The following is a 72,089-nucleotide window of genomic DNA, read 5'->3' as shown; positions in this document are numbered from 1 at the left end:
AAACCAGGCACAGAAAGCCAACCACTGCATGTTCTCATTCATAAATGTGAGCTAAGAAATGTGTACACACGGACATAGAGAGAGGGATGTTAGATGATGGAGACTTAGAAGGGTGATAGGTTGGGAGAGATGTGGATGATTACTTAATGAGATCTTTTCAGTAGCAGCTCTTCTTTGGTTTCTGACTTGAAGGCTTCTAAATACTAGTGAAATAATCCTTATCATTTGAGCAGCAACACTTAGCCCATTCATAGACTCTAAAGGAAAAACATTAGTTCTTGAAGAGTCACTATTCTTAGGAATTTCTATGTGTTTGTATACTTTTCAAAATTTCTAAAACCTGGTAATTATCACATAAGAATCCAGTATTAGATAATTCTTCTTTTTTTTTTTTTTTTTTGTTAGATGGAATCTTACTCTGTCACCCAGGCTGGAGTGCAGTTCCGTGATCTTGGCTCATTGTAACCTCTGCTTCCTGGGTTCAAGCAATTCTCCTGCCTCAGCCTCAGCCTTGCAAGTAGCTGGGATTACAGGCACATGCCACCATGCCCAGCTAAATTTTGTATTTTAGTAGAGACAGGGTTTCACCATGTGGCCAGGCTGGTCTCGAACTCCTGACCTCAAGTGATCCACCTGCCTCAGCCTCCCAAAGTGCTGGGATTACAGAGGTGAGCCACCGCACCTAACTCAGTATTAGATAATTTTAATTATCCAACTTATAACTGCCAACTAAATATAATTTCAACAAAGTCTGTCTCTGAAACACCCCATTGAGCTATCTAAATTGTCTCACTCACTAGCTCCTTTATTATTAATGGACCCTAGCCTGGCACTCATATTGTATATGACATTGTCCAATAACTTTCTGGCTGGCCAATATAAGCAAATACAATATTTTTTCTGTATGGTTAACTTGAAATATTGTGACTTATAAAAACAGAACCTCAACACTCCACCATCACCACAATGTGCATTCAATTATTGTGTTTTTCACTCTTGAATCAAAGAGTGAAACCAAATTCTTTTCTATAAATAGTAAAGTTTATTTTTTCTTCATCTGTTGAAATATCATTTGTCATCTGTACAGTTCTAGACTAGTGCATTGAAAATTACTTCTCACTTTAATTAATGTACACCATTCAGCCATAGTAAAGAAAAAAAATTATATCAGTTCTTATAAAACTTCATGGTGTATCAAAATCAGCTTGAGAAATTGATAAAAATGTTGGATCTTCTCTCACCCTTATCCCCAAAGATTTAAAATATCAAATGGTACATTCTGAATATGTATATTTTTATCAGGATTCCCACCTGATTCTTAAGCACATAAACCCATACAAATGTCAGAAAAACCTCAGCAATTTTAACAAATCTATGATGTGTAATATAGATTTCTTTGGATTTAATCTTATTTTAAAATGTCTTTGTAGAAATTAAAAATCTTATTAATTTGAATTCTTATAGTTCCTATTAATAATAGATACACAATTTGGTAAGAATTAAGCAATAATATAGTATTAAAAGATGGGAATAATATAGAAGTCATTGAGTTCATATTTTAACTAAAATATTTTTTCAAAAAATTCTGTATGTAGGTTTTATAAGTAAGTCTTAGGTATTTTCCTTCAATTAACAAGGGGTTGGTAGCTTGTTGTTGGGAACTGTTGTGCTTATTTTTTTTTCAATAAACAACTCTGCTACCATTAAATCAATATTCTGAATTTTATCAATAAAAATACACTGTATTCTGTTCTCTATACATGTCAGTCAGCATCAGGGGAATGGTACTGAATACAGAGAAAAACCAAAAACTACATATATACCCTTAGGGAAGTTAGACTCTTTAGTGAGAGAGAAAGCTTAGGTCCATGAATATACTGCTAACTACCAGATGTTACCATAATTGATACAAATGATATCAATTATGTGGCTCTAAAAGTTTTCATTTTCTTTCATTAAGAGATACAAATGAAATGCTAAACAGGATGATAAAAAATAGAAGTTATTTACCAGTGGAATATATTAGAAAGCAACTTCAGAAATAATAGTTTTATACTTCAGCTAGCACTGGATTGCTGGAAAATTTGACTGCAAGCGGTATGAGCTTCCATGACTGTATATTATGCTTCACATAACTAATGAATTAAATCTGTTTCTTTGCACAATTTGCGTTTTATCATCACCGTGATCTAATCTTAAACCTCATCCCATACAGCTTACATAAGCTCATATTTTTTTGTTAAAAAGTTTATTACAAATATAGTTGCATGGATTTACAAAGATATCTCAAAACATGATATTTTTCCAAATTCTATTTCTTGTTTTCTACAGTTTTACATACACTTTACCTTCATTAACTGTCCTATTTTATAGTATATTTCTACAGTTTTACATACTTTAACTTCATTAACTGTCATACTTTATAGTATATAGTTTAAAATGTTTTTTAGACTTTTTTCTCCAACAGTTCTAAAAAGTCTTTAATGATCATTTCTACATATCTCCTGCCAAAACACAATACTGATGGTCAAAACATGCACTTGATCTTTGGATTTCATTGTATTTTGTGGTGCAATTCACTTATTGTATTTATTTATTTATAAATTCACTCGAATACATTCAAAGACAACAAGTTCAATACAATAAGATTTTATAATTCTTAATGTTATAGTGGTTTTATCTTTATTGTTTTCATCTATTATAAAAACTTTTCATTCTATTTAAAAAATAAAAAACACTGAAAGCATTTTATTTGCTTATGTATTTAAATCTAAGTAATAGCAATGATATCAATAATATCAATTATGTGGCTCAAATAATTTTCATAAGTTATCTCTCATTGTACCCACCATGAACTTTTGATTTATTTCTCCCATAATTTCAATTCTTCCACAAAGATTTTAGTTTGGAGACTATTATTTCTACCTGCATTTTTGCCTGGTAACAAAACCCTATTTTTTTTTCTTGTATAGACACAGATCTTTTGATTTCATGAAATAAAAATCCAGTCCCTGGCAAAGGAAGAAGCTGTGACTCAGTGTTGGCCAATGAGAAATAAAGTGAAGTTTGTTAGAAATTTTTGGTAAAGATTTTTATTTCCTATTGACTCATCTGAGGGAGAAGTAACAAGATCTACCTTATAGTTTTTCCATAAGGATTAAATGCGAAAAAAAATTAATCTATTTTAAAAGAAAAGGTTGGCACAGAGTAAGTGCTAATTGCAGGTTGAGTGTAAAGGGTACTACAATACAAATTGAGGTAGTATAAGATGGTGACCTAGAGTTATGACAACACTTAACCATGAAACCTTTGCTAGCAAATTCTGTCCTCCAGACGTTTTATGAACTGAGAAGACTAAATCTCAATTATTACGGCATTATTAGTTTAGTGCTCACCTGTTAGTAAAAGCCCACTTAACATAGTACAATGGCCTGAAAATCTATATGCTGGAATCCTCAACCACAATATGATGTCGTTAGGAAATAACACCATTGAGAGGCGATTACATAATTGGTGAGGTTCCCTCATGAATGGGATTAGTACCTTTTTAAAGTAGCCCAAGGGACCTTGCCACCACGTGAGGCCAGAATTCAGACGGTGCCATCTATGAACCAGAAAGTAGGCCTTACCAGACATCAAATTCTCTGGCACCTTTTTCTTAAACTCCCCAGCCTCCAAAAGAGTGAGAAATGATTTATTTTTTTATTTATAATCTACCCAAATTTTATAGCATTTTGTTATAGCAGTCAGAATGGGCCAAAAGACATAGCAAACATCTTTGAGTTTTATAGCTATTCTACCTGTCCCTGCCTGTACTTTTTTTTCCGAGATCAGCTCCTGAAAAAGTGGTAACTCTTGGAAAGATGTTGGAACTCCAGCTCCCTCTCATACACCTAGTCGCCAGACAAAAAGTAGGTAAAGACAGTCCGAAGGTATAGCATGAAGAATAGCATGAGAACTCTTAGAAACCTTTTTCAGTATAGTGAATTTGATTGGCATGATTAATAAGTTTAAGCAAATCCAAAGGATATTTTTTGGGGAAGATTGAAATGCAAACACAACTCTAGAAAAACTTCTTCAATATAAGAGAAAGAAGATAACAAACAAAAAAACTAAATAAAACAAGTTTAGTCAAAACAATATATATAGAGAGACATATGCATTGTGCATATAAATATATGTGTATATATATGAATGTGTGTGCACATATACACACATTTATGTGGACACTCACACAATTGTATGTCAGTGTAATTTGCAAACCTAGACCAAATGAATATGCTCTTCTGGAAAAATTTAAAACGCCAAAGTTAGCATAGTAGACATATAAAGAAGCAGGACAATAACTGAAATGTTACTTAGAGACTTCTCATTGCCCACCACTGCGACACCCAATACCCATCCACACATGCTTTATGCCCATACAAGATTGTATTACAGAAATGTTCTACCAAATTATCAAGGGCAACTCTATTTTATACAACTTTCACAGGAAAAATAAAACATGAGAAAAAATCCCTCACTTATTTGTCAAAGTTAGAATATACTTGTATTAGAGTTCTTTAAAGGTACAGAATGAATTAGAAAGATAAATACATGTAGGGGAGTTTATTAGGAGAATTGACTCCAATAATCACAAAGTGAAGTCCCACTATAGGCCATCTGCAAGTTAAAGAACAAGGAAGCCAGTCCGAGTCCCAGAACTTCAATAGCTGGGAAGCCGACAGTGCAGCATTTAGTGTGGGGCCAAAGGCCTGAGAGCCCCTAGCAAATCACTGGTGTAAGTCCAGGAGTCCAAAAGCTGAAAAACTTGGAGTCTGATGTTTGAGAACAAGAAGTATCCAGCAAGGGAAAATGATTGAGGCCAGAAGACTCAGCCAGTCTAGTCTTTCCATGTTCTTCTGACTCCTTTTATTCTAGTGGCACTGGCAGCTGATTAGATTGTGCCCATCAAGGTTGAGGGTAGGTCTGCCTCTCCCAGTCTACTGACTCAAATGTTAATCCACTTTGGCTACACCCTCACAGACACACTTAGAACAAATACTTTGCATTCTCCAATTCAGTCAAGTTGATACTCAATATTAACCATCACAAGTCTACCCTTGTCAACTTGAACCCTTACACATCTCCTGAAATCATACATACACTTCAAATAAAGACAATGATGAAGTTATAATTATACCTAATATAATGCAGCTCTTCTTCATACAAGCAGAAACTCACCAATCCCCGACCCAAATGCTATTACATAAACTTAACAACACTTAAATGTTGATATGAAGTCAGTAAATCTTATGTCGTATAAGAGAAAAAGAAAGGAAATAAAATGAAGATATTCTCTTCCTACGAGTGTGTATATGCACAACCATGTTCTTAACAAAATAAGGAGGAAATACTAATGACAATTACAGCTCCCATTTCTACAACTGGTCATGTGGTCATAGTTGGTATTGATAACTACATTCTTATATTACACATTTTGTATTCCCTTTGCCTTCAGCAAGCACCTCCACAGGTTACGGTTTTTTACCTGGTTGAGTGACCTAAACCTTTATTCCTGAAGGGTCTGGGCTCTTTGTAGTCCTGCCTGGATTGGGTTGTATTTTTCCATCAACCTTAGTCACAGGGAATGGTAATATTAAGAGATACCCTAAGGGACACTCCTGTATTCCACACATACTCTACCTTACCTCTATTGTAGAGTAGTAGACTGATTTCATCTTGATAGTCTGGGTCAATTAACCCAGCCAACACTGTGACTCCCTTCTTAGCCTGTTGACTTAGAGGTACGAGGAGCCCAAAGTGTCCAGGTGGCAATCTTAACTTCCAGTTTAATGGAACCACTGCTGTGTTTCCTGGTGACAGCATTGTTCCATCTGGAACTAAAAACCTCTAGGCCAGCAGAACATAATGTTGCAGGAACAGGAAGCAAAACTTTTGCTAGTGGATCACTAGGGGTGATGGTGAGTGGTGCCACTTCCACTTCCACCCCTTGATTCCTGGACCTGACAATCCTGGCTATGGGAGAAACAGTATCATATATTGGATGCTGATTCAGAGCATACACAACCTTCTGGAGAAATTTGCCCCAGCCCTGCAAAGTGTTGTCACCTAGTTGGCATTGTGCTTGTGACTTCAAAAGGCCATTCCACCATTTTATCAATCTAGCTGCTTCAGGATGACAGGGAACATGGTAAGATGAGTGAGTTCAATGAGCATGAGTTCACTGCTGCACTTCTTTAGCCATAAAGTAAGTGCCTTGGTCAGAGGCAATGCTGTGTGGAGTACCATGATGGTGGATGGTGGATAAGGCATTCCATGAGTCCACGGATGGTAGTCTTTGCAGAAGCTTTGTGTGCAGGATAGGCAAATCCATGCCTGGAGTAAGTGTCTATTCCAGTGAGGGTAAACCACAGCCCTTTCTATAATAAAAGTGGTCCAATACAATCAACTTGCCACCAAGTAGCTGGCTGATCACCCCAAGCAATGGTGCCATATCAAGGGCTCAGTGTTTCTCTCTGCATGGTAAATTAGGCACTCAGCAGTGGCTGTAGCCAGGGCAGCCTTGGTGAGTGGAAGTCCAAGTTGCTGAGCCTATGCATAACATCCATCCCTGTCACCATGGCCACTTTATTCATGGGACCATTGGGTGATGACAGGGGTGCTGGGGAAAGAGCTTGAGTGGTGTCCACAGAATGAGTTATTCTATCCACTCGATTATGAAAATTCTCCTCTGTGGAGGTCACTCTTTGGTGAGCACTCACATGACATCCAAATATCTAAATATCTTCACAGGTTTTTTTTTTTTTTTTTTGAGATGGAGTCTCTCTGTGTCGCCCAGGCTGGAGTGCAGTGGTGTGATCTTGGCTCACCACAAGCTCCGCTTCCTGGCTTCACGCCATTCTCTTGCCTCAGCCTTCTGAGTAGCTGGGATTACAGGCACCCGCCACCACGCCCCGCTAATTTTTTGTATTTTTTAGTAGAGATGGGGTTTCACCACGTTAGCTAGGATGGTCTCAATCTCCTGACCTTGTGATCCGCCCGCCTTGGCCTCCCAAAGTGCTGAGATTACAGGTGTGAGCCACAGCGCCCGACCCTCTTCACAGTTTTTGACCACTCAGTTAGGTCCATCCACATATTTCTTCCCCAAATTTCTTTGTCACCAATTTTCTAATCATGCTTCTTCCAAGTCCCTGACTATCCAGACAAACCATTAGCTGCAGCCCATGAATCAGTATATAATCACACATCCAGCCATTTCTCCCTCCAAGCAGAGTGCACAATGAGGTACCCTGCTTGAAGTTCTGCCCACTGAGAAGATTTCCCTTCACCATTGTCCTTCAGGGATGTCCTAGAAAGGGGCTGTAGTGCTGCAGCTGTCCACGTTCAAGTGGTGCCTGAATATCATGCAGAGCTATCAGACTACTAGGCCCTTTCTTTCCTTTCTCTATCAACTGATTATAGAGAACTCCCCATGAGGCCATCGGTGTAGGCTGGGGAAGAGAAGGCAGGGTGGCAGGAGTGGAGACCACGGGCATTTGACCTACTTTCTCATGTAACTTTCTTGTCCCCTCAGAACCTGCTCTAGCCCGACCATGTATATACCACTGCCATTTGATGATGGAATGCTCCTGTGCATGCTCCAGTTTTTGGCTAGATGGGTCAGAAAGCACCCACTTCATGATAGGCAGTTCAGGTCACATGGTGACTTGACGACCCATGGTGAAATGTTTAGTTTCTACCAAAGCCCTGTAACAGGCCAAGAGCTGTCTCTCAAAAGGAGAGTAGTTATCTGCAGAAGATGACAGGGCCTTGCTCCGAAATCCTAGAGGTCTTCTACGTGATTCACCTATGCGGGTCTGCCAAAGGCTCCAGACAGCATCCCTATCTGCCACTGACACCTAAAGTACCATTGGATCTTCTGGGTCATATGACCCAAGTGGCAGAGCAGCTGGCACAACAACCTGGGCCAGTTGCATAGCCTTCTCCTGGACTCCACTCAAAACTGGCAGCATTTCAGGTCACTCGATAAATGCGTCAAAGTAACATATCCAAATGAGGAATGTGTTGCCTCCTAAGTCCAAATAGGCTCACTAGACTTTGTGCCTCTTTCTTGGTTGTGGGAGGGGTTAAATGCAGCAACTTATCCTTCACCTTAGAACGAATATCTTGACAGGCCCCACACCACTGGATCACTAGAAATTTTACTAAAGTAGAAAGTCTTTGAATTTTAGTAGGATTTATTTTTTATCATCTGATATGCAAATGTCTCACCAATTAGTCCAGTGTGTTTGCTACTTCTCACTCATTGGATTCAATCAGCTTATCTCATCAATGTAACGGACCAACGTGTTATCTTGTGGAAGGGAAAAGAGATCAAGATCTCTCCAAACAAGATTATGACACAAACCCAGAGAGTTGATATACGCCTGAGATAGGACAGTAAAGGTACATTTCTGGCTTTGCCAGCTGAAGGCAAATTGCTTCTGGAAGGGCTTATGGACTGGAATGGAGAAAAAGGCACTTGCCAAATTAATGACTGCATACCAGGTACCAGGAGATGTGTTAACTTGCTTAAGCAGTGAAACCACATCTGGTACCACAGCTGCCACTGGAGTCACCTGTTGGTTAAGCTTATGATAATCCACTGTCATTCTCCAAGATCCATCTGTCTTGCTCACAGGACAAATGAAAGAGTTGAATGGAGATGTGATAGGAACCACCACCCCTGCATCTTTCAAGTTCTTGATGGTGGCACTAATCTCTGCAATCCCTCCAGGGATGCGATATTGTTTTTGATTTACTATTTTTCTAGGTAGAGGCAGCTGTAATGGTTTCCATTTGGCCTTCCCCATCATAGTAGCCCCCACCCATAATACCTACCAATCAGGGAGTCAATGTGGGGGTTCTGCCAGCTGCTAAGTGTATCTATGTCAAATATGCATTCTGGCACTGGGGAAATGACCACAGGATAAGTAGGGGGAACCACTGGCCCCACTGTAAGTCAGACCTGAGCTAAAACTCTATTATTTGCCCTCCATAATCCCCTCTTTTAACTGGAGGACCACAAAGATATTTTGCATCCCCTGGAATCAACAACATCAGCTCAGAGCCAGGGTCCAGTGGTACCCTAAAGGTCTGATCATTTTCCTTTCCCCTGTTACCCTGGTAAAAGGCTGAAGGTCTCTTTGGGGAAAGATAGGAGAAAGATAAACAGCATAAATTGTCAGTAGTGTAGTGAGGTTCTGCCTCAAGGGGACCCAACTTCCCTTCATTAAAGGGGTTCTGGATCTATAAATGGGTCAAGTCTGGAAATTGATTGAGGGGCCAAGATTCTGTTTTTATAATCCAAATTAGGCTTTTGTCCACTCGATCTGGAAGTTTTCTGCTCATATAAATTAAGTAACAGTGCAGTAGGCTTCCTACCAATTTCACTTCTAGGAACACCATGATTAATTAGCCAATGTCAGAGTTCTTCATGACTCAGACTATCAGACTATTCTGATTGTTGCTTTGCCTCTGCTGTCCATTACAGTAACTACACCCACCTTGCCTTTGATGGTTGAGTGCCACCACTTAGCCTCTGCCACCTTGGGATCCAATTAGTCCCAGTGCATTTGAATTTTGTAGTTGAGTGACTGTGGCTCACCATGTAAGACATGACATACAGAGAAGCACAATCACAGCACTCTTCAAGGATGCAGGTGCTGCCCTCACAAATCCACTTCAGAAAATATTGGTGAAGGGTATGTCTTCTAGACCCTCCCAGCTGGGATGAGTAGGTCTAAAGTGACTAATCCACTCTAGCATCCCAATCTCCTTAAGCCTTTGGATCCCTTCATCTACATTAAACCAAGGGAGATTAAGCATTTCTAATGGGCTCACAGTGGGCCATCTTTTGATCTGTGTTTCAACTAACCAAGCCAATAAACCATTAGAACCTTTTTTAACTTCTCAAGCTCAAGCTGCAACGTTAAGTGCAGAATCCCTACTTAGTAGGCCCAAATCAATAAATTCAGCCTGATCCAACTTTATGTTCCTTCCACCATTATCCCACACCCTTAATATCCATTCCCATGCGTGTTCTCCACATTTCTGCTTATATAAATCAGAAAACTCAAGCAGTACTTTTGGAGTGTAGCGCACCTCTTCATGGTTCACACTCTGACCCTAACCTCTAGGGGCCTGCCAGGGCTTGAGTCTTGTTATAGGTCTAGAAGCAAACAGGGGTGTTGTGGGTTGGTCCTGAGGGAAGTCAACATTGTCTTGCCTGGCAACTGTCGCAGGGGAGGTCATTATTCTTGCCTCAGGCAGTGCAGGGTTATTCTCAGACAAAAGTGGAAAGGCTAACGGCAGGGAGGGTCAGGGTGGGAATTTTGCCACCACTGGGGTAGGGAAGCTGTTTCCTCTGGCAAACAAACAAACAAACAAAAACTCATCAGAGTTTACAAGCTCAGTGTCCTCAGCTTCATCAGCGTCCTTCCACACATCCCCCAGTCCAAGTTGCAGGGTCCCATTTTTTTTTCCAATCAATGCCCTCACTTTAACAATAGACACCTGGTGAGGCTGTGCATGCTCCTTTTGTTGCAGGTCAGCCACTTGCATTATAAGAGCTGGTGTCTGATTTTCCACAGTTTTAGCTCTTTCTTTACAGGAGATAAGACTTACACTCAGGGCAATCTTAGAAGATTTGAGGCTCAGTATGTGTTTCTGAAGCCGGGAGTTAGTATCCTTGAGTTCATTGTTTTCCTTCATCAATTTGTCCAACCAACTGAGGAGTAACCAACCAACTTCATTATATTCCTTGGTTCTCCACCTATCATCAAAGATATTATGTATAGAGTCACTAAACTCCTTGCCTGTCATGAGCAGTGGATCAGGAGCATCAAATGCATTTATTTTGCTTAACTCTCTAAACGGTTCATACCAAGGACTCTCAGTGTTCTGCATACTATTAGAAGTAGAGTCCTTAGCATTTTTGGGTCTAATCATATTAAGCAGCCAACTCCAGAAACCCCAAAATCAACTAAAGAAATCCATCCTTGAAATTCTGTTCCTCTAGAACCACTCCTGGTACCAAAATCTGTATTAGTCAAGGTTCTCTAAAGGGACAGAACTAATAGGACAGATAAATACCTGAAGGAGGGTTTATTAGGAGAATTGACTCACAGGGTCACATGGTGAAGTCCCCCACAGTAGGCTGTCTGCAAGCTGAGGAACCAGGAAGCCAGTCTGAGTCCCAAAACCTCAAAAGTAGGGAAGCTGATGGTGCAGCCTTCAGCCTGTGGCTGATGGACCGAGAGCCCCTGGAAAATCACTGGTGTAAGTCCAAGAGTCCGAAAGCTGAAGAACTTGAAGTCTGATGGTCGAGGGCAGGAAGCATTCAGGATGGAAGAAAGATGAAGGCCAGAAGACTTTGCCAGTCCAGTCCTTCCACATTCTTCTTCCTGCATTCATTCTAGCTGTCCTGGCAGCTGATTAGATTGTACTCATCCAGGTTGAGGGTGGGTCTGCCTTTCCCAGTCCAGTGACTCAAATGTTAATCTCCTTTGGCAACATCCTCACAGACACACCCAGGAACAATACTTTGCATCTTTCAATCCAATCAAGTTGACATGCAATAATAATCATCACAATAATTAATTTCAAAATTATTTAAGATGACATGAAAACAGAAAAGTCATTTCTCTTGTACTCATCCACACCACAATTCTAAATAACTGTATTATCTGAGTCTATCTTTATATTTTTACAGTGGATCATAATTATGAAAGGTTTTGCCCAGATATTTGAATGTTATCTTAGTAACAGGAATTTTGTCAATGTATTTTACCATTAATTAGTTAAGACATGAATTGTAAATTAATGTCCCAAATACATTTGATCAATTTCAACATCTAAAATATTTAATAATGCTCAGAATCAGTAATTTTGAGTAGGAATTCTCTTTATCTAATATAGCTACCAACATAATATAGAAACATCAGAGATAAGTATATATGTAATCCCTTTTTAAATCAGTAACAACGCTGGAATGTCTACTATTCAACATGAACAGAACATGATAACAAGATGATATACAATTGTTCAATATACTCTCAGAGGAAGAAAAATGAGAGAAGTAGAAGCATGATTCTAAGGGAAATAAAATGTCTCAGGAAAAGCAAGAGTATTAGTCTACAACAAATAAAGCATTTAACACACTCTCCAGATACAAACTCAACTAACAAAAATCAATAGTATTAATAGTACTATATATCACCAATAATTTCCTAGAAAACATAATAGAAAGCAGAATACTATCCATAATAACAATACACACTTTGAGGTATTATGAGTCTGTTTAAGAATATAAAGAAATGCTAGGATAAATGCCAAGTTAATAGAATGGACTACTTACTATTGTAAGGCTGCCACTTTTTCCCAACATAATTTAGAATTCACTGCTAGCCTAATTATATTCGTAGAAAGACTTTTAAGAAGTTTATTTTAATATAGGATTTACTTAAATTTCCAGAATTTATATGGGTTAGAAAAGTGAACATTTTTTCTTTCTCCTCCTAGAAATCACTCAAAAGTAGAAGAATGTGAAAGATAAAAAACCCAAGCTTATTTTTTATGAAACCATAATACATTAATGACTGTCAAAAGCAAGCATATTTATTCAAAATACACATGTACGGAATAGGAGAAAAACTGAGGATAGTTTCCTGTTGCTGAACTTAGCTAAAGTAGATGACAAAATATAACTTCTGAGGAGAGAATATGGCCTAAAGGCAAAAGAGTTGCAAGATGTAGAAAATATAAAGTGTGCAGGATGTTGGCAGGAGCTCTTGCAGCCCAGTTAATTTCAGATAAATAAAGCAGTAAGATTTACACAGACTAAGATTCACACAACAAGCCACATTTGCAGGAAGCAGTGTGTGTTTGTGGTTACTGAGAAAGAAAGGACTTTGGCATTGTGAAAATGAGCTATCTAGATATGTTTAACTTACCAGTTCATAATAATAAGAGAGACTTAGAAAATATCTGGACGAGAAAAAACAAATTCATTCAATGAAAAATTTTAAGGAAAGAAAGAACTAGCACCGGATCTATAAAAATATACTACAAAGAAAACAACAAAAACACTAGAAAAATGAATTACCTCACAAATAAAAATTACCAGAAAAATATTGCTATATCGTGTTATGTGTGTATGTAATTACAGACACAAAATTCAATGTATATGTAATGAACACACTGTAATGGGCTTCACAGAACCCCCTTTATAAAAATCTTACTGCCCTAGCTAGTGAGATTGCTTCCAGAAGATAACTTTCAATGTTCAATTCCTTTGCAAAGTACCTCAATTGAAAAACAATTGATTTGCCCAAAGCCATGTCTATTCCATGAGAAGCCTACATCCAGTGACTAATTAAGGTAGCAATATACAATAACAGCCTCTTTTCTCCAACTCAGAATAACTTTAAAAGGCTCTGGAAGATCCAGAGTTCCTCATCAGGTAATCTAAGCCCTTCATTTGAGCTGCGAGTAACACTTTTCCTCCTGTCCAAACCCGCTTCCTTCATCCCCATTCTATAGCTGTCAATTCGCCAATAAAATATTGCATATTTATTATCATCTACTTACTGGACACCATCATTTTGGCAAGTATTACCAAAAATGGAGTCATTAAAAAACAGCAGAAGCTAATATTGGATTTTGTGTCTGGATCATTTTCCATCCTGATGGCAATGAAGATTCAATCACCTGTAGTAGATGGACCGCAGGTAGCTTCTGGCATAAGACAGTGAAACAATTTTTATAACATTTGTCAATGTAATCTGAGATGGTATCAGTCTATAACAAACAAAGCATTCAACACACTCTCCAGATACAAACTCAACTAACAAAAATCGATAGTATTAATAGTATTATCATATATCAGCAATAATTTCCTAGAAAACATAGCAGAAAGCAGAATACGATCCATAATAACAGTACACACTTTGAGGTATTATGATTCTGTGTAAGAATATACAGAAATGCTAGGATAAATGCCCAGTTAATAGAATGGACTACTTACTATTGTAAGGCTGCCACTTTTTCTCAACATAATTTAAAATCCACTGCAAGCCTAATTATATTTGTAGAAAGTATATATACTCTTCAAGTATATATACTCTTTAAAGTACACTCTTGGAAAGGAATGTACTGGCTGGTGCATTTTAGACAAATGGAGGAAATATTAAGTAGACAACTATATTTTATAACAATGGCATGCCATCTGCAGCAGACAACTGCACAAGTTTTGAAAAGCAGTTACTGGTATGTTACTGGATACAGGTAGAGAAAGACCTCTTGACATGAAACACTAAGGAACAACATGGAAAGTAGTACTCATCATGAACTGGATTTTCTTAAACTCATGGAGTTATAAGATTGAGTAGGACAGCAATACTCCATCATCAGGTAAAAGAGTACATCCTGGAACAAACATTAACAAGACTGGAAAACATAAAACAAAAGCAAGCCACATGAGCCAGTAGCCTAAATATCCATGATATTCACCAATATCGCACAAGCTATTGCACCAATATAGCAATATGGCATCTTGGGGACATCATTTGTGACCAGATAACAGAGAGGGAAAATCTCCAACTGTGTTTTTGAGTAAGGCGGCTTAGTAAGTGGGCTGTAACTATACTAAATTCCCACTCAAAAGTGGCCTTTAAAGATAGTGGTGAAGCAAAAAATTCCCAGTAAGTAAAATTCACAGTAACCTGGTTACCCATTTTGAAGGGCAACTCAACTTGTGAATGTTAGCAAATTCATTAGCCAGCTAGTCAAAGGCCTGTAAGGAGGAAGAATTAAAGAACTGAAATGTGGAAGACCGGAATTGAGGCACCTACTGTGTTTCTGAACTGCTGCTACCAAATGTACAACTTGCCAACAGAAAGCAATGATGATCCCCAGTACTGTACTTCCATTAAGAATCTTTTGGTCAAATGTTAACATAGATTACATTGAAGCCCTCATTTACAAAGAAGAGAAGCAAATTACTTAGATAAATTCACATTTTTGTGCAATTGCACTTTTCTTTCATGCTTGTATGGCCTCAGCCAGCACCACTACCAAAGGTTTTATGAAAAATTTAATACATGCATACAGGATACTGCATAATATCACTACATAAGATCACTACAGTAGATCTACTTTATAGCTAAAGAAGACTAAGTGGTTTCATGACCATGAGATTGACTTGCCATATTACAGAGTATAGATGCCCAAACTTGCCAACAAGGTAAAATAATGATATAGCCTGTTGAATGTATATAGAAAGGTGTCTTAGGTGCTGACAATGCTGTGTATCTTGATAAGCTTGGGAGTAACATAGGTGTGTTAACTTTGCAAAAGTGTGTCTAGCTTCACTGTTGAGATTTGAGCACCTTCCTGTTGTATTTTATACCTAAATCTAAAAGTGTGCTAAATATTAGGCAAGAGATGTAATTTGAATACCAAACAGGTTAACAGAATTTCAGGCCAGGAAAAATTAAACAAAAAAAGTATAACACTTTTATAATACTGAAAATGCAACTCATAATTGTGAGGTAACAAAACTTACAAACATCAAATTGTACCAACAGTCAGGAAGCAATTTCTTTAAAAAATACAAAGAGAAATAGAAACCCGCTAGTAGTAAGATTTACTTTAACCCTCTCAGTTCATGATGAGTTAGATGGGATCCCCCCCTCAAAAAAGTATATGAAATATGTAAGGATATATATCACTTAATAGGGTTGGCCTAATTGTTACACGCATACCCACACGCACACACGTAAATAAATGGAGAGAAATAATATATTACATATTTATCTCATCTATTTATTAAATACTCCAAATTACCATATCCTAAGCCAAAATAAAAGTTCAGCCTTGCCACATTCCCTCTAGAAAGACCTCCATATAAGAAGTCTGTCCCTGCTAGAAAGAGAAATCACATAGAGAAAGGTTTAAAGCCATCTTTGATGTATTACTTGAACTGATTATACTATATTGATTTATTTTCTTGTAACTATTTTCTTCTATGTATATTTTTTAAAATTTTATTTTAAATTTCTAAAATACTTCACAAATCAAATAACAAAAAAATTTCAAAAAGCCACATAGTGAAGTGTTTCTCCAAGCTCTGTTCCTCATTAATGTTGTAAACCCAAAAGGAAACCATTGCAGTTAAATTGTCTTGATGATCACATAGATAGATAGATAGATAGATAGATAGATATAGAGATAGATAGATATAGAGATAGATATAGAAATAGGTAGATAATTCTTTAGGCAATACTTTCTGAAGGTGAATTTGTACATTTTTATTGTTTTACTTAAACATATATCTTAGAAATATTTCTTAAAAGTGTATTGCTGGGGAAACAGACTTGACTATTTAAAGAAAACAGCAGGGCATTGCACAAGAAACTGCATACAATTCATGCCATAGCAAGGTAGAAAGAAAAAAAAATTAAAATGAAAGTTGAAGACTGGAATTACAAAGACAGAAAAGAAAACACACACACATACAGACACACACACACACATCATAATTTTGACAGCAGGCATGCTGACTTCCAATAAGAATCTAGCTCTGACACACGGATAAATTTTAGGGCGAAGTTTACATGACAACAGCTGTCAGATGATTCCAGTTCTGCTAGAGGTGATGATGATCTTAATTTCTGGACAAACATTATTACTTCAGCTTTTTCATTCTCAAAATGCAGTATTTTGTGAAATTTAATACAGAAAAATAGAACCTTTGTAGTTCTATTTGTAGTTCTGGTATCTAGAAATACACATGAAAGTGAAATGCATTTTGGAACAAGAGCAGATATATAGGCATGTTGAAAAGAACACAGTTGTGAAATTAAAGTAGTGACATGAAAACTGGCTGGAGAAAATCTGTCATCCTTGTGTTAAGACCGGTCAGAGAGAATGTACTCAACTAACATGCAGATTCTTTAATGTGTATTGCCTTCAGATGTCTACAGGTAAGTTAGATATGTAAGTTCCTGTTATGTTCTTCAAAACCTGTGCCATAGAAAGTCCAGAATTCCTATTAATGCTTGCAAAATACCATCAGAGGAAGTTTTACCATGGAAATCTGACTTCCTGACCTCAGTGGCTGAATTTCTTTTATGATGCTAAAATCTTAATGAATAGTAACAGTAGAAACAGCTCCACAAATTGAATAAAAATCTAAAAGATGATTCTCTTTTTTCAAACCTAGTAGACAAAAAAGGTATTTGTCTTTTTTAAACTATTTAAGAACTCAGTTCCTTAGAATGATAGCTCTATCTTACTCTGAACCATATGAATAAATATATCCCCTTTGCTTTGAGTAACGTCAAAAAACAAAAATAACAACAACAAAAAATATTTCATTTGTGATTATGTAAATCAACGGTAGCTGAGATTAGTTTCCAGGCACAAATGGTGATTCTTACATACATGATACTTGAGTCTGGACTCTGAGAAGCTGACACCAGATAGCGTACAACTGATTTTCTGTGTATATGTGGACATTGCTCAGTGCAGAATCCAGTGAAGTATATTAAATGGAGATTACAGTAACCAAAAGACATGTGATCTCAGATTTGGGAGTCAACTTGGTCTTCTGCCCATAACACCAAATATTAAGATAAAATAAATCTAGAGGGAATAGTGCTTTCCCTGTAACCAGACACTGCACAGATAAGGAGATTCTGGAACAAATTAATAGTGTATATCACATCTGTTTTGAATGTAATGCCTGAGATGTATACCTGAATAAACAACCTGAATATTACATGAAAACTTTTAGCTTCCTAGCGAGTGGTATAAAAAGCTTTAAATTAAAATACAATTTTGGAGATGAAGAAAATTCATCTGGAATATAGAACTGGTTTTACGAATATCTGCTTTAAGTAGCTTGGTGCCATTAGCTTATAGAATTTTATATCGATGTGATCACCAAGTAAAAGTAAAAAGTACTACTTAGTAGGATGATACTTGTAGATATGGTGATGGATCTTAAAGTGTTGAGGGGGATTTTCCCAGCAGAAAAACAAAAATCTGAATTTATATACTGCTCAATTTAAACATGTTACAGTATTGAATTAGTTGTTGTTTTTGATTTGCTTCACTGCGCCAAATGGCACAAATTCGAAAGATTTGGGGTGCCGAACACTAAATTGCACATTTCTTTTGAAATGACAATAATGTACTATATGTTTTTGTATATAAAATTGCATATATATATATAATTTGAAACATTGATTTTTAAAATAACAGAGCTAAAATACATAGTTTGAACACCAGAATAAGGTTTTCATTTATTTTAGTGTTAGTAAATTTCAAGTAATAATATTTGCTCTGTTTCTAACGTTTAAACTTCAGCCAACTACATGTTATTTTTGTCCATACATAATAAACTTCAGGTAACAGCAATACTTCTAATATGTTCATTCAATGGACAAGGCAGATATAAATGGGAAATTCTACCAGAAGAAGCAGCCCTCAGAATAAACTATATTCAAGTAGACTTCTAAAAAGAGATATTCATTAAATATTTTATGAATCTAGAGCAATTGTCAATAAAACTTATGATAGAGAAACTCATCAGTGATTCTCAAACTTTGGCATGCATCAGAATCACCTAGAAATGCTCTGAAAATACAGATTACTGGGCCCAGTCCTCAAAATGTCTCATCCAGGAGGTCTTGGTTGGGGCCTGACCTCAGTGGCTGAGGTCAGGACACAACCTGACCTAGTGAGTTCCTGGGTGATAGTGACGCTGCTGGTCCCAAGACCACACTTTGAGAAAAGCTGTTTTAATAGACTATGGCTGGACACAGAAAAGATTCCGACATACTAAACAACTCTTAGAATTTATCAGAATCTGTTATATATACATATAAATATATATAAATATATATAAATATATATAAATGTATATAAATATATATATATTCATAAAATTAGTTACACTGGGTCTAAGTTCAGACACAGTCTTTCAAATAAGGCAATTCTAGTAGAGAAAATATTGGGTTGGTGATATCAATTTTCATGAACTTGGTGAGTTAAATCTGGAGATTCCTGAAAATCCTAAAGATCTTTATTTTTCTAGTCAAAAATATAACCAAGAATATTCTAGTCTATTTTTTCCTAGTGACGTGTGTCTTATTAAAATGAAAACTTATTTTATTTTATAGAAATCCTTACTGTTGATGGTAGTCCTCCTGTTTCCATTTCTTTTTCAGTTGTGGACATAATAAACATTTCATACCATCATATTAATTTCTTGTAATGAATAGTATATTATCTAAAACATTATGTAATACTTTCCACTATTTCTCATATGCCAAAATATTTAATATCTACATCTGCCTGTCTATGTAGGTATCCATCCACCTGTGATCTTTCCAGATTTCATACATTTTCCATCGTAAATGTTGGCATGTCAGTTATTGCTTTCTTACCTCTTAGCTCCAAATTCATTTTTCATGGCTTTTCTGAACTCTGTTGTTTCAATTAAAAACATTTTAAAAATATACATTTCTCCTATGCCAGCTGGCAAGACGCTTAAGGTTTGTCAGTAGATGGCGCTGGTGAGACACAAGAGTAGAAAAGGACTTGATTCCAGTGTGCTTGTTTCCTTTTTTCTCCTACTGTGTGTTAGCTGCATGCAGGAAAGGCAGCTAGTGCCATTTGCTCCCGCCAGTTCCAGTAGCTTCCCAGTCAGTTCCGCAGGAGCCTCACAGGACACCTCTGCTTGCTTGAGGCACCTTAGCAAACTCTGTCATCCAGAGGCAGAGTTGTGCTCTCTGCCATGAGGCCTGAATGGCCAGGCCACTGAAGGAAGGGAATCCTCCAGATTTATTGCTTCCTTGGGGGCTCTGCCTCCACCCTAGCAATAGTGACTGTTGTCTGTAATTCTCTATTCTTTAGAATAAATCCCTTCCTGCTTTTAAATAATTCTCATATTGCATTTTTGTTTATTCCAATTGCTGCATATTTTCCGTCCTGTGGTTGAACCCTAATACAGTTGGTTCTTGTATTCCTTCACCGTAGTGTTATTCTTTAACAATAAAGTGTGCATAGTGTGTGATTTTTCCATACATTATAGGGCAACATTTTAATGAGTATATTATACTTTAATATGGAATAAATACATATTTTACTTGTTAAATTTCTATATTTACAAACATTTTAAATACATACTTTAATTATATGATGTACAAATTTCAGAATCTATGATAATTTGAGTTAAATCCATGGCCTTTTCAGCGTGTGCAGTTTTAAAAAGTACACAATTTAGCCACAAATGGCAAATGCTCAACTATATTCTCTATTTTGATATTAAAAACTGAGATGACTGATATGTTCATTTGTTTCACTATAAAAACCATTTTAATATACGTGTATTTTATAACATTGCACTGTACACCTTAAATATACACAATAAAATGTATTTTTTAAAAAAGACAACAAAAATAAATACATAAATGCATTATCTAAAATGTTAAGGAAAGTAAAACAATATGATTATAAACATTCAAATTTTCCAATAACTCTTATGAATCGTACATTCTGAAAAAACAATCACTTTTACTCCCTCAGTTGTGTAATGGCTTAATTAAATAATTTGGACAGAGTAGGATGAAAATACAACTCTCCTTATCTTCCCTACTAATGACCATTTATGTCTTCTCTCTGGATCCCTCCTTTCCTGTTGCTGGATTAAATGTTGGAATGTTTCCATAATCTTTTCAATCTTTTTAAGCCTACAACTATAAAATGAATGAGTTCATGTCCTTTGCAGGGACATGGATGAAGCTGGAAACCATCATCCTCAGCAAACTAACACAGGAACAGAAAACCAGACACTGCATGTTCTCACTCATAAGTGGGAGTTAAACAATGAGAACACATGGACATGGGGAGGGGAACATCACATACTGGGGCCTCTTGGAGGGTGGGGGGAAAGAGGAGAGAGAGCATTAGGACAAATACCTAATGTATGCGGGTCTTAAAACCTAGATGATGGTTGATGGGTGCAGCAAACCAATGTGGCACATGTATACCTATGTAACAAACCTGCATGTTCAACACATGTATCCCAGAACTTAAAGTAAAATTTAAAATAAATAAATAAAAACAAATGAAAAAAATCTCTTAAGCCACATAACATTCATATTTAAGTGATCAATATAATCCACAATATTATCAAAACTTCCAGCTTTTTTCTTGTTTAAAGCTTTCCTTTCCACACAGCTTCAACATCTGCTTGAAAAATTATGGCAAGATTGCTAAGCTGACCCTTTCTCTTCTTATTGTACTTAATCCTTTGCTCATAGACTACTGTTTCTGACTCTTCCAATGTGTGGGTGAGGGATGGAGTTGGGGTTGGGGAGGGAATTTGAGGCAGAATCCAGTCTTGTGTTCATATGCGGTGGCTGTGCTCCATCTGGTGAGTCACTTGTGGAGATTTCTCTGCTATCTCCAGCTGAAAATGTCTGAATGTATCTGCTTTGGAGCAGATAAGGTCTTTTTGTCCTCTGCTGTAGACACTTAGGATTCTTTTCTTAACCTCTAGGGTTTCAGTCATCCACCCTTCCACTGGTAAACTTTTATGTATTCTCTTGAATGAGATCCTTCTAAGATGAGTCACTCTTGTCTCTGCCTTCTCTCTGCAGGGACTAGCCCCTAGAGACATGCACCTTGGTCCACGAATGGAAAGCCAACAAACAGGTACTTTTTTTTTTTCATTCTTCCTGCAGACAGAGGTAGATCTAACCATAGCTTCTGACTGTTTAAGTCTTCATACTTCAGTCAAACATGATACCTTTTGTTCTTCAAGGTCTAGGGTACACATGTCAAGCTTTGTGAGTACACGTATTTCCCCTGAAGCATCTTTCTGATGTGTTTCAAATTGAGGAGAAGGGTGGGCATTATTTCTTTGCTCATTGAGGGAGAGAAACTAGCACATTAACATTCTCTCTAAGGAGAACTCTACTAGAATATTCAACCGTTTTTATAAGCTAAAAGGGGTTATTAACTAATCTTAGTAGAACCAATTTTCTCCAGCTCCTTCATAAGTCCTTAAAGAATGAGATGGATCTCCATCTCATTTTATATTACGGAGTGCCTTGTAACCTATTACTTTGTTCTCCATGTTTGAAACTTCTCCCAACATTGAGAAAATAAGGAGAATAACATTTAATAAGCTGTTATATTTGCATAATAAGAATGACTTTATATTTCTGTGACTATCTTGTTGGATCTGCATATGAACAAAGATAAAAATTCTGCATATGAACAAAGATAAAAGAGTTATTTCAACTTCTTGGCACTACATATTTTCCTATAACTCAATCCATAAACTTTTTTCACTGACAACTTTGTAGCACATGACTTAATTATTAAGGAATATGTCTATAGTCTCTATGGGAAGGGCTGTAGTTTGGAAGTGGCAAAATTCTGTCATATTTCTGAACAGTAAAAATATATTGTTTGATGGTCACTGCTCAATGGGTGAAATTTACCACTATAAATAAGCCAAATTCTTAAATATGCAGTAGTCCCACAACACTTTCTTCAAGTTTTAGAGACAGTGTATTAACAACCAATGATACTAGAATCCAACACTCTCCTGTCTGTTTTGATTATCCCACTGTAAGATAAGGGTATTATTAAGGTCTGTATTTCTGTTCCTTGTGTTTACTCAAAAATATAAAATTGTAATGTAGCAAAAAACTTTGAAATATCTTGCTGTGAATACTTATGAACTTGCTTTTACTAGAGTTGAGAATATTTCTGAGATCCAAACTCATTAATTTCTTAGTAATTGAAAAATGAATTGTGGTTTATTTTATACAATGAAATATATGAATAGTATGAAATTTTAAATTAGCATTATTCACACTTAGTATGTGCAAGGTACAGTCATTCACTAGTAAACAGTCTACAAGGAATAATTAACATATAAATACATCAACAGCAAGTTAGATTATTAAATATTTTAACATAAGTACACAGGAAGAGCAACCAATAATAAGAAAAATTATCTCTGTCGTAGGGATTCAGGAAATCTTCATGAAGTGCATTTTGCTTTTGTGTGTTTCTTGAGCAATGAAACTGCTAGCTCCATGACAGCAGGGGTCAAGTCTGTTTTCTCCATCTTTTTACATACTGCATTTGGCATAGGCCATAAAACAATTAATTTTTATTGAGTTTTTTATTGTAATGATGTTTTACTATTTACGAGTGTTAAAACGGTATACTCTACAGAAGGTATCCTAGAGCAATACAACATAAAGCCTGGAAAATTATTAGGGTTGGAGGTATGGACATGAAAACCCAAAAATCATTTTTATAGAAAAGTGACTGTTTTAGTCCCCTAACTTATTCTGTAAGAGATAAGTTACTCGGCCTAAAATTATCCGACATATATTTTAGGACTATAGGGGGGCCCATAAATGACAAAACAGAGGACATAAAACAAGGCAGTGTATTTTTCTTCTCTATCAATCCTGGAAGCACTATTGCTAGAAGGCAGGTGAAATGTCTGGGGAGTACATTAGAGTGCCAAAAGTGCTGTAATATTCATAGAGCTATAGCAGACAGTTTTGAACGTGATGCCTTCTGGATTTGAAAGATAAACGAGGAGGCAATTATTTGGGGCCGTGAGTCTGTATGTTTCTGTATTTCTCTGTGCTTCTCTGTTAGAAATGTGCCTGTGATACAGAGCCCTGAACAGAGCCTGTCACAATTAAATCCCCCATAAATGTTTGTTGACTGAAGATTTACACTTCCAAAACCAAAACCTAGTAACCAAGATGTATTTCCTCATTTTCTCTCAATTTTTTGTCTCCATTCTTTGTTTCAACTATTTCCTATCACCAAATTTTAAAACAAGTTTTTGTTTTAATTCCTTCACTTTATACTTAGGTTTTTACTGTCATAAAATTGCTCTCTTTATGCTTACCAATTTGACAGATTTTTGGAACCAAATTTGACAAAGTTTTTGGAATATTTGTTCTATGCAAAGCATATTCTCATCAATAATGAAGTAGACTTTTTCTGAATCTTGCATATGTTTTCTCCTCTTTGGAGCATGTTGCATGACTGATCCTTTAAATTGAAGCATATGGATTCTTTGACCCTGCCAAAATTTCATGGTTTATTTTCTTTCCTGTCTCTCTCTTTCTTTTTATGTCCAATCTTTTCTTCTCCTCTATTCAGTGTAACTATTCCTTAAAAGCTGGAATATGTCCTGTTCTCCCCTCAATTGACCGTTTCCGTTGTCAACTCACATGTTGACAGCACAGATCTAATTTTACATTTGCACAGAATATTTTTAAATGACTCTTTAGTCTTTCCTTTGGACTCCATATATTTTTTCACTTTAAATACTGATAGATCACTTAGATACAATAATGATAATAATAATAATCATAATAATTACAAGCTGATATTTCCTTGACATTGTGCCAGTGCTGAAAACCTAGCACATACAAATAGAACATATCTTTGCTTTAACTCATCACATCCCATTAAACTCTTCTAAAGAATTGACATCTATTGGCTGGGCGCCGTGGCTCATGGCTATAATCCCAGCACTTTGGGAGGCCGAGGAGGGTGGATCACAAGGTCAGGAGATTGAGACCATCCTGGCTAACACGGTGAAACCCCGTCTTTACTAAAAATACAAAAAAATTAACCGGGTGTGGTGGTGGGTACCTGTAGTCCCAGCTACTCGGGAGGCTGAGGCAGGAGAATGGTGTGAACCCGTGAGGCAGAGCTTGCAGTGAGCTGAGATCATGCCACTGCACTCCAGCCTAGGTGACAGAGAGACTCTGTCTCAAAAAAAAAAAAAAAAAAAAAAAAAAAAAAAAAAAAAAGAATTGACATCTACTCTCCTAGGTATATTCTTTTATATCTTATCTGCTATTGCAAATTTTTTCAATTTTATTACTATTGGCATTTAGAGTACAAACTTTTTCAGGGTATGTGACTATTCCACACATTTAACATTCTTGATTTATTTCTCATTCTTGTGGTAAAGAAACACCTAGCATGAGATCCACCCACTTAACAACTGTTTTAAGTGCCCAGTTTTAACTGTAAGCACAATGCTGTACAGCAGAGCCCTACAGGGTTTTAATCTTGTTAGGCTGAAACTCTATACCTATTAAGTGACAAACCTTCATTTTCTCTCCCTTCCATGCCCTGATAATCACTGTTCTACTTTCTGCTTCTATAAATTTGACTGTTCAATATACCTCACAGGGGTGTAATCATGCCGCATTTGTCCTTGTGTGACTGGCTTATTTCACTTAGCATAATGCCCTCAAGATCCAGCAATGTTGTAACATAGGATAGAATTTTCCTCCTTTTTGATGGTTGAATTATATTCCATGGTATATATGTAAATACACAAAATTTAAATCTAATTATCTGCCAATGGACATTCAGGTTTTTTCTATCTCTTGGCTATTGTGAATAATGCTGCTGCTATGAGTTTGGGAGTATAAATATCTCTTTGAGGTCCTGATTTCAATTCTTTTGGATAGAGACCTAGAAATGGGCCTTCTGGATCATATAGTAGTGCTATTTTTAATTTTTGAGGGAAACTCCATACTGTTTTCCATAGTGGCTGCACCCCACAGCACAGACAACAAAAGCAAAAATACACAAGTAGTACTGTACCCAAAACTTCTGCACAGCAAAGAGTAATGAACAGAGTGGAAAAGCTACCTACTCGATGAGACATAATATTTGCAAATCATATATCTTGCAAGGGGTAAATATCCAAAATATATAAAGAGCTTCTACAACTCAATAACATAAAAAAAGCAAATAACCCAATTAAAGAATGGACAAAGGTCTTGAAAAGACATTTCGTCAAAGAAGACATACAAATGGCATATAAAAAGTTGCTCAATATCACTAATCATCAGGGAAATAAAGTCAAAGCCACAGTAAGGTATCACCTCTCACTGTTATGCTGCGGGAGTCAGGGACCCCGAACGGAGGGACCAGCTGAAGCCATGGCAGAAGAACATAAATTGTGAAGATTTCATGGACATTAGTTCCCCAAATTAATACTTTTATAATTTCTTATGCCTGTCTTTACTGCAATCTCAACATAAATTGTGAAGATTTCATGGACACTTATCACTTCCCCAGTCAATACTCTTGTGATTTCCTATGCCTGTCTTTAATCTCTTAATCCTGTCATCTTCTTAAGCTGAGGAAGAATGTCACCTCAGGACCCTGTGATGATTGCATTAACTGCACAAATTGTTTGTAGTGCATGTGTATTTGAACAACATGAAATCTGGGCACCTTAAGAAAAGGATAACAGCGATTTTCAGGGAACAAGGGAGATAACCTTAAAGTCTGGCTGCCTGTGGGCCAGGCAGAGCAGAGCCATATTTCTCTTCTTTCAAAAGCAAATAGGAGAAATATCACTGAATTCTTTTTCTCAGCAACGAATATCACTGAGAAAGAGAATGCGTTCCCAAGGGGAGGTCTCTGAAATGGCTGCTTTGGAAAAGTCTGTCTTTTACAGTTGTAGATAAGGGATGAAATGAGCCCCGGTCTCCCGTAGAGCTCCCAGGCTTATTAGGACAAGGAAATTCCCGCCTAATAAATTTTGGTCAGACTGGTTGTCTGCTTTCAAACCCTGTCTCCTGATAAGATGTTATCACTGACAATGCATGCCCAAAACTTCATTAGCAATTTTAATTTCGCCCTGGTCCTGTGATCTCACCCTGCCTCCATTTGCCTTGTGATATTTTATTACCTTGTGAAGCACGGATCTCTGTGACCCAAACCCTATTCATACACTCCCTCCCCTTTTGAAAATCACTAATAAAAACTTGCTGGGTTTGCAGCTTGGGGGGCATCACAGAACCTGCCGACAGGTGATGTCTCCCCCGGACACCCAGCTTTAAATTTTCTCTTTTTTGTACTCTTTCCCTTTATTTCTCAGACCAGCTGACACTTAGGGAAAATAGAAAAGGACCCATGTTGAATAACAGGGGCTGGTTTTCCCCAATACTGTTAGAAAGACCATTTAAAACAAACAAAAAAAAGGAAATGTTTCAGTGAGGATGTGGGGAAATATTGAAATATTGAAACCCTTGTGCCCTGTTGGTGAGAAAGTTGGTTTCAATTTCTCTACATCCTCACTAAAATATTTCATTTTATATTTTTATAATGGCCTTCCTAACAGGTGTGAGGTGCTATCTTACACTTTTCCAAATACATCCCAGGGGAATGATACCAATCCCAGTTGAGGATCCACTGGTACAGACAGCACTGCCATTTTAAAAAATTATAACTTTACCGTGAAGATAATATACACAGATTGATGGTTTAATTGATGCGAAAGCATGATAATTTAGTTTGACAAAAACTCACTCTGGCTCATTCATGGGGAAATGGCTTCAAAGAGTTTTCCTGAGTCAGGCATTCATTTGCTAGTTTCCATAGTAATCCAGGTAAGAGGTGATGTGGTAGTCTGTGGTAGAAGTATTGAAAGTGGGAAGATTCAAGAGGCACTAAGAATTTAAAAATAACAATAAATGAATTTTGATGTTATATAGACCTGAAGGAGATGGTGGACTTGAAGATTATTCCAGATTCCTGGCTTGGGTATGGGTAGAGAGAATGACCATTCTCTATTTAAGAGATACAAATTCTGGTGGGGTAATTCCTAGCAGAGTAGGAAGTAGATATACAGAGACACCACGTTTACCCTATGGTCATTGTTACTTCATTCATTTATTGGAATTATTTTATGATGCTCCTAATATTTCCCAGCATAATATAAGTTCTCAGAATTACCCACTGAAGTTTTAAAACATAAACATGTCAGAGAAATTAGAGCATGAAAATGTAAGATGAGATCTGTGTTTGAGGAAGATTTTTAAAGAAGGAAGAAAATACCGGAGAAGGCAGAGGAAGGATTGCTAAAAGTAGGAGAGTAAGAGGAAGAATAGAATAGAATAGAATAGAATAGAATAGAGAGAGATTATCTGCTTTGTAGATGGCATAGGAAGGTAGCTATAGATACACTTTTTTTATATCCTCGTAAAATGTTCCTACTGTGGTAAAAATAAGCTCTATAGAAGGGGACATGATGGTTTAACTTCCTGTCTTTGATTTTACAATTTGTAATTGATCATTACACTTTGTAATCTCCACACTCTATGAATAAATAAAATATGTCAAACAGCAAAGCCACATTGTTGAAATGAAAAGTGGTATGTCCTGAAATGTATTTTGGCCACATGATCAGAATTTATTCTGGATGATCTAATACAACATGAAATCTTCACTGGTAAAATATCTGAATCTCTTTTTTCTTTGACATTTTCTTGAATTCTTATATAATTATTAAAATTAAAAGTAAAAATAATATTTGTTATGCAGCACTAGGTATATATAACATGAATTCTTTTGTAATGAAAACATAAAAGAATTATCAATATAATAGACTTTCATATATGTCATATATATGGATATATATTAAAATAAATAGATATATGACATTTTAACGTCATATATATAATATAGGAGCAGAGAACTATTTGAATGTAGGCCTACTGTAATACTCACGGGAAATAATACCTTAAAAACAATGTGAAATTCAGAAGAGTTTTTATTCCTTTTTTATTCCTTTTTTAGTACATTCTCAGAGGACATTTATTATTTAACATACATTACTTGTTACACCAAAAGCAATTAATTCCACAGGTAACAGAGTTTTATCTTTTATCTTTGAAAACAAAGTGACATAAAATCAAAGCAAACATATGTTTCTAATTTTACAAGTATTATCTGATAGGCAATTCAGAAAAATTCTACCTAATGTAAGTTGAACCTAGAAAAACATTTGGGATTTTTTAACATTTGTAAAAAATTCATCTTGCCAAAATTAAGAATACATAATGAAGGAGTGATCTCAGGAACATTTGACTTCAGGCTGTTTCGATTTTTAAAATGCATGAGCTAATGGTTGTATTTTTTGCTAATTTTTTAAATCACCAAAACTACTTTTCAAGGAATTTCCTGATTCAACTTAAGAGCAAAGAAACAGAAACTGTATACATATTTTGTCAAGGAATCATATCATAGAAGTAATCTTAATATCCAAAATTTGTTACCTTTGGAAAATGTAATTAAGATTACTGAATCGTAAACATGCATTTATAAAAAGATGTACATCATAAATTCTGGTCTGGCAAAAAATGTAATAGAATCTGGAGTCACTTATACGTTATCACAACTCTGTAGTTGCTTAATTTAGAAAAGTTATTTAATTTCGCTAAAACTCATTCTCCTTGTCTGTAACAGGTTTATTAAGGAGACTATATACATTTGGAATAAAGATTAAACAAAGATACAACCGTGGGAGAATAAAACAAGGATCTTAAATCCTGACTGGCAGGCTTCTAATACAGGCTCTACAACCTAACAGCTGTGTGAACTCATTCAACTTAGCTTCTCCACATTTAATTTTCCTCTTCCAAAAAAAATGAAAGTAATAGTAGTACTCAAACCATAGGACTGACCTGTGTATTAAAAGAATTAAGGGGCTCTAGATGGCTGACTAGAGACATCAGACACTTGCCTTCTCCAGAAAAAAGAGCCAAAATGATAAATAATCACATCTTGAATACAACATCTAGGATAGAATGCTAGAGTCCAACAGAGAAGTCACAGGAAACACCTATGACACAGAAGAATATGAAAGTGAGTGACTGGCTTGGCTGAGATTGGCTGTGAGCCCAGAGGGATTCACTACTGCAGGGAAAAGTAAGTGAGAGACCCTCAGTGGTCCACATCCCTACCATGGGCTGCTGCAATCTGAACTATGGAAGAGCCTTTCTACTCACATGAACCCCGACGTTAGAGTGGGCAATGATCTGGAGACCCCATGAGGGTATTGAACTAGGAAGGGAACTTGCTTTGGGTCACTCACACCTCTGAGACCTAAGCAGCTGCAGCAGGGAACCACTGTGTGAGTACAGCTGTCATGGGACTGCATCCTGCCCTGGGAACAACAGCTCCTATATCTCCACATGCTGGGAGCCTCCACTAATATCTCTCAGTGTCCACCTGGAGGGCTAGAGCAGCACAGCGCTGGCTGAACCCAGTGATGCTGTGGAGTCCCCAGTACTCTAGAACACAAGGAATACTAATTCCCAGGGAAAGGATGGTGCAGCTCACCAAAAATGTGGCCCCTGGGAAAAAGGAAACCAAAGTGCATGCTTTCCAGAGCCTGAAGGCTCCTTGTTTATGGCTGTGAGAAGTGACTCCACTCCCAGTAGTAGTAGTGTAAACCCTGTACTCCAACTCACAAGCTGAGCATGAGGTTCCTTCCCTACTTTGAACACTGCAGCAGCAGTTGCTGCTACCAGGAATCCAGCTGGGTGAATCTGAGAGCTGACTATCTGGGGCTGTGGACAGTGATGCCATCCCCACTAGTGAAGCAATTGCTGGGCTTGGGCTTGTGCATAGAGAACAAAAATACATCTCCCCCTCTGCACACCACTGCAGCTGCAGCCTCTGCTGATGCAGGCAAAGGCCAGGATGGATGAGTCAGAGGTCTGCCTGTTTGGGGCTGCTAGTGGCAAGCATGCCCTCACTGGGGTTGCGGGGAGAGTGGCCTCCATTATCAGGCTTGCATGTGAAGGTCAGCGTCCCTCCCTCCTTTTGTATGGCCCTGCTCTCACAAATAACAGATGAATCTGAAAGCTGCATGTCTTGATTTATGGGTGGTGACCCCACATTGCAGCCACTGCCAACAACAGTACCCACTGCTTCAGACCCAGAGGGTCACCCTGCCACTGCTACTGTCATTGACCACACCATGCTGCATGCCCAGTGACCCAAAGACACACTCACTTGGTTTGCCCATTACTGATACTACCAGCATCTGAGAAAGCCACCTGAATGTCCAAGAGTTGGTCCACCTGGCCTGCTAACACCTGTTCCACTGAATGCTGCCTTGAGGCCTAAGAACAGGTATGCTCAGCCCAACACTGCCATTCCTGGGGCCCAAACACTGGCTCACCTGGCTTCCTTGTGCCTAGCAAAGCTTTACCCTAGCCTCCACTAATAACTGCACTTTAAACCACTGAGAAAATCACAGATATTACTGATACTGTTTACAGCAGAAAAAATCATGCAGAGACTATACCACTGCAGCCACCAGAATCAAATCCAAAGGGCCTTACTCAACCAATGCAATTGATACAACATAAGAAAAAAGTCCTCCTCTATGAAAACAAACTCAAATAATCAAAAGAGTTCATTATTAAACCAGATGAGCAGATATCAATGAAAGAACACAGTAAACATTAAAAAGAAAGAAAATTTGACACCTCTAAAGGAACACAATAATTCCCTAGCAACAGATCCCAGTTTTTAATAATCCACAAAAATTGCAGAAAAAAGAATTAAAATTATGTGACTAAAAAAGCTCAATGAGATACAAGAACGTTCTGAAGAATAATCCAAATAAAATTTTAAAAATTAGGATATGAATAATATATTAACCAAAGAGATAGGTATCATAAAGAAAGAACCAAATGAAAATTCTGGAACTGAAGAGTTTACTGAATGAAATATGAAATACACTTGAAAGCTTTAATAATAGAGTAGATGAAGCAGAATGAAAGAATCTCAGAATATAAAGACAAGCCTTTACACACAATCCAGTTAGACAAAAATAAATAAAAAAGAACAATGAACAAAGCCTTTGTGATATATAGGACATATAAAGTGATCAAATGTATGAATTGTTGTTATCCCCCAAGGTGAAGAAAGAATAACCTATTAAACAAAATAACAAATGAAAACTTCTCAATTCAGGTACAAGAGTCCCTGCATTTCACAGATACAATGCAATAAGGTCTTTTTCACAGCACATTATAGTCACTGTATAAAGCCAATGATAAAAAGAAAATTCTAGAAACTGCAAAGGAAAACATTTAGTCACGTATTTTTTAAAGTCTTTATCAAAGTAGCAGTGAACTTCTCAGCAGAAATTTCACAGTCCAGGAGAGAATGGGATGATGTATAAACAGTACTGAAATTTAAAAAAAAAGAATAAAACTGTCACCCAAGAATAATATAGCCAGCAAAAATTTTTTATAAATGGAGAAATAGTATTTTCCAGAGAAGCAAATGCTGAAGGAATTCACCACCACTAAAACAGGCCTAATAAGAAATGCTCAAGGGAGTCCTAAACCTGGAGGTGAAAGGATGACAGTATAATCACAAAAGCACACTAAACTATAAAACTCACTGGTAACTCAAATGCACAAATGAGGAAAAGAAAGGGCTCCGTTGGTTCCATGACAGAAAACCAGCAAACCATACAGATAAAAAATAACAGAGAGGAAAGAAAACCAAACAAATAATATACCAAACAACTACAAAATAATTAGCAATATAATATGAATAAGATCTCACATAGGTATAAATACCTTAAATGTAAACAGATTAAATTTTCCACCTAAATAATATGGAATAGGTGAGTGGATTAAAGAAAAAATATATATATCTACAAAGAAACACACTTTACTTATAAATATACATAAAGACTGAAAGCAAAGAAATGGAAAAATGTATTCCATGCAAAGGAAAACCAAAAGCAAGCAGGAGTAGCTATGTATGTATAAAATGAATCATATTTTAAGTCAAAGTAGTAAAAAAGAACAAAAAAGATCATTATATCATTATATAATGATAAATAAATTGCTACATCAAGCATATTATAATTCAAAATATACACGCACCCCACACTGGAGCACCCAAATCCATAAGGCAAATATTACTAGATTTAAAGAAATGGATAAACTCCAATTCAATAATAGTGAGAGACTTCAATACCCTACTCTCAGCATTAGACAGGTCATTTAGAATAAAATCAACAAAGAAATATTGGACTTAAACAGTGCTTTCCAAATGGACCTGACAGACTTTTGCAGAACATTTTATCAAACAACTGCAGAATACACCTTTTTCTTATTATTATATAGAACATTGTACATAATTGACCAAATGTTGGGCCACAAAAGAATTCTGAACCAATTAAAAAAATTAAAATCATATTAAGTATCCTCTCAGATCACGATGAAATAAAACGAAAAATCAATACCAACAGAAACTTTGGAAACTATACAAATACGTGGAAATACAACAACATGCAACAACAATGACCACTCGGTCCATGAAGAAATTGAAATGGAAATCAAACAATTTGTGGAGACAAATGAAAACAGATATAAAACATACCAAAGCCTATGAGAAACAGCAAAAGTAGTGCTGAGAAGGAATGTAATAGCAATGCCTACATCGAAAAACCAGAAATGTTTCAAATATAGAATCCAATGCACGTCAATGAACTAGAAAAACAAGAACAAACCAAACCCAAACTAGTAAAAGAGGAGAGATAATAAAGATCAGTGCAAAAATAAATGAAATAGAGAATAACAACAAAAAAATTACAAAGAATCAATGAAATAAAAAGCTGGTTCTTCAAAAGATAAACAAAACTGATAAACTGCTAACTGGTCTAACCGAGAAAATAAGAGAATATTCAAATAAATAAAATCATAATTGGAAAATAAGACATTATAACTTGGCCAAGCATGGTGGCTCAGGCCTGTAATCCCAGCGCTTTGAGAGGCTAAGGCAGGTGGATCACGTGAGGTCAGGAGTTTGAGACCAGCCTGGCCAACATGGGAAACCCCATCTCTACTAAAAAAATACAAAAATTAGCTGAACATGGTGGCACGCACCTGTAGTCCCAGCTACTTGGGAGGCCGAGGCATGAGAACTGCTCGAATCTGGGAGGTGGAAGTGACAGTGAGCCAAGATTGTGTCACTGCAATCCAGCCTGGGAGATGGTATAAAACTGTCAAAAAAAAAAAAAAAGACATTATAACTGATACAACAGAGATAAAAAAAAAAAAGACATTATAACTGATACAACAGAGATAAAAAAACAATTTTAACAAACAAATATATGCTTACAAATTAGAAAAGGAATAAATTCCTGGAAAAATATGATCTATCAATATTGAATCAAGAAGAAATTAAAAACTGACCAATATGAAATAGCAAGATTAAATCAGTATTCAAAAGCCCTTCAATGAAAAAAAAAAGTGCAGAAATGGGTGGATTCAAAGCCAAATTCTACTAAACATTTAAACAGAAACTAATATCAGTCCTCCCAAAAGCACTCCAAAAAATTAAAATGGAGAGAACTATTCCTAACTTATCCTACAAAACCAGCATTACCCTGACAGAACACCAGACAAGGATACAAACACAAAAGACAACTACAGACAAATAGCCATCATGAACATGGACACACACAAAAAATCCTCAAAAAGATACTAGCAAATCAAATTCAACAGCACACCCAAAAGATAATACACCACTTATAAGCGGCATTAATCTCTCAGATGAAAGAATGGTTCAACATATGCAAACTGATCAATGTAACACATCACATCAACAGAATGAAGGACAAAAACTCTATGATCTCTCAATAGACACAGAAAAAGCATTTGATAAAATTTACACCACTTAATGACAAAAACTCTCAACAAACATAGAAGATACATACCATAAAATACTAAAAGTTATATATGACAAACCCACAGTTAACAATATATTGACTGAGGAAAAGTTGAAAGCCTTTCATCTAAGAACTGCAACAAGAAAAGAATGCCCACTTTCACCACTTCTATTCAACACAGTACTAAAAGTCCTAGCCAGAGAGATCAGGCAAGAAAAAGAAATAAAAGGCATTCAAATTGGAAAAAAAAGACAAATTTCCCATATTTGCAGATGACATGAAATTATATTTAGAAAAACCAAACACTCTACCAAAAACCTCTTAGAACTAATTAAAGAAATAGGTAAAGTTGCAGGATACAAAATCAATATACAAAAATAGTAACGTTACTATAAACTGATAATAATATAGCTAAAATAGAAATTAAGAAGGTAATCCCAATCACAATAGCTACCAAAAACAAATACCTAGGAATAAATTTAACCCAGGAAATGAGAGATCTCTGCAAGAAAAACTACAAAACACTGATGAAGGTAATGGAAGAGGACACAAAACAATGAAAAGCCAAGCCTCTCTTAATGGAGTGCATGAATCAATATTGTTAAAATGAACAACTGTCCAAAGCATTAGACAGATTCAATGCAATTCCTAGCAAAATACCAACATTATTTTTTAAAGAAAGAGAAAAAAATTCTAAAATTCATATGGCCCCAAAAATGATCTTGAATGGCCGAAGCTGTCCTGAGCAAAAAGAAAAACTAGAAACATCACATCACGTGACTTTAAACCATATTACAAGGCTACAGTAACTAAAACAGCATAATATCTGTATAACAATAGACACATAAACTAATGGAACAAAATAAGGAACATCAAAATATAGCCACTGATCTTCAACAAAGCTTCCAAGAACATACACTGCAGAAAAAAACACACTTTTTAATGAATGATGCTGGAAAGACAAGATAACCTTAGACAGCAGAATGAAACTGGATCCCTACCTCCCACCATATACAAAAGTCAATTCAAATGGGTTAAAAACTAAAATGTAGGACCCAAAACTATAAAACTACTGGATTAAAATAAAGAAAACTCTTTAGTACAAGGGTCTAGGCAAATATTTTTATGTTTAAGACCGAAAAAGGCACAGGCAACCAAGCAAAAAATAGACAAATAGTAGTATATGAAAATAAAAAAGCTTTGCATGCCAAAAGAAACAATCAATGGAGTGAAGAGACAACCTTATGAATGGGAGAAAATATTTGAAAATTACTCACCTAAAAGGGCAGTAATATCCATAATACGCAAGGAATTCAAAAAATTCAACACTAAAACAAAACAAAACACAATGTTTCTATTAAAAATGGGCAAAGAACATGAGTAGACATTGCCCCCTGAAAAAAGACGTCCAAATACCCAGCAGACACATGAAAAAATTTTCAGCATCACTAATCATCAGGAAAGTGCAAATCAAAAACCACCATGAGATATTATCTTACCTCTGGATGGTTATTATAAAGCTAAAAAAAAAAACAAAAAAAAAAAACTCAAACACTGTCAAGGATGCAGAAAAAAGGAACCCATACACTGTTGGTATAAATGTAAATTAGTGCATCCACTATCGAAAAAAGTGTCTAGATTTCTAAAAAAAGAAATGCAAATAAAACTACCATATGATCCAGCAATCTAACTACTAGGTATCTCCTACCCAAAGGAAAAGACATCAGTGTATCAAAATCATAACCTGAATTTTCATGTGTATCACAGCATTATTCACAATAGCCAAGATAGAGAATCACACTAAGTATCTTACCAATACATGAATGGATAAATAAAATTTGATATGTATATATACACAATGGAATATTATTTGGCCATATAAAAGAATAAAATAATGTTGGCCAGGTGCAGTGTCTAACAACTGTAATCCTAGCACTACAGGAGGCCAAGGAGGGCAGATAGCTTGAGCCCAGGAGGTTGAGACCAGTCTGGGCAACATGGTGAAACCCCATCTCTACAAAACTAAAATAAAATAAAATAAAAATAAAAATAATAACTAGGCATGGTGATGCACACCTGTAGTCCCAGCTCCTCGGGAGGCTGAGATGGGAGAATCTCTGTAGCCTGGGGGGTAGAGGCTGCAGTGAGCCACAAATGTGCCACTGCTCTCCAGCATGTGCAACAGAGCAAGACAAGACCTTATCTCAAAAAAAAAAAAAAAAAAAAAGAGAAAATAAAAGAAATGACGAAAAGAAATCATGTCATTTGCAACTGCATAGAGGGCATCAGAGGTCATTCTGTTAAGTCAAATAAGCCAGGAATAGAAATACAAGTATTTTATGCTCTTACTCATTGAGTAAGCTAAAAATCTTGACCTCATGGACATAGAAAATAGAATAACAGATACCAGAGAGTGGGAAGGGTGGGTGAAGGCAAGCGTAAGGATAAAGAGAGGTTCATTATAGGTAGAAATTGAGAATTAAATAGAAAAGTGAATTCTAATATTTGACAGCAGAATAGAGTGACTATACTTAGCAACAATATTATGTATATTTGTAAAGAACTGAAAGAGAGGAGGACTTGAAATGATATAAACATATAAAAATGATACTTAAAATAATGGATATTCCAAATACCTTGACTTGATCATTATGCATTCTACGTATGTAAGAAAGACTCACATGTACTCAATAAATATGTAAAACTACTATGCATCAGTAAAGGGGAAAAGAGTTAATATATTTACTGAATTAAGAACAAATCTTTGTACATAGTGAACACATATATGTAAACTTATTCTAGTAGTAAGTGATATAGTGAAATTGCATTCATTTATTTAATAGATCTTCAGCGATTAGGAAATTCAAATCTATTATGTAGAATTCAATGTTCTTGTGTGTTTAGTTAATTGTTTAACATATAGGCATACCTTGTTTTATTGTATTTTACTGTATTTTAAACTTGCAGATATTGCTTTTTTTTAAAAATAAATGGAAAGTTGGCAGCAGCCCTCCATTGATCAAGTCTACTGGCATCACCTTTCCAACAGCATGTGTTCACTTTGTGTCTCTGTGTCACATTTTGATTATTCTTGCAATATTTCCAACATTTTTTATTATTATCTGTTATAATTATCTGTGGTCTGTGATATTTAATGTTACTATTGTAATTGTTATGGGGTGTCATGAACAGCACCATATAATATGGCAAAAATACTCTATAAATGTGTGTGTTCTGATTGTTCCTCTGGCTGGCCATTATTTTGTATCCCTTCCTTTCCTCAGGTGTCCCTATTCCCTGAAAAAAAAAACAAAACATTAAAATTTGACAAAATCCAGCATCCCTTTAAGATTAAAACTCTCAGCAAAAGCAGCATACAAGGGACATACCTTAATGTAATAAAAGCCACCTATGACAAACCCACAGCCAACATAATACTGAATGGGGAAAACTTGAAAGCATTCCCTCTGAGAACTGGAACAAGATAAGAATGTCCACTGTCATCACTCGTCTTCAACATAGTACTAGAAGTCCTAGCCAGAGCAATCAGACAAGAGAAAAAAATAAATGGCATATAAATTGGTAAAGAGGAAGTCAAATTGTCACTGTTTGCTGACAATATGATCGTTTACTTTGAAAATCCTAAGCACTCCTCCAGAAAGCTCTTAGAACTGATAAAAGAATTCGGCAAAGTTTCCAGATACAAGATGAATGTACACAAATCTGTCAGTCTTCTATACACCAACAGTGTCCAAGCAGATAATCAAGAACTCAACCCCTTTTACAATAGCTACAAAACAAAAAAATACTTAGAAATATACCTAAAAAAGGAGTTGAAAGTCCTCTACAAGGAAAACTGCAAATTGCTGAAAGAAATCATAGATGACAAAAACAAACAAATGGAAACACATCTCATGCTCATGGAAGGGTAGAATCAATATTGTGAAAATGACCACACTGACAAAAGCAATCTACAAATTCAATGCAAGTCCCATCAAAATACCATCATCATTCTTCACAGAATTAGAAAAAAAATTCTAAAATTCATATGGAACTAAAAAATAGCCTACATAGGCAAAACAATTCTAAGAAAAATGAATAAATCTGGAGGCATCACACTACCTGATTTCAAACTATACTACAAGGCCATAGTCATCAAAACAGCATGGTGCTAGTATAAAAACAGGCACACAGACCAATGCAAAAGAATAGAGAACCCAGAAATAAAGCCAAATACTTACAGTCAACTGATCTTCAACAAAGCAAACCAAATCATTAAGTGGGGAAAGGACACCCTTTTCAACAAATGGTGCTGGGATAATTGGCTAGTTACCTGAAGGAAAATGAAACTGAATCATCTCTCACCCTATATAAAAATCAACTCCAGATAGATTAAGGACTTAAACCTAAGACTTGAAACTGTAAAAATTCTGGAAGGTAACATTGGAAAAACCCTTCTAGACATTGGCTTAGGCAAGGATTTCATGACCAAGAACCCAAAAGCAAATGAAATAAAAATAAGGATAAGTAGCTGGTACCTAATTAAACTAAAGAGCTTTTCCACAGCAAAACGAACAGTCAGCAAACAGAAAACCCACAGAGTGGGAGAAAATCTTCACAATTTATATATCCAACAAAGTACTAATATCCAGAATCTACAACAAACGCAAACATGTAAGAAAAATACAATCCCATCAAAAAGTGGGCTAAGAACACGAATAGCCAATTCTCAAAACAAGATATACAAATGGCCAAAAACCATGAAAAACGCTCAACATCACTAATGATCAGGGAAATGCAAATCAAAACCACAATGTGACACCACCTTACTCCTGCAAGAATGGCCATCATCAAAAAATCAAAAAACAGTGAATGTTGATGTGGATGTGGTGAACAGGGAACACTTACTTCTACACTGCTAGTGGGAATGTAAAATAGTACAGCCACTATGGAAAACAATGTGGAGATTCCCTAAAGAACTAAAAGTAGAACTATCATTTGATCCAGCAATCCCACTACTGGGTATCTACTAGGAGGAAAAGCAGTCATTATTTGAAAGATACTTGCAGGTGTATGTTTATAGCAGCACAATTCACAATTGCAAAATTCTGGAACCAACCCAAATGCCCATCAATTAAAGAGTGGATAAAGAAACTGTGATATGTGTGTGTGTGTGTATGTGTGTATACATACACACAATGGAATACTATGCAGCCATAAAAAGGAATGAATTAACAGCATTTGCAGTGACTTGGATGAGATTGGAGACTATTATTCTAAGTGAAGTAACTCAGGAATGGAAAACCTAATATCGTATGTTCTCACTGGTATGTGGGAGCTAAGCTATGAGGACCCAAAGACATAAGAATGATGCAATGGACTTTGGGGACTTGGGGGGAAGAATGGGAGGCGGGTGAGGTATAAAAGACTACAAATATGGTACAATGTATATTTCTTGGGTGATAATTGCACCAAAATCTCACAAATCACCACTAAAGTAACCAAATACCATCTGTATCCCAATAACTTACGGAAAAAATAGGCTAATTAGTAACAATACAATGGTTTGTAAGGAGGGAAGGAAGAAAGATTTCCATGTTTCACTTTAAATTAAAAATTACAAATGATTAAGCTTATTGAGGAAGGTATGTTGAAAGCCAAGATAGGTTGAAAGCTAGGTCTCTTGTGAGAAATAGTAAGCCAAGTTGTAAATGCAAAGGAAAGTTATTGAAGGAAATTAAAAGTGCTACACAAGTGAACACACAAATGACAAGAAAACAAAATTGATCGCTGATATGAAGAATGTTTTACTGGTCTGAATAGAAGACCAAAAAAGTTACAACATTCTGTTGAGTCAAAGCCTAATTCAGAACAAGGCTTTTAACTCTATGAAGGGTGAGAGAAGTACGAAAGCTGCGGAAAAAATGTGTGTGAAGTTACCAGAGGTATATATATAGGCTTAAGGAAAGAAACCATCTCCATAACACAAACAGCGAGTGCTGACGTAAAAGCAGCAGGAAGTTACCCAGAAGTCTAGCTAAGATCATTCACGAACGTGGCTACAGTAAACAACCTATTTTTAATGTAGATGATGCAGCCTTCTATTTGACGAAGAAGATGCCATCTAGGACTTTCTTAGCTAGACAGCAGAAGTCAATGCCTGGCTTCGAAGTTTCAAAGGACAGCCTAACTCACTTGTTACTAGCTAATGCAATTGGTGACTTTAATTATTAAAATTGTCCAAATTCTACTCTGACTGTGCTCTAGAAATAGAATAACAAAACCTGGATAACAGCACATCTGTTTATAGCATGGTTTACTGAATATTCTAAGTGCAATGTTGAAATCTGTGTGTCAGAAACATTTCTTTCTAAACTATTACTGCTCATTGACTGTGTACCTAGTTATCTAAGACCTCTGATGGAGATGTTCAAGGAGATAATGTTGTTTTCATGCCTGCTAATACAACATTCACTCTGTAGCCCATGAATCAAGAGAAATTTGAATTTTTAAGTCTTATTATTTAAAAAATACATTTCATGAGGCTACTGCTGCTACCTTAAATAGTGATTCCCCTGATATATCTGGGAAAAATAAATTGCAAATCTTCTGGAAAAAAATTCACCATTCGATATGCCATTAAGAACATTTGTGATTTATGAGAGGAGGTCAAAATACCCACATTAACAGGAATTTGGAAAAAGTTGCATCTAACCCTCATGGATGACTTTGAGGGGTTCATGACTTCAACGCAGGAAGTAACTGCAGATTTGGGGGAACTAGCAAGATAACCAGTATTAGAAGTGTACTGAATTGTTGCGGTCTTATGATAAAATTTGAAAGAATGAGCACTTATTACTTACTGATGAGCAGAAAAATTGGTTTCTTGAGAAGGAAACTACTCCTGGTGAAGATGCGTGAAAATTGTTAAAATGACAAAAAAAGATTTAGAACATTACATAAACTTAGTTGATAAAGGAGTGACAATCAGTTTTGCTTTCTTGTCATTTGTGTGTTCATTGGTGTAGCACTTTTAATTACCTTCAGTAACTTTTCCTTTCATTTATAACTTGGCTTGCTGTTTGGCACAAAAAGACCTAGCTTTCAGCCTATGAGATATTTATCAAACAGTTTTACATGCTCCAGAGATATCTTTAATGGAAAAGTCAATTGATGTGGCCCACTTCATTGTTGTCTTAGTTTAAGAAGTTGACACAGCCACCTCAAATTACAGAAATGACCACGTTGGTCAGTCAGCAGCCATCAGCCTTGAGGCAAGACTCTCCAGGAGCAAAATTATTATGACACTTCCAAGGCTCAGACAATTATTTACTATTTTCTTTTAGCAATAAAGTATTGTTAAATGAAAGTTTATACATTGTTTTTATAGACATTATGCTATTTAACACTTAATAGACTACAGTATATTGTAAGCATAACTTTGATATGCATTGGGTAACCAAAAAAGTTGTGTGACTCACTTTATTGTGATATTTCTTTATCAAGGTTGTCTAGAACTTAACCCACAGTGTTTTTGTGGCATACCTACAATTTTGGAGTTGGGCCACTTTGACAAAGTGCTGTTTTTCAAATGTAGTAAACCCCAATTAAAAATAAAATCACAAAATTTAAAACAAAATCACTGTTATAGAAGTCAAGATTCTGGTATCCACATTATACAGAAGCCAGTAAACCAGCCTTTTGCACTCTCTTGAGGCTTAATTCTAAGCTGTTATATTACACCTGATGCTGGGATAACTCTCCCTTAGAATAGGACCTAGCAATCTGATGGAAATCTAGCAAACTGCAATTACAGAAAAATGAAAAAGAGCTAATTAAAATGTAAAGTATACATATTTTACTTACATATAAATGTCAAAACTAAAGCTCAGGACTCTAAAGAATAGGAAATAGGAATACCTTTTTAATTTACTTTTTTAACTTTCTCTGTTTATTAATGAAGATGGGGAAATGATACATGTTACGTAATACAAGGCATATTAAATGAGTTTAAAATGATACATTGTATAAAATTATTATGCTCAACCTGAGTTCTATACAATAATAACTCCCGAACCTGGATATACATTAGAATCAACTTGAGAATTTGGTTTCTTTGGTCCTCTTTTAAAATATTTTTTAAACATTTTGAGGGTTACGTTTGCAGATTTGTTAAGTAGGTAAACTTGTGTCCTGGGGGTTTGTTGTACAGATTATTTTATTAGCTAGGTATTAAGCCTAGTACCCATTAGCTATTTTCTTCTTATCCTCTTTCTTCTCCCACCCTCCACTCTGAGAGGCCCCAGTGTGTGTTGTTCCCCTCTACGTGTCCGTGTGTTCTCATCATTTAGCTCCAATTTATAAGTGAGAACATGTGGTATTTGGTTTTCTGTTCCTGCATTATTTTGCTAAGGATAATGGTCTCCAGCTCCATTCATGTCTCTGCAAAGGGCATGATTTCATTCTTTTTTGTTGCTGTATAGTATTTCATGGTGTATATGTACCACATTTTCTTTATCTGGTCTACCACTGATGGGCATTGAGGTTGATTACATGTCACTGCTATTGTGAATACTGCTGCAATGAACATATGTGTGCATACATGTGTCTTTATAACATAATAATTTATATTCATTTGGATATATACATGGCAATTAGATCACTGGGTCAGATGTTTTTTCTGTCTTTAGGTTTTTGAGGAATTCCACATTGCCTTCTACAATGGTTAAAGTAATTTACCCTCCCACCGACAGTGTATAAGTGTTTCTTTTTCTCTGCAACCTCACACAAGCATCTGTTATTTCTTCACTTTTAAATAATAACCATTCTGACTGGTGTGAGATGGTATCTCTTTGTGGTTTTGACTTGCATTTCTCTAATAATCAGTGATGTTAAGCTTTTTTACATATGATTGTTGGCTGCATGTTTGTCTTTTAAAAATTGTCTGTTTATATCCTTTGCTCACTTTTTAATGGGGTTGTTTGCTTTTTCTCATAAATTTGTTTCACAATTCCTGGGGGATGTCTCTTCTTAATTTAATCAGAATATCTGGGGTGGGACCAGGTGTTGGTAGGTTTTAAAATTTCTCATATAATTCTATTTTTCTTTTAATGTTGAGAACTATTGGTGTACATGATCGCATCAATGCAGCAAATTAGTATAATAGGTTAATGGAAGTGAAAACACTGGAGAAAATTTAAAAACATATAGCACAAGAACTCACATTTTCCTACTATTGAATTTTCTAAAAAATCTATATATAAGACAATATGCAAATATTATAATCAAATAGAATTGGAGGATATAGCTCATAGATTGTAATTCCAGTAGGATATTCAGTGAAAATAATGAAGCTGACTTTATTAGGATATATTTGTAATATAAAAAAATAGATGCACTTTTTCTGTATGATCAGAAATATATGCTCTGCTATTTGTCCTTTACTTTATAGGTCAAATAAAGGATGCAAAATATTATTTTTAATTCTATTAAAGCATATAATGTGAGTCTAGAAATCATTTCTCATATAAAACAAAATCCTAGAGATTCCAACAGCAATACAAATTAATTTATTGAAAAAAAAGTCCATTATTTTTCTTTCAAAAACTTATTGCAAATAGTCATTATTACCCAAGTGTTGAATAATGGAGATTCATCTGATTTTTATATAGTGAGCAGGAAATAAACACTTGTAATACTTAAGGCAATTATGCAGTCAAAAATTGTGCTAACTCCTGAAACTAATCTATTATCTTTCAGGAATTGCACAGGAATATAACTTTTATATATTTCACTTTATTAATTATATATTACATGATTTCATGTATATCACAATATGAATGAAATTATCACAAATTTTGAATATCAGAAATTTCATACTATAAGTGCTAGAAATCTCATCTTAAATCACTATAAGATCTTGGAAATCTAAAGTAAAATGGTTACTCTACAATAGATTCACACATGTCAACTTATTTCTTCATAAATGTATGTATGAAACACACCTTATTATACGGGACATTTTATTATGATAGCGTTTTCTCTATGGGTTCAACTTGAAAGTCTAACCAATCAGATGCAAGTAGCCATGATTAGAGATTTACCAACACTTCATAAATACTCAGAGTTTTCTTCAACAAACATTTTAACGTATTATATTAATTTCAGTCTTACTGGAACTTAAAAAAGCTCTATGAAGAACAAAAATCAACAGGTAACAATAAAAGCAATTTTCCAGCTTTCTACTGTAAAATTCTACCCGTGAAAGAGACCAACACTTTCTCAATGTTAATGCCTCAAGTAAAAATGAAGATGGGTTCTCATATCTAGATACTCAAAATAGCCTTTAAAGAAAATTGTATTACATTAAGTGAGCCCTTTGGCACAGTGTCAAAGTTCTTCCCTCAAAGCCTGTATTAGGATGTTCTCTCCTGTTGGTCCAAACAAGTCATCTTCAAAATCCCATATACCATAAGATTCTGTAAATTGCTCTTGTACGTTTCTCTAAGAGGAATGTTTACTTTCAGAACTTTTATTTGGACTACTGACTTCTATCTACCTAGAAAATAGGATTTTATTATTAATCAAGTGACAGAATCATCTCAGAATCTTTCAACAATTTGAATTGAAATATGCAGTCAATAGATGATTCCACTTTACACATGATAAACATGTGAATGTGTAGGATCCACATATAGTGGTATCTTTCGGAATTACTCTGTTTAAAAAAAAAAAGTTTTTTTTTTTTCTCTAAATGTCTCACTTCCAAGTATTTTTATCCCTTCTGCAAATTACACTGGGAAAGAAAGTCAGTCTGTGGTAAAATAATTCTATGTGAAAATACACCCTATCGTGCACTGAAGCTGTCCATTAGGGAATCATTAGTAGGAAGACAATGAATGTTTCCTAGCCTGGAGCCTGTTAATTTTAACTGCGTACATATGCTACTGGCTATCTGCAGTAGATTAAATATTATGTAATGCTGCATTTACGTCATCTCTTAGGGCACCTTTGTCTTGTTTTTTATTTACTACACAGGGCTATTACTGATATTTTTCCGTTGCTCAGTTTTACCTACCAAAAAAATTTTGGTCAATGCAATGCTGGGGGAAAATCAACATGTTTAATAGAAACGTTTTGTCATTACTAAAACTTTACCATGTTGAAAATTGTAGAAAGTCTCAGCTCTTTCCTAATCTTTAAGGATTTTCAGTGTGTTTCTGCTTGACTATTAAGTACAACCTGTATATGAACACTTAGTTCATCCTTGAAGAAATACACTGAGTTTGAAGTTATTTAGCGCTACCATATAAATTTCTATTTGAAGATATTTCCAGTTTCATTATGAAGTGTATAAAATAATGGGGCAGAGCTAGCAGCATGATTTAATGTCTTTTTCCAGAAACAGCTCTGCCACTAGCAGAAAAACTAGATTTTTAAAAAAGGAAAAGAGAAAAAGATTATGAAAGCATCCTTACTCATTGCAAGCTCTCACATCAGAGGGCAGATTTTTTGTAAAACAAAGTCCAGATAAATAAAATATTTAAATGCTTTTATAATATTACCCCTTAAGATGTTTTCTTGATTTTCTTTTTCTGTAAATTATTTGTTTTGACAATAAGACTTGTTCTTGCCCTTAAAGTAGTTTAAGCTTGCCAATTTAACAATTTTTTTTTAGAGTAGCCAAATTGTTTTATTCTTAATTCACAAGAGCAATTCAGAAAGTATTATTACATACTGTACAGATTTCTTAAAGTTCACTTTGTTGATTTCACTAATAAGCCTGGGCTCATGATTGTTTTACTGTCTTAACTAAAAAGGTAGCCTTGGCTGGGTGAGGTGGCTCATGCCTGTAATCCCAGCAATTTGGGAGGCCAAGGCAGGCAGATCACCTGAGGTCAGGAGTTCAAGACCAGCCTGGCTAACATGGTGAAAACCCATCTCTACTAAAAATACAAAAAATTAGCTGGGTGTGGTGGCTCATGCCTGTAATCCCAGCCACTGATGAGGCTGAGGCAGGAGAACCACTTGAACCGGGTGGCGGAGGTTGCAGTGAGCTGAGATTGCACTCTAGCCTGCGTGACAGAGTGAGACATAAAATACGCGTGTGTGTGTGTGTGTGTGTGTATATACATATATATACATATGTGTGTGTGTGTATATACATATATATACATATGTGTGTGTGTGTATATACATATATATACATATGTGTGTGTATGTGTATACATACATATATATGAATCAATGCTGAAACATGCTTTTTTTGGGAGACTGAAACCAAATATCTAAGAATGTTCTTTTGTTTATTTAGGTTTTCTGTTTTTCTTTTTTTTAATTAATATATGGGTGTATATATACATATATACACACACACATACATTATATATATATATACACACACACACACACATATATATATTCCAAATAAACCCCCTAAATTAGGTTAGAGGATAAAGGGTTCCAGAAGAGCAAGCACAGGTTGTATCCTATCTTTTCTTAAAGGGAAGCATTATGGGTCAAATGTCAGTAAATGTCAGAAAAATGATGTCTAAGAAAATGTCTGAATTTGTCTGAGTACAGGAACTTTATTGTATAAGGGATCCCTTGAGAAAAGACAGCACTTATAGCATATAAGCATTCATTAAGAAATGTATTTTTATTGCAGTGGCATGCGTGATAGTGTATTTTGCCATTTTTTTCTGATTTCTAAGAAATATACTTATTAGCAATGCTGCTGATGTGTTTCATTTTAGAAGATAGGAAAACCAAAATTGAGGATAATTGAAAACAAATAACTTGAAATGGTTCTTCAAACAGTTCTTGAAACCATTTTTCTAATTATGTTTGCAATTATATTCTAGTCTTAATGTCAAAATTATTCCATGGTTTCAGAAGATAAAAAGACTATACAATTCATTCAGCAAGTCTTCTTTTATACCCTTTTCCCCTGGGGACACTATACTAGCTACACACACTTTTCACACTGTACGTTCTCAGATTTGCCCAATGACTAAAGTTACTATCTCTCCATAGAATTCCATCTGTAAAAGAATATGAAACAAAATGAATCAATGTTGAAACATGCTTTTTTTGGGAGACTGAAACCAAATATCTAAGGATGTTTTTTGTTTATTTAGGTTTTCTGTTTTTTTGTTTTTGTTTTTATCAAGAGAGACTTTTAAACAACTCTGGACTAACAAAGACTCAATTATAGTGGGTTGCCTGAATTTCCTTCATTCTTAAATTTTGGGGACAACATAGAAACAGCAAATACACAAATATTAAGTATACATTCCAAAGAATATATACACACATATGTATGTGTATGTGTGTGTGTATGTAGCAGCACTAATCATATCCACATAGAGAATATTTCCAATATTCCTCCCAGTCATACTCTCCCATAAAGTAACCACTATTTCGACTTCTATTATCTTAGATTAGTTTTGTCCGTTGAAAATTTTATATAAGTTGCATCATATAGACATAGTTTTTGACTTCTGTTATTTATTATGGTATTTCCTGTAACAGTAGTAATTATTTTTCTTATTATTCACATGTAGTATTGCATTTAAAAATTGTCTTTATATATTCTATTTTTGATAGACATTTGGTTTATTCCAAATTTTGTCCCCCATGAACAAAGTTCTCTGAAGTTTCTTCTGAATGTCTTTTGGTAGAAATATAAATTTATAAATTTGAGGCATACACCCAGGAGTGCAATTGTTTTCAGTAGATACTCAGTTGGCATAAGTATCATAGATATTGACAGTCTTCCAAAGTGATTATTTCATCTGGATATTCCTAAACAGATGGTTAAATGGTATCACTGTGACTTCTTCTACATTAGAATCTCTATATTATTATGTTTACTGGAAGTAGTATCACTGTTATATTATGCATTTTGGAAGTAGATAAGACTTCACTCTGTATCATAGTCTTTCCAGGTAAAGTAAGTCACAAAGCCATGGGGCAGGTCTAGTAGTAATACCAGAGGGGAAGAAGGATCTGCAAAGGACTGTGATAAACAGCAAGTGGTTTCTAATTATTTGATGCTCATACAGGGCTGCATCATGTTCCAGAGTAGTCAGCACTCTTTTTCTGTAACAGGCTAGATAGAAAATGTTAGCTTTGTGGTTTCTGTCACCACCACTCAATTTTATGAGTTTTGTAAAACATTAATGTGTCAGAAAATATCATTCCACTTTTGAATTTTGTACAACTATTCAAAATTGTGAAAACAATTCATAGCTCAAAGGCCGTTCATGAAGGTGTGGCTGACTAGGTTTGGCCCATGGGCTATAGTTGGTGACATGGAACAAGGAATCTTTTTAAACAACTCTGAGCTAACAAGGACTTCCCTCTTGAACTATGCTATCTTACTTTCCTTCATATTTTAAAGTGAACAACAATATACGCTGTTCTCGCCGGAAAAAGATGTGAGATACCATATATGCTATTAATAGTTCAATTGAGCTGTTCCACAATGTATACATTATTTCAAAACAACATGTTCGACCTAATACATAAATATAATTTTATATGCCAGTTAAATAAGTAAATAAATATACAAAGAGAAAGAAATAATATAGTTTTTCTTAGGCTTTTGAAGTCACTAGGTGTAACTCAATTTAAGGAGTAGGAAGTAACACTCAACCTCTTTGAGAGTAAAATATCTATTATAAATAAATCATTTTGAATTATTCTGCATGAGAGATATCTTTATTAATAAAATGAAAATAAAATAAAATAATTACATAATTTTAAAAGATACATGTTGGTGAGGATGTGGAGAAAGGGAAACTTTTATTTACTGTTACTGAGAATGTAAATTGCTATAGCCTTGATAGGAAACAGTATGGAGTCTCTTCAAAAAATTTAAAAATAAGTATCAAATGTTCCAGCAATCTAACTCCTGGGTATATATCCAAAGAAATTAAAATCAGTATGTTGAAGAGATATCTGTACTCCTATGTTCATTGCAGCATTATTTACAATAATCAAGACATGGCAACAACCTGAGTATCTATTGAGAGATGACTGGCTAAAGAAAATGTGGCATAGATGTATACAATGGAATATTATCATCCATAAAATAGAAGAAAATTCTGCCATTTTTGACAACATGTAAGAACCTTAAAGACATCATACAAAGAAAGTAAGTCACAAAAATGACAAATACTGTATGTTCTCACTTACACAAGTTATCTCAAGAGGTGGAAACTATAGAAACAGAGAGTAATTGCAGTTGCGAGGGTTTGGGAGGTGGTAGAGATGAGATGATGTTGGTTAAAGGGTACAAACTTTCATTTATAAGATGAATATTTTAAGGGGATCTAATCTTCATAATAGTGACCATAGTTAATAATACTATTGTATACTTGAAATTTGCTAAGAGAGTAGATCTTAAATGCTATTATCACACACACACACACACACTCGCATTAAATATGTGAGGATGTGATGATTAGCTTAATTAAATTATTTCACAATGTATACATTTTATACTTTATACATTCCAAAAACATACAATTTTGTTAGTTATACCTTAATAAAGTTGAAAGCAAAAAGATGTGTGCTTCAGGTATGCCTGTGTAGCCCCTATCAGACTAATTCCCATGCAGAGTTTCTGGATAATTTAGGAATGTGGGCAGATAGCAGAGGGAATTTAACACTTTAAAGAAGGAAACATTATAAGATGTTTCCTTATAATGTGTCAGAAAATATCATTCCACTGATGATATTTTCATATCATAAAAATAGTGATATTTTCATATCATAAAAATAGGCTTCTCACCCTATGAAATGATGGTCTATACTCTGCAGATGACTGAAATTCTATATGAAAACACACTTGCTAGGTTAAAAGAAATACCATAGGAAAATGTCCAGGGAATCCATGCCCACATCTACTGGAAGTTAAGGGGCTAAATTTTAGAAAGAAGAGAGCCAGAGAAGGAGAACCTAAATCCTATTTAAACTCTTTCTGAGTCTATGGGTAACATCTGAACTAAACAAACACAAAGCAGACACCCACGCATTTAAAATCCTTTCTGGAATTTTGCCTACTGTACTGAGCACATATTAACTGTAGGCAAATTATACCTTGAAAAATGGGAAATCTAATTTGAACTCTGCCAATAAGAAGCAAAAAATGGTTTACATTTTCAGAATCCAATTGTGCTAGAGTGAATAATTCATAGGGCCTCAAAGTAAGAGATAAGACAGATACTTCATCCAATTCACCCTAAAATGCCCCCTAGCTCTTAGATGGTGTTGTACATGCACATTCCTTCCTGCCACCTGAAGTCACATTATTGTGACAATTATTGGATACCACATAGGACATAATATGAGTTATTTTTTGTAGTAAGCTGAATTATGGCTCTGTGTTTTTCATAACATTTTTGTTAGATGGAGGCTTTAGAATTAAAATTAACTTAATCTCCTCTCATTAAAAATTTAAAATAAATGGTAAACTGCAACCAGATTAAACTAATGCCTTGTGGTAGTCTTTAGTACTGATCTATAGCATTTCTATTTCTCTTCCTCCTTGATATAAACTAAAATTGCATTTCACTCTTATAGCTAATGAAATATGAACATAAATGACATATAAAATCACTGGAGTATAGCCTTGAAGAGTTAATACACATTTTTTTTCTGTCTTCCCCTATTTCTATAGTTATTAGTGGTATTTCACATGGTAGTTTCTTTTGACTCCCTGAGAGACAATAACACAGAAACAGGAAAAATATGTAAAAAAAAAGAAAGCATACAATGTATCTCTATGCAAACATGCAATGGACAAGTACCCCCTGAACTAGGATGGAGGGGGAAAAAGAATGTAAGTTACTGAAGAAAATAGTAAGCCAGAAATAAAGAAGATGAGGTGGTATATTTGGTGGGTATTTACTGAGCACCGCTAATTAAATGGGAATTCTTGTCGAGAATCCCCATCCCTGAGTCTGACCCAGAAAATACTCAATGGCCTTTATGAAGGTATCTCTTTATATAACCACATATACTTGTCAATTTTAAAATGGCTTTCTAGAACTTTCAATCATATAGAATAATTAATAACCCATTTGCCACCAAAACATGAAAACTAAAAAAAGCATCACCTTTCAGGATGGTTGCATATTATTTCAATATCTGAAAACTAGAGAAATACACCACTACATGGTAGCTATAGCATGTAGAGAAGAATTCTATACTTGGCATTTCGAAAGGCAAAGACCCTCTCAACCAACTTTGTTACACAGCCCTCCACCACACATGGCATAAAATGAAAACCCAAGATATATCAGAAATTAATACGCATTTAACTAGACTCTAAACTATTTTGGATGGTATAATATTCACAATACTGTCTCTCTTTTTTTTTTCCAGGAAAAAAATCAAGTGCTCAGGATAGCACAGAAAAATCAACCAATATTTTATTGATATGTTTCTCCATAACAGGGCAGAAAATGATTTTCTAAGTTCAAAGAAAAATGAAAATCATTGGTAGTCTCTAAATAATTCAGACTCCATATGCAAAATAGATCCTCAATGTGCTTATACTAGAAAATGAACAACTCTAAGTGTAAAAGAGCTCTGATAATACAAACTGAAGCAGTCTTACTTCACGGAATCTGGAACTAAGTAAACATAAAAACTGATAATATGTGAGAAATAAATATAGCAATGAAAAATATACCCAGAAGTTCCTTAAATTTTTCAATTACTCATCTTATATTTTCATTTTGTGTGTGTGAGGAAAGAGATCTTGAGTATAAAATTCTAAAATATGTGAGCATTTTATTCTCTTCCTACCTGTTTGACTGTTCACCCATATAATGGAATGTGACAGAAAAGTTATTTTTGTAAACATATTCAGCTTAGCTAGACATACACAGAGCATAATTTTCTATTTCCTTATGGACCAACAAGTGGCATTCTTATATATCAGAATTCTACAAGAACACAAGTCTTCATTTCTAGTAAAAATGCATCTGCTTCCTTGCTGCTCTATCAAGTTTAGGTACTCAAATACTATTGAATGAAGCTGGACTCCTAGACTCCCTGTGTAGTCCTGCCTGCTAATAGTGCATCTGTAAAAGTCTTCTAAAGATTCCCGTGGAAATGTTTCAATAAATGTAATGACTTTAAAAAAAAAAAGAAAAAAAAAACCAAAGAACTAAAAAGGAAAGGTTATCAAGTGGAACAAATATCAACAACTTGGAAAAACAGATGCTTGAATCCTTTCCACCTGAAAAGTATTTATTAAGCCTGTTATTTGCCTAGCCCTATTTCAGGCACTAAATGATATTAATTAATGTTGCTGACTTGAATTTTGCCTTTAAATATTCATATAAAAGAAATAAAGTATCCCAATGTGTGTTTTAGACATTGAACGCCAAAAACACCCAAAGGAAAAATAATGAGGAAAGTTTGTTAAAAATATCAACTTTCAGCATTTGATTCATTGCATGATTAAAACACTGCATTAAAATTTGAGAGACACATAAATGTTATAATTGAAGTATAGTACAACTTGGATTTAAATACATTTTGTAGTTGAGATACAACCCATGACCTCTGGGAACACACAAGAAAACTCAGTGCATAATTTACGTTTCTACAAAACTTATAGAGGATGTTAAATTTAAGTCAAATACAATATTAATATTGTGAACATATGACAGATGAATATGATTTTGACTGGAGAGAAAAATGGGATGATATTAGAAAGATTAAAATAGCATAGCTTAAGAGGATAAGATGCAACTTGGATACTGCTTTGAAGAAATGATTCATTCTGATTGAAAGTAAGGGAAATTTAAGAATGCAAAGTATAAAAATGTGGCCAGGCATGTGACTCAAGCCTGTAATCTCAACACTTTGGGAGGCAGAGGCGGGCAGATCACCTGAAGTCAAGAGTTCCAGCCCAGCCTTTCCAACATGGTGAAACCCTGTCTCTACTAAAAATACAAAAATTAGCTGGACATGGTGGCAGGAGCTTGTTATCCCAGCTATACCTGAGGCTAAGACAGGAGAATCACTTGAACTGGGAGGTGAAGGTTGCAGTGAGCTGAGATCACGCCACTGCATTCCAGCCTGAGCGACAAGAGTGAAACTCCATCTCAAAAAAAAAAAAAAAAAAAAAAGAAAATGCATATTGAATATAGAACATAGCAACTATTATCACATATATATTTAATAAAATATACATATATTTATACATGGACAAAATGTGTCCTTTTGACTTTTTTCCAGAAGATTAAAATGTTTTATTTAATTTTATTTCTATTTATTTATTTTTTAGAGACAAGTTCTCCCTCTATCACCCAGGCTGGAGTGTAGTGGCATGATCATGATCATAGCTCACTGCAGCCTTGAATTCCTGGGCTCCAGTGATCTTCCTACCTCAGCCTTGCCCAGTTAATTATTTAAAAATAAAAAAAATTTTTTTTTAAATTGGAGAGATGGGCACTTGCTATTTTGCCTAGGCTGATCTTGAACTCCTGGCCCCAAGTGACCCTCTGGCCTTGGCCTCTCAAAGTGCTGGCAGTCACTGCACCCAGCCGAAACATGCTTTAGAAAGCAACTCTGAAAATAGTATAAAAGAGAAACTAAAGGGATAAGAATTAATGAGTACTGTTTTAATCAGTCATTCACGTATCTGTTTTGGCACAACAATTACTTTAAGGTGTTTGGCAGAACCCCAGTTCTTTGAGATGTTAAGAAGTGTTATGTTAGAAGAAAACATCTGAGATAAAATACAAGAGTGTTAAGGAGTGTTATGGAACAAAATGAATAATTTTTGGGGTCAAATAAATTTGGAATACTGATTGAAGACTTAAGCAAAAATATTCACTATAGGTCACAGGATACATTAAAACATGTTAATTTATTTTCAGGTGGAGACTATTTCATGCAGAATTTCTAAAATATTTACATTTCCATTTTTTTTAAGGAGAGTTTCAAGGGAGTGGTATGCCAACTAATACATTTCTGAAGGACAGCTTTTAAATTACTAACTTATATTACCTAAAACTTCCTATAAATGCTAAAGTCAAAGTGTTGGGTCTAACTAAAGAAAAGGGCTAAAGTGGAAATTGAGGGCCATATGATGTTTCTGCCTCACCTTTCACCCTACTTCAGTAATGTCACAAGTGACTATCCTAATTCCTAAATATTTTAGGAAGCTTCTGTAGCCCATATGCTTTAACTCAAAAAATCTCCTTCAGAGTCCATTGAAATCCATATTATGATCCATATAGTGATTAATCTGTAAAACCCACTGGCAGCTACTGTTGCCTTGGGTTTTTATTTTATTATCATGCTTACAGGTTTTTGATGGCATAATAATATATGAAGTGTGACAGAATAGAGAACCTGTTACATTTCTTTCCACACAAAGAGGGTTTAATATGCCTCTTCTTTATTGTAGAACAGTGACACTAAATATGGCAAAGAAAACACAGAAGAGAAACAACAAAAAAGAAAAACAAAAACAGAAACAAAAGGCATTGAGATAAGAAAGAAAATGGAATAATTAGAAAATGTCTCAGTTCTACATCTACAGCAGGAGTCCAGCATTTGTAGAACACAATGGGGGCAAAAGGAAAGGCTGAAACATAGAAATTCACCAATATAGGCTGGGCACGGTGTCTCATGTCTGTAATCTCAGCACTTTGGGAGGCCAAGGCAACTGGATCCCTTGAGCTCAAGTGATAGAGACCAGCCTGGCAACGTGGCAAAAACACATGTCTACTAAAAAATACAAAATAGGCATGGTGGCAGTTACTAGGGAGGCTGAGGTGGGGGGATCTCTTGAGCCCAGGCTGTAGAGGTTGAAGGGAGCCAAGATCATGCCACTACACCTCAACCTCCTAGCCTGGGTGACAGAATGAGACCTGGTCTCATGGTCTCAAAGAAAAAAAAACAAAAACAAAAAAACATGGCACATGTATACATATGTAACAAACCTGCACGTTGTGCACATGTACCCTAGAACTTAAAATATAAAAATATGTATATATAAAATAAATTAAGAAATTGACTGATAGAGACCTTCTTGTATTAAAATATTAAAATACAATTTTTCTTTTCCTTCTTTCCAACGCCTCGAGTATACTGTACTCTTTCCCTGTTTCTATCACTTTGCACACAGGCTTCTATGCTAGATAAATCTTATCTTTCTGTTCAAATTCTGAAAGCATCACTATTTTCAGGGAACTGTGTTAATAAATATGACTTCTTTGTCTGTTATTATTTAAGCTATCATAATGAGAATTTGATCCATTGGACAGGATGAAGTAGATAACCCTTGGATGGGATCATGCTTTGTGGGTGCTCAGTGAGCACATGAAAAACGATAGTTACTTTGACGTTTCTTTGGGGAAGTCAAGGTTATGATCAGAGTTGCTAATATTTTACTCAGATTATTAAAAGCATGCATAATTTATTTATTTGGAAATGTTTCTTTTGTGACCCAATGCTTCTCTTCACCTATTCTGAGGAAAGGTTTCATTTTCCTCTCACAGGAGCTACATTTGAAAATAGAAGAACAAAGTCTTCAGGAATTCACTGTAGAGGGAAAACCCACATTCATCATGACTCTCCCATACTGGGCTTTTCACTCCCTAAAGAATTTTACCTATATGTTAAATCTGAGATAGTAGAGTGACCTGAAAAAAGGGAAATTGTACAAAAAGCAGGCAACACTAATTCAAAGATGCACAAAGCATAATTGAAGCAATGTGCCATCTATGTCAATGGCAGGGAGAAGCAGCAGGAGGCTAAGATAGAAGAAAACAAACGGCAGAAGAATGACTCAATTTGAAGAAAAACATGGTGTGCTGCAAGGGTAAGTAGCAGCCTTCCTGAGGACAGAGAAAATCTCTATTGGCAGAATCCAAAGTAATAATTTGTCAAATAGCTCACAAGGATGTCAGAACAGAAGGGGCAGCTGGTCACTGCGTATTTTATCACAGTCACAGATATTGTGCATAATAATAGCAACCAGAACCACTAGTTGAAGGACAAATACATGATTATAATATAAATAAAATACACATTTATATAAAGGCACATTAAATCATCAGCCCTAGTTATCTCAGTTGGTTTCCCTAGATTTCTATTCTATGACATACATTTATATAATGTGATGAACATAACATGATGCTGTGTGATATAATTGTAACATAGTGTTATCTTGCACTAGACAAATTAACTCTGTAAGTTCCAGGTCCATGACTTTTTACCTAACTACAGATGTGTTTAATTAATATGAATTAAATGAGTAAATATTGACTCATACATTTTAACTCTCAGGCAATTATCTTCCACATTCAGAGGTCAGAATAAACTCAAGAGCAAATAAATCTTTAATTAATTTGCCTTTCTCCCCCTTCCTTACCTTTATTTTATATGAAAATTATAATGATTATAGAACAAATTTAGTATAGGAGGGTTTTTTTATTTTTATTTTTTTGAGTCAGAGTCTCGCTTTGTCGCCCAGGCTTAGGTGCAGTGGCACGATCTTGGCTCACTGCAAGCTCAGCCTCACGGGTTAAAGTGATTCTCCTGCCTCAGCCTCCTGAGTAGCTGGGACTACAGGTACGGGCAACTGCACTCAGCTAATTTTTGTAATTTTAGTAGAGATGGGGTTTCATCATGTTGGCCAGAATGATCTAGAACTCCTGACCTCAGGTAATCCACCCACCTCAGCCTCCCAAAATGTTGAGATTACAGGCATGAGCCACTGCACTTGGCTGAGAAGTTATTTTCCTTAAAATAAAATTAAAAAGATGTCAGTGTTACTTTTGCTTATGAGTGTGGTGGAGTGTTGTCAGACACTATGTAAATAGTGTCAAGTCCAGTAGTATTAATAGTGAAGAAAACAACTATATATCTGGGCAAAATCCAAGACATATAAGAAGCACTGTTATGTTTCTCAGTTGGATTTTTTTGTTTTTGTTTTTTTATTTCTGTTTTTGTTTATTTAAGTCATGCCAGGGAGATGCTAAAGAAATTGTACTAGGAGATACAACATTTGAGAGAGGGGAAAATACAGAGATGTTAGCTGTCAGTCAACAATCACAACATTCTGGGCACAGGGTAAGTAGGTTTGAATCCAGAATTTGCTAGTTCACAGAGATGCTGTTGAAGAATACAGAAAAAACAAGCAGAACTTCTGGTGGTCTCAAGGGATTAGATAGAAAAAATTAGACACTTCAAAGACAAGATAATATTAGGTTGTTGCAAAAGTTATTGCAGTTTTTGCCACTAAAAGCAATGGCAAAAACCGCAGTTACTTTTGCACCAACATAACTAGTAAAAAGCAGTGAACTGAGTGAGACACACTGCTAGTTTTCCCTTCAAGGCAAAATCTGAAGCCACTTAATTTAGGAGGTTAAAAAAACCTTCCTACTTATTCCAATAAGCAAATCGGAGTATTCAGAAATTCTACTTTGCTAAAGAGAAGAGAATATATTTCAGAACTTATAAGGACTACCGCAGGATTATAACCATGGTCGTGACCATTATCAAAAAGAGAAGAGATAAAAAGTGTTGGCAAGAATGTGGAGAAAAGGGAGACTTTGTGCACTGTTGGTGGAAATATAAATTGGTACAAACCTTATGGAAAGCAGTATGGAAGTACCTCAAAAAAAAACTTAAAATAGAACTACCATATGATCCAGCAGTCCCACTTGGAACATATCCAGGTACACAAAATTGATGTTGATACCCTGGCCACATCATAAGAATTCTACTCCAGTTAAATAATAGTTTCATAGGCAATGCCATTTTACAAAATGTAACTGTCCTGTGTGCTTATAATTTATATGCTCTTCTAAATTCATAAAAGTATTTCCCTTAAGACTATCTTGTCCTATTTCCTTTCAGTGCTTTCAATGAATATAAACTATCTTTAAATTTTCTTTTATAGAAAATGATGTCTGTAATAATGTGAAGTAATATTTTATGATTATTAAATTATTGCACTTTCATTGTAGAAAATTAATTTCACTATATTTATATGACTTTTGTATACTTTATTATGTAGTTGAGTTAAAAGTACAAGCTGATTTTAAAGCAGAACTAATTAAGCTGTAGTTAATGATCCTAGAAGGAAGATTTAACTACTGCTTGGTGATTTTATGATAAATATCTGTCACTGCATTTATTAGTTTGCTAATCTTCCCCAATTAGAAATATGGGTTGAGACATTTAACACTAGTTTCAAAGATGCAAACTAAGATGGCTAAAATTTCTTGGCAAAGAAAACAGCCATTCTGTTGTAGCATTGCTTTTCACTTTTACTATATCATGTTACTTTTTATGTTAACTAGTTTTCTAATCACATTTTAGCTCGGCTGTAACTTGTTGATGTTTTCCTAACTTCATTTCTGTTACAAATGTGAAATTTTAGAAATTTGATTATATAAAGTTATAAAGACGTTTGAAAACATACAATGGGTGTGAATCAAATAAGCATTAAAAATTCATAAAGATCATCACAAATGTCACACCTAGTCATTAATCCATTAACACGATGATATATAGTCATACAGATGACTGTCATTGATATGGTTTGGCTCTGTGTCCCCACATCTTGAATTGTAATCCTCATAATTCCCAGGTATAGAGGGAGGGACCAGATGGGAGGTGACTGGATCATGGGGGCGGTTTTACCCATGCTGTTCTTGTGATAGTGAGTCTCACAAGATCTGATGGTTTTAAAAGTGGCAATTTTTCCCATGTTTGCATTAATTTTCTTCCTTGCCACCTTGTGAAGAAGGTGCCTGCTTTCCCTCTGCTATGACGGTAAGTTTCCTGAGGCTTCCCTAGCCATGTTTCCTGTTAAGCCTATGGAACTGGGAGTCAATTAAACCTCTTTCCTTTATAATTACCCAGTCTCAGATAGTATCCTTCATAGCAGTGTGAAAAGTAGCTAATAAAGTCATTTCCTAAATAAACTTATTTATAAATCCCAAGTTCTCAAGATCATACCCAGCACACAAATCGACTATTTTTTAAGTAACGGATTTATTGTGATATAGTATACAAACCGTAAAATTTACTTTCAAATTTGTACAATTCAGTAGTTTTCAGTATATTCATACAGTTGTACAATTATCATGACTGTCTAATTTTAGAACAGTTTATCACTCTAAAAAGGAAACAACTCACTCTTCTCTTCTTTCCAAGCCCCTGGGATACACAAATCTACCTGCTGTCTCTGTGCATTTGCCTGTTGTGCAGATTTTTTAATATGTGGCCTTTTAAAGGTATCTGGCTTTTTAAAATTTGTTATAATGTTTTCAAGCTTCATTTATGCTACCACATGTATCTATACTTCATTCCTCTTTATTGCCAAATACTATTCCATATTATGACTGTGCTACATAGTCATAATTTATGTGTTATAGTTTATGTGTTAGCCAGTTGTTCAACTTTTGGGTCATATCTGAATTTTTGCTAATATGAAGAATGATGCTAGAAAAATGACATGTTTCAATATAGATATATGTTTTTAATTATCTTGAGTATATGCTATGTATATCATTTTTTGAAACTTTCAAACTGTTTTTCAAAGGGTCTGCACCATTTTACAAATCTACCAATATTTTAGAATAATTCTGATTTCTCCAAATTCTTGGCAACACTTGTAATTGTGTTTCTATTTTTTTATGTGAGCCCTCCTACTGGGTACAAAGTAATATCGCATCGAGGATTTGAATTTGTCTAATGACTAATAGTGTGGAGCATCTTCTCATGTGCTTATTGACCAATGCATATTTTCTTTAGAGAATTGTTCATTAAAATAATTTTCACCTTTTAACTAAGTTATTCACATTTTTATTAGTGAGTTATAAGTGGTATTTATATTTTCTAGGTACAAGTCTCTTATCAGATATATAATTTTCAAATGTTGCTATGATTATATGTGTTGAGTTTCGCTATTTGAATGATGTCCTTCGAAGTGCAAAAGTTTTTAATTCGATGAAGTCAAATCAATGCACTCTTTCTCATTTTGCTTTCTTATCTTGTTTCATATCCAAGAAACATTATTTACAGAACTCTTGCTCCTATATTTTCTTGTAAGAATTTTATAATTTTAGCTTTAATATTTAGGTCTATAATCATCTTGAGTTGATTTTTGTATATGTTGTCAGGTAGGGCTCAACTATCATTGTTTTGCATGTTAATATACTTTCATCTCAGTAAGATTTGTTATAAATATTGTTTCCCTATTTAATTGTCTTGGTAACCGTCTCTAAAATCAGTTGACCTGAAAAGGAATTTATTTTCAACTTTTATTACATCCAATTTATCTACATGTTTATCCATATGCAATACCATACTGTACTGACTACTGAAACTTTGTAGTAAATAATAGAAATCTGGAAGAGTGAGCCCAAACTTTGTTGTTCTTTTCAAGTTGTGTTGGCTAATCTGTTTTCTTTGCATTTTCATATAAATTGAACAGTCAGTTGTGAATTTATAGAAAAAAGTATCTGGGGTTTGAGAGCAGTTGTATTGATTTGTTAGATCATTATAGATTATTGATATGTTAAGTTTTACCTTCCAATTCATTAGTGTGGGATGTCAGTTTTCAATTCTTTAGGCCTTCTGTAATTTTTGTCAACAATGTTATATAATTGTTAATGTACAAATGTTAAACTTATTTTTTAAATGTATTGTTTTATCTTCATGCTATTGTAAATGGAATTTTTTGAAATTTATTTTTTGATTTTGCCATTGCATAGAAATGAAATACATTTGTATGTTAATCTGGTATTCTGCAAACTTGATAAACTTGTATATTAGTTCAAATAGTTTTGCATGTATGTGTATGTATGGATTCCTCAGGATTTTCTATATATAAGATTATTTCACCTGCCAATAGGGAGAGCTTTTCTTGTCTTCAAATCTAAATGGCTTTTATTTCTTATCCTTGTCTACTTATCCTGCCTAGAACTTCCAGTACCATGTTGAATGGAAGTGGTGAGAGCAGACATTCTTGTTCTGTTTCTTATCATAGGGGAAGAACATTCAGTCTTTCATTAAGTATTATATAAGTAAGTATGAGTATATAATCCAATGCTTTATCAGATTCGGAGAGTTCTCTTCTAATCATAGGTTATTGTGTGATTTTATCATGAATGTGCTTTGGATTTTATCAAGTGTATTTTCAGTTTCTATGGAGACAACAATTTTTTTATCCTTTATTCTATTAATATGATGTCTTACACTGATCCCAATAAATCATGTTTTATAATTCTCTATATGTTCCTAAATTCAGTTTTCAAATATTTTGTTGAGGGTTATCATGTTAATGTTGAGAAAATATAATTTGTGATTTTATGTGATGTCTTTGGTTGTATCAGGGTATTTCTGGCCTCATAGAATGATTTGGAAAGTGAATTTCTAACTTTTTTGAAGTGTTTTGAAAGACTGGTGTTAATTCTTCTTTAATCACTTTGTAAAATTCATCAGCTTCACTGGTACCTAGGCTTTTCTTCCATGATTTTAAGTTTTTAATTTAATGTAATACTTGATATAGGTATACTTTATGATGTGGAATACAGGGGAATCCACTTGAACACCGTTTAGGCAAATTATATGGTGATGTCTTTGCAGATGTGATTAAATGAAAGATCTTGAGATGAGTAGATTATCCTGGTTATTCAGATGGGCCCTAATTGAGAGCACAAGTGTCCTACTAAGATAAGGGATAAGAGAGATTTGACACAGATAAAGAGGGGACTGCATACTCACACAAGAGGAGGCTGTAAGAAAATAGAACCAAGTGATTTAAAGATTTTGGCCTAGAAAGATCAGCATAATGTAGCCACAAGCCAAGGAAAGCTGACATCCACAAGCACCTGGAGGAGACAAGGAATGATTCTCATCTAAAGCCTTTAGAGAATATGAAGCTCTGCTAACACCTTTGTTTTGGCTCAGTGATACTGATTTTGGATTAGTGGCATCCAGAACTCTGAGAACATAAATTTCTGTTGTTTTAAGCCACCATGTTTGTGATACTTTGTTTTTATGTTTTCTTTTCACCATTTTTATAATAATAAAGCGTACATATTTATGGTGTAACATGATGTTTTAAAATATATATATACACACACATATATATATATCACAAATATATAAGCATTGTGGAATGGCTAAATCAAGCTAATTAACGTATCTACTTACATCACATACTTTGTGTGTGTGTGTGTGTGTGTGTGTGTGTGGTCAGAACACTTAAAATCTATTCTCTAGTATTTTGCTGTAGTAGTTACAGAAAACGAATTCATAGATCTACATTCAGATTTTTTAAAACTTTTACTGAAGTCAGCTTTGTAGTCTGTGACTTTTCAAAATATTTTTTTTTTTTTTGAGATGGGTCTCGCTCTGTTGCCCAGGCTGGAGTGCAGTGGCATGATCTCAGCTCACTGCAACCTCTGCCTCCCAGGTTCAAACAATTCTACCTGCATCAGCCTCCCGAGTAGTTGGGATTACAGGTGCCTACCACCATGCCTGGCTAATTTTTGTATTTCTTTTTAGTAGAGATGGGGTTTCACCATGTTGGTCAGATTGGTCGCAAACTCCTGACCTCTCAGGTGATCCACCTGCCTCAGCCTCCCAAAGGACTGGGATTACAGGCATGAGCCACCATGCCTGGCCAATATTTATATATTTTATCATTTAAATAATTAGTTGGGATTGAATTGTTAAGGTTCCGCCTTGTAATTCTTTATATTTGTGTATGGTTAGTGTTAATTTTCTCTTTTTTCATTCTAGATTTTTTGTAATTTGATGGCTTCACTCTGTTTTCCAGGCCAAGTAACTTAAAATTTGTCAGCTTTGTAGATCAAAACATCAGCTTTGGTTTTGTTGATTTTCTTGGTGACTAGTGTCCTTTATTTCTGCTGTAATCTTCATTATTTTCCTCCTAGTGCTTGCTTTAGGTTTAATTCTTTCTCTAGTGTTATAAGGTATTATAAAGTTCTCATATAGCACTGTTTTAGCTACATCTTATACTTTTGGTATGCTGTATTTTTATTTTCATTTCTTATTATAGCATGTCTAATTTCCTTGTGATTTATTCTTTGTCTCCCTAGTTACTTAGAAGTGTGTTTAATTGGTACATATTTGTATCAACAGAAACAGATGTACTTACATGCTGGCATGACTTAAGCTCTCTTCTCTTACAACTCATCTTTCTCAACCAAACTTTTTATAATGGTTATCACCAAGACCCAGTGCCTCTGTTTCTCCTCCTTTCATTCTACACTGTGGTTCTCACTCCTCACTGCACTTTGTGTTACGTGGAGAGCTTCCACTGCCCTCACCACCACCCCGATCCTGCAGCACTGACCTTCTCTAGAGCCAGGCTCTTCATTGTCCCAAGCTAATGTTACCTTTGCCCAGAGAGCTCTTCTCTGGGCTCTCTGTCACATCACCTTTATCATATCTTGGATGAGGTGTCAATTCTTTACGAACTTTTACCCGTTTTATCCAGGTCAGGTTAACTTAACCTAGGTTATTTATTCATTAGCATTCTGTCCACTTTCTTCATAGAACTTAATAACACTGTGACTGTATTATCCTTGGTTTTAGTTGAGTAGGCTGCCACTACAAATTATCACAGACTGGGTGTCTTAAACAAACAAACAATTATTTAGTTGAGTAGGCTGCCACTACAAATTATCACAGACTGGGTGTCTTAAACAAACAAACAATTATTTTCTCTTAGTTTTGGAGGTCAGAAGTCCAAGTTGTCAGGAGGTTGGTTCCTTCTAAGAGTCATGAGGGAAAGAGCTATTCCAGGCCTGTCTCTTGGCTTAGAGATGACTCAAATAGTTGGCGTATTTGCGCCCTTCAAATGTCATTTTGAAATTTGATCCCCAATATTGGAGGTGGGACCTAGAGGGAGAAATTTGATCACGGGGGGCAGATCCCTCATGAGTGGCTTGGTGCCCTCCTCGAGATAATGAGTGAGTACCCCATCTGAGTTCACCAGAACTGGTTGTTTGAAAGAGCGTGACACCTCCCACCTCTGTGTCTCACTCCTGCTCTCACCATGTGATGTGCTGGCTACTCGTTAGTCTTATGCCCTAAGTAGAAGTGTACCAAGGTCCTCACCAGCAGCATTTGTTTGTGCCATGCTTGACAACCTGCAGAACTGTGATCCAATTAAATCTCTTTTCTTTATGAATTACCCAGTCTCAGACAGTTCCTTTATAGCAATGTAAAAACAGCCTAACACAATGACCATGTTCTCCCTATCTTCACATCATTTTTCTTCTGTATGTCTCAGGGTCCAAATATTCTCTTTTTATAAAGACTGTCATGTTGAATTTGGGTCACCTTAATGATGTCATTTTAATTTAATTACTTCTTTAAAGATCCTGTCTCCAAATATGGCCACATCCTGAGGTCCTGGGGGTTAGGATTTCAACATATAAATTTGGTGGTAAGATGGGGCAAAAAGACAAAATTCAGTCCATAACACAAGATATACCAGCAGCCCTGACTGTCTAGTTCAATGTTTTATCTGTGTTACTATGGTACAGATAGATAACTTTATATCCTAAAATCTATACACATCAGAGTTTACCTGGCCCTCAGAGAGATGCATGTACTTTCTAAGAGTTTAGAGTGAAATCCTGGAATCCTTCCCATTCTGTCTCCAAGGGGTGAAAATTTTGTCTCTTTTTAGGAAGAGGAAGGTCAACAGCCATTTTTTCCTATATATAAGCAGAGGCAATCCCTTTTGTTCCATCTCTCTCTCATGGAAATTCTGGTCACTCATGTAGAAAATGTTTTCATCTGGCTTTCATTGTAACACCCCAGGGGTGAGCACAGGGAAAAGGGAACACAGTTATCTTTATGTGCATAATCTATCACTTATAAATAATAATGTATATATTGTTGATACAATTATTAAAGATGAATAGTGAAAACACAAATTGAGTATCTTTTCACACACAAATTAACCATTTAGAATCCTAATTTTGAAAGTGCCTGCCGAGTATTTTGCTCAATTTTCTATTAGGTTCATGTCCATTTCAACTATAGGTTTTAGTTACGAAGTTAGGAATTTAATAACAAGAGGGGACTTCATGGGAAAGAGAACAAAGGAGATAGGAACACAAAGGAAAGAATCCCTCTGTGAATTATTTTTTTCAAGTTCCCTGCTTATTAAAAGATGTCAGTAACAGCTAGTGACTCTTTCTTGTTTATGAATTTTGGAAAAGAATGATGATTTGAAAGTTTAAAGCTATTATTGGAAAGTTCTGTTCTTTTTATAAACACCCAGTGATTTTCCATACAATTAGAGAATAATTGATGTTTTTGATTATCAATGAATTGATGAGTCATAAAAGGCAGTGAATGGGGAATATTTCTGTGATGCGAGAGATTAATTTGCAGTTTGTTTCTTACAAAGTCTCATTCTTTAAATTTAGGATCCCTTATGATGGATTAAATAAAGTTAGTCACGTCTAAAATCTGCTTTAAATCTGTTATTTGTAGTAGGAAGTCTTAAGACATTTTTTAAAGTACAAGTGCTTTTGTTATGTGAGATTCACTGTGCTGTTGCAATTTCATCTTTCTGAGGAGAAAAAAAATAGTCCTGCTGTTATATAGGACAGAGGCTGCAAATAAACTGAAGTGACGGTAATTCCCAAGACAGCAAGTATTTCAATAGTAAACTTTAACAGCATGATTGAAAAAGAGTGAACTGGCCCATTACATTTGTTTTATTACTGTAAAATCTTTCACTCCAAACAGAAGCAGTTGCTGCCATTCCCTGCACTGTGATGCAGTCTTATCTAAGTAATTCCCTCTTCCTCACTGGGCAGAATTATGAACTCAACTTTTATTGCATAGAGCTACTTATAGCAAAAATCAGCTAGACGGTTGACACTCTTCAAATAATGCAACTGGTGATCCTTTTCCTGCTGTGTACTATATGATTATCTCCTGTAACTGCATTCAACTTTATTACTTTATTTTGGAATTTTGAAATTTTTAAATAATCCTATTATTTTGCCCATTTAAAAACAACTGGGCTCTCTGTTATTTTATAGTTAATTTGAACATTCTTTATATATTCATTTATACTTTTTTAGATACAAAAAGCATATATCCTTGTCTTATTATTGTCTTTTCTCTATTAATAGTGTTTGATAAATAAAATTTCTTAATTTTAATGAATTCTAATTTATAAATCTTTTAAAAGATGATTAGTACTTTCTGTATCTTGTAGAAGACATCTTTTCCTATCTTAAATTATAGAGTTTTTTTCTAGAAGCATTTTTGTTTCATCTTTCATATTTAGGTAAATGATCCTGCTTAAATTAATTTTTGTGTTTGGTGTGAGGTAGAATTCAAGCACTTTTTTTCTTTTCTGTTGATGCTTATATTGTTTTTTTATATAGCTATCCAGTTAACCAACAACCACTCTTAGAGAAGTTTACCCTTTCAACTTTGATATGTTTAGCTTTCCTTACACCATCAGTCTGCTAAAGAAAGCAAAAGATTAGATTACTTGATAAGATATTAAACTTATTATGAACCCACTTACCAATATGAGTATTGTTAAAATTTTTGTTTGTATTGGATTAGAATTACATAATTTTCAACTCTACAACAATTAGTTAAGCTGTATATTATTTTTTTTCACGTTTTTTACACCTTTCCAATGAAAAACTTTTTAAAATAAAAGGTATTATTCATATTGGAAAAACTTATAATTGAGTTGGTACAGATATTTAACAATATTTAACAAGATGATAACAACATATTCAAACGAGTTTGACAATGCAGGTAGATTATTCATCTGTGCTATGGCTTGCAAGTGTTGCCCAGAATTTGTGCTGGAAATAATGCCCAAAGCAATAGTGTTAAAGAGGTAAAACCTTTAAGAGGTGATTTGATCATGAAGGCTCTATTCTTATGAATACATTAATGCCCTTATTACAAAAGTCAGGTATAGCTGGAATCTGGCCTCCATTTTTATATTTATTTTTCTCTTTTATGCTCCTTTTCCCTTCTGCCTTCTGCCATGGGATGATGTAGCACAAAAGCCCTTGCCAGAGAAGGGCTTCTTGATCTTGGCCTTCCTGGCCTTCAGGACTATAAGAAATAAATCTCTGTTCATTACAAATTACTCAGTCTCAGATAATCTAATAAAGTACCACAAAACAGGCTAAGGCAACATGCAAAACTGAAGAATAAAAATAAAATAAAATGATGGTTCAAAATTAGCTTTAATCTATCCTTAAAATAACACCATTATTAAAACCTATGAATGACCGACTAGAAAGTTTAGTGAAGTAGTATTAATGAACATGCATACTTGAATTGTAACAAATACTCAACAATTCACACATTTTATCTGGAAGCAAGCTAGTATTTCTAATAAGATAAAATATTGTATTTGTTGAGTAAAAACAAACTCTCAGAATATTGCTAATTAGGAATAGGTCATTTTTCAATATTCTATTTAACTAATTTTCTAATGTGTGGCCAGAAAGCCATTGGAGAATAAGGGTACATTCAGAAAAACCTCATCTACATAGAGTTATATTATGTTATACTTCTATTCTCTAATATCACAGATATCTCTCCTATCTATTCAGTTCTTTAATCAATCAGCCAATATTGAGTAACCACTATATGCCAGGGACATTTCTGATTCAATGTTTAAAATCTTCAAGAAAATAAACTTTTGACCCCTAAACAATTTTCACATTAAATTGTAAATATTATTCTTCTTTTTCGCCTCCTCCTCTTATTCTTCCTCTTTTCCTCCTAGTTATGGATATTTTTGTTGTTTGTTTATAAAATAAATATTATATTCCAAGGATATTTTCTTTTTTTTAACTTTTAAGTTCGTGGGTACAAGTGCAGGTTTGTTTTACAGGTAAACTCATATCATGGGGGGTTGTTTTACAGATTATTTTATCACCCAGGTATTAAGCCTAGTAGCTACTAGTTATTTTTTTCTTGATCCTCTCTCTCCTCCCAACTTCCACCCTCAATTGGGTCCTAGTATTTGTTGTTCCCTCTATGTTTTCATCATTTGGCTCCCATTTATAAGTGAGAACATGTGGTATTTCGTATTCTGTTCCTCCATTAGTTTGCTAAGCATAACAGCCTCCAGCTCCATCCATGTTTCTCCAAAGGATACAGCCTTTTTTTTATAGCTGCATAGAATTGCATGCTGTATATATACTACATTTTCTTTATCCAGTCTACCATTGATGGGCATTTAGGTTGACTCCATCTCTTCGCTCCTGTCAATAGTACTGCAGTAAACACACGCGTGCATGTGTCTTTATGACAGAATGACTCATATTATTTTGGGTATATACCGAATAATGGGATTTCTGGGTTGAATGGTAGTTCTGTTTTTAGGTCTTTGAGGAATCACCACACTGTTTTCCACAATGATTGAACTAATTTACACACCCACCAACAGTGCATAATTGTACTTTTTTCTCTACAACTTTGCCAGCAACTGTTATTTTTTGACTTTTTAATAATAGCCTTTCTGACTGGTGTGAGATGGTATCTCTTTGTGGTTTTGAATTGCATGTCTCTAATAATTGTTGATGTTGAACTTTTTTCCATATATTTGTTGGCAGCGTGTATGTCTTCTTTTCAAAAGTGTCCGTTCATGTCCTTTGCTCACTTTTTAACGGGGTGGTTTATCTTTCTTGTAAATTTGTGTAGGTTCCATATAGATGCTGGACATTAGACCTTTGTCATGTGCATAGTTTACAAAAATTCTAAGGACATTTTCAAGAGAAATAAGATGTCTCATTAAATCCCCACAATAGATCTAATAAACAAATGTGAAAATTCAGAGGAAAGTTTAAAAATGTGACTAAGAGATTACACTAGTGAAATTGAATTAAGAAAATGAGTTTATTTGACTCTAGTGTACTGCACTGTAACCTTTCAAACATATTTGAGTGAATGAAATAATTAGAAAGTGAAATAATGAAATGATTAGGAAGTAAGAACCTCATTTTCTTAGATTATACTATCATAGGTTTCTTTCCTTGTTCAAAATTTTCACACTATAGACTGTTTTTAAATAGAACAGCTGTAATCTCAAAGAAGATTGAGATGGACCACACCAAACTGCTGAGTAAAGTGTCTTACACATTAATAAATGAGCAGCTAAATAGTAATAACACTAATGCTAATAATAGTTGAGAACTTACCATATGTCAGGCAGTTTGATATTCATCTAACAAACTTTCTTAACTCTATAATGTAGATGACATTGTTATCCTTCTTTTACAGATGAAGAAACTGAGGCATAAAGTGTTTAACGACCTCCCCAAGATCACAAAGCTACTAAGTGACACAGCAGGATTTTGGTTCAGGCAGTTTGGATTCTGAGTTCACACTTATAACTCAGCTTGTTGGCTCTCTAAGACATGCCTATAATATATATTTAATATATGTTTATTTATATGACCTTACTCTTTGTAACCTAGATTTCACAAACATATAGTTTATTTAAGATTTATCTTATTGTATTATAAATTAAACCAATCCCCATTTTTGGTTGAATATTTTACTTCAGATGGCCAATAAAAATGTGACTCACCCTGACTTTGCTTCCAGTAATATGATCACAAATGCCTAACAGGAAGGCAATTGATATAACATTATTTCTGTTTTAACCATTATAAAATGATAGTCATGGAAGAGAAAAAAGTGCAGAAGATAATACATGTCAGAGCTATGACCAAATCTAAGATGTTCTGAATGCTAGAATCACCACCTCCTACAACAACACTTTTTGCAGAGAACGCTATGAATCTTTTATGTTAGATATGCAAAATTGCTATTTTCCCCAAGGAAGTGGTGCCTATGGCAAGGCAGGTGCACTTTCTCTAACATGTTCCATGAAATGACATCTGACTGATTCATTTTTGTTCTGCAGTCTCAGCTGTTGGATGTAAATAACAATTATGCAAAGGTTTGAAATGAAATGGATGTCCTTTCCAATGGGCCCCATTTGGTAATTCCCAACTCATAAAGATAATGTTTTATAGATATTGATCTGTGCAGATGTCTAAGGTGGAGGCCATAAACTCTAAAATTATTGACATTCTGTTTGCAAAGCAAAGGTCTGTTAAATCTGTTCAAGGAGAGCATCATTTTGAATGTTCCCATTGACAAATGTATGTAGTAATATTTGAGGCATTTATTCTACTGCCATTTTTGAAAACTAAAAGGGAAAGGACTGACAAGCATGCGCCATATTCCTAGAAATTATGCACGTATCCATTTCATTATTCTGGTTAATTTCACATTTCTTAAAAACCAGATTATATTTGAAATAGAGACATGTTGAATAAATTAGAGAACTATGACGTAAATATTAGCAAATTAAAGCAGATAGCCATAAAACAATCAGGGAATTTTGAATCATATAAATGAAAGCATTAAAAGGATTTTCTAGAGTACCAAACACAGTTTGCTGAATAAGCATATAGAAGTGAGATGTGGTTCTTTATATGGTCTATTATATGTACCACTTCAGCTGAGCAAAAACAAACAAAAATGTGTTCTTTTTTCTCTTTTTGGACAATTTATTTCTACTCTTAAGAAGAATTTCATTGCAATTTATAGGTAAGTAACACTAATTTAAATAAAGCATGATTACGTAAATCTATTGTAAATTACCAAATCACACAGAAATGTTTGGACTCACTGAAAATTAAAGGTAAGGGAGTACTGCTTAAACCATCTTTACTAACAGAGGTATACTTTGAAATCTAGTTTAATGCAAGTATATACTTAAGAAAATTTTATACAGACTTTTTGAGGGAAATCAAAACGACCCCAGACAGCAGGAAACACAAAGTTATCTTCTTGTTTCAGGCAATTATAGAATCCACATGAAAGAATTTTAGCCATGTAACGTAGCATTACATTTTTATAAATAAGTTAATTGGCATATTTCACCATTCTTGTTTTCAATCCCATAAGGACAGAGAATACTACCCCACTTTTTCATGCCAATGACAATATTAGTAGTTTTTCTAAAATTGTGTAACACATGCTTTCAAAGCCTGGCTTTAAAGTAATTTTTATAATCTGAAAATTCTCAATTAATATGGATCATATATCTTCCACCTGCCTATATCCTATATAGTAGAGAAGCTATTTACCTGCTGACATACCTAAACTAGAGGCAATTTCCATATTCACATAAAGATCAAAATATCATTAGCAAAAATTCAGAAAAAGTGATTTTTAACATATTTATCTAATTATAGATGAAAAATATTTCTTTTACCTAATTATTCTTCCTCCTCTTGAAAAAATTACAGGGTTTTGAAAGTGGATGTAGACTCAGGATTAGGTATCCTTGGATGTTACAGATATCCTGTCTGCTCCCAAATCCATAATGGACTTTGCACAA

The sequence above is a fragment of the Pongo abelii genome, chromosome 6, assembly GCF_028885655.2.
Source record: "Pongo abelii isolate AG06213 chromosome 6, NHGRI_mPonAbe1-v2.0_pri, whole genome shotgun sequence".
NCBI lineage: Eukaryota > Metazoa > Chordata > Mammalia > Primates > Hominidae > Pongo > Pongo abelii.
This window is presented reverse-complemented; position numbering follows the sequence as displayed.